Raw genomic sequence first — 72,089 nt, 5'->3', positions numbered from 1 at the left:
CACTTTTTCTGATGATGAGTTGCCCGTGGAGGGTACCGACCACAATAGAGCCCTTTATCTAATGGTGAAATGCGAAGATTCTGTGGTTAATCGGGTACTGGTTGACGATGGATCTAGCACGAACATTTGTCCTCTCTCCACATTGACCAAGCGAAAAGTGGAGGATGAAAGAATTCACAAGAACAATATTTGCGTCCGGGGATTCGACGGTGGAGGGAAGGATTCAGTCGGGGACATATTGCTTGAGCTCACAATAGGGCCAGTTGAATTTACTATGGAATTCCAGGTGCTCGATGTGGCTGTTTTGTACAATCTGTTGTTGGGACGACCCTTGATCCATGCGCCCAAAGCAGTCCCGTCTACTCTGCATCAAATGGTCAAGTTTGAATGAGATCGACAGGAAATTGTTGTACACGGTGAAGATAATTTGTGTGTGCCCAACGCTGCCATTATTCCGTTCATAGAGGTTGAAGATGACAAGGGACCATGGGTTTATCAAGTTTTCGACATAGTATCGGTAGAGAAAATTCCGGAATGAAGGTGCGTTCCAACTCCAAAGATGGTTGCGGCATCAGTTATGGTAGCTGTTGAAATGTTGAAAAATGGTTTCATACCAGGCAAGGGTTTGGGTGCATCTCTGCAAGGTATTGTGCAGCCAGTTTCTCTTACAAAGAATCTGGATACTTTTGGTTTGGGGTTCAAGCCTACCATCGCATACGTGAGAAGAGATAGAAAAATGAAATAGAAAGCATGTGCATTGGCAAAGCCAATCCCGCGTCTGTCTAGATCATTCGTCAGACCGGGTATCAGAAGGCAACTGTTGTCAAAGGTTCCTGGACCACTGATTGGTGCCGATGGAGACTTGGAGAAGGGGTTCAAAAGGTTATTCGCCTAGGTTAACATGGTTCAGCCTGGGGAAAAGTCCAGCAGGGCAGATGTTCAATTTGTGGGACCACGTGCAATAGTCAACAACTATGAAGCTATTCCTCTTCCTATCCGGAGGGAGTCTTGGTAGTGGATTTTGATTTTCTTTTGTTGTCTGGATTATTCCAGGGTCTATAATTCAGATATTATGTTCCTTTCAGTTAGATGTGTTAAAACCCTGTTATCTTTGAATTCAATAAAATGCAATTGATCCTTTTCCTTCATTTCTTCTAATTTTATTTTGTTTTCTTCTTTTGTACAGTTCTTTTTATGCTAATATCAATGACATGACATGCATGAGGAATCTTCGGCCCAATTTTAAAAGCCAATCTAACTCTGAAATAATAATACAAGAAATTGAGTGTGATGACGAGTTTGAATTTGATGATGATGAGGCCTATGAAGAAATTAGTAAGGAACTAAGTCATTTTGAGGAAAAGCCCAAACCTAATTTGAACGATACAGAAGCAGTTAATCTAGGGTACAATGAAAATGTCCGTGAAACTAAGATAAGTGTACATCTGGAACCTTAACTCAGGGAGGAGATAATTAAAGTACTGTTCGAATATAAAGATGTTTTTGCATAGTCTTATGATGACATGCCGGGTCTAAGAACTGATTTAGTGGTTCACAAGTTGCCCACTGACCCGGCATGCCCTCCTGTCAAACAGAAGCTGAGAAAGTTCAAAACGGATATGAGTGTAAAGATCAAGGAAGAGGTCACCAAGCAGTTCGATGCCAAAGTTAGTCGGGTCACCCGGTATCCCACCTGTTTAGCCAATGTTGCACCTGTACCGAAGAAGGATGGCAAGACTAGAGTGTGTGTTGATTATCGGGATCTCAACAAGCCGAGTCCAAAAGATAATTTCCCATTTCCTTACATCCATATCTTGATTGATAATTGCGCCAAACATGAGATTGGTTCATTTGTGGATTGTTATGCAGGTTATCATCATATCTTAATGGACGAGGAAGATGTAGAAAAGATGGCATTCATCATGCCGTGCGGAACGCACTGCTATCTGGCCATGCCATTTGGCTTGAAGAATGCTGGGGAAACCTACATGAGGGCGATGACAACAATATTCCATAATATGATACACCAGGAAATCGAGGTGTACGTGGATGACGTGATCGTGAAGTCTAGAAAGCAGTCTGACCATGTCAGGGATTTGAAGAAGTTCTTCCGAAGGCATCGCACGTACAATCTCAAGCTTAATCCTACAAAGTGTGCTTTTGGAGTGCCGTCTGGAAAGTTGTTGGGGTTCGTAGTCAGCTGCTGGGGCATTGAACTGGATCCATCGAAAGTCAAGGCAATCCAAGAATTGCCACCTCCGAGGAACAAGACCGAGGTGATGAGTTTGTTGGGGAGATTGAATTATATCAGCAGATTCATCGCTCAACTCATGACGACTTGCGAGCCCATCTTCAAACTGTTAAATAAAGACACTGCGGTCAAATGGATAGATGAATGTCAGGAGGCGTTTGAAAAGATAAAGGGGTATTTGTCAAATCCACCCGTGTTGGTCCCGCCAGAACCGGGGCGACCGTTGATTCTATATTTGACGGTTTTGGACAATTCATTCGGCTGTGTATTGGGTCAGCATGACATCACCGGCAGGAAGGAGCAGGACATATATTATCTCAACAAGAAGTTCACATCTTATGAGGTTAAGTACACTTACTTTGAGAGCACGTGTTGCGCCATAACTTGGGTAGCCCAGAAGTTGAAACATTATTTGTCCTCTTATACTACTTACGTCATATCTCGCTTGGATCCATTGAAGTATATATTTTAGAAGCCTATGCCCATAGGGAGGCTTGCCAAGTGGTAGATCCTGCTCACAGAGTTTGACATTGTCTACGTGACTCGAACTACAATGAAGGCACAGGCCTTGGCTGACCATTTGGCTGAGAACCCGGTTGATGAAGATTATGAACCTTTGAAAACTTATTTCCCTGATGAAGAGGTGATGTACATTGATGATTTGGAGCGAGTTGAGAAGCCGAGATGGAAACTTTTCTTTTATGGGGCTGCAAACATGAAGGGCGTGGGGATATGACCAGTACTTATTTCTGAAATAGGGCAGCACTACCCTATTACAGCTCAGCTTCATTTTTACTGCACCAACAACATGGCTGAGTATGAGGCATGCATTCTAGGTTTGAGGTGAGCTGTGGATATGGGTGTCCAGGAAGTCTTAGTCTTGGGTGACTCAGACCTCCTAGTGCACCAAATTCAGGGAAAATGGGAAATACGGGATTTGAAACTCATACCATGCAGACAATGTTTGCATGATCTTTTTCAACAGATTCAGTTAATAGAATTCAGGCATATACCAAGGATCCATAATGAAGTCCCGATGCTTTGGCTACTCTGACGTCAATGTTATATCATCCAGATAAGGCTTATGTGGACCTTTTGCAGATTCAGGTCTGTGACCAGCATGCTTACTGTAATATGGTAGAAGAAGAACTTGATGGGGAGCCATGGTTCCATGATATCAAAGAATACCTCCAGATGGGGGTATATCCATTATAGGCCACACGTGATCAGAAAAGAACAATTCGATGATTTGCAAGCGGACTTTTCTTCAGTGGAGGGGTGTTATACAAAAGAACTCCAGATCTCGGATTGCTAAGATGCATAGATGCCAGACAGGCCACAGTTATCATGACTGAGGTACGCTTCGGAGTTTGTGGACCGCATATGAGTGGGTACATTCTGGCAAAGAAGATTCTCCGAGAAGGTTATTACTGGCTCACTATGGAGCGAGATTGCATCAGTTTTGTGCGCAAGTGTCATCAGTGCAGGTGCACGGAGATTTGATTCATTCTCCACCATCTGAATTGCTTACAATGTCGGCACCATGGCCCTTTGTTGCTTGTGGCATGAATGTCATTGGGCCAATTGAACCAGCAACATCAAATGGACACAGGTTTATTCTGGTAGCCATTGATTATTTCACCAAGTGGGTTGGAGCAAAAACTTTCAAATCTATGACCAAAAAAGCAGTGGTCAATTTTGTGCATTCAAATATAATCTGTCGGTTTGGGATTCTAAAGGTAATCACACGGACAATGGTGCTAATATCAACAGTCACCTGATGACGAAGACCTGTCAGCAGTTTAAGATTATACATCGCAATTCCACCACATATCGCCCTAAAGCGAATGGAGCGGTCGAGGAAGCCAATAAGAACATAAAGAAGATACTACGAAAAATGGTGGAAGGGTCTAGACAATGGCATGAGAAATTACCTTTCGCATTGTTGGGTTATCGCACTACTGTTTGTACTTCAGTAGGGGTCACTCCTTATTTGTTGGTGTATGGCACGGAGGCAGTAATACCCGCCGAAATCGAAATCCCATCACTTCGGGTTGTCGCTGAGGCAGAAATTGATGAGGTGGAATGGGTCAAAACCCGCTTGGAGCAATTAAGTCTGATTGATAAAAAGGGATTGGCAGCAGTATATCACGGCCAATTGTACCAACAGAGAATGGTGAGAGCATATAACAAAAAGGTATGTTCACGGATGTTCGAAGTGGGTCAGTTAGTGTTGAGACGTATCTTGTCTCATCAGGCTGAAGCAAAAGGAAAGTTCGCCCCAAACTGGCAGGGGCCATTTGTATTTGTTTGTATTTGGCATTTTTTGAAGATTGAAATGACGAAGACATTTTGTTCTGCTATCTAAACACCTTATCCCTTGTCAACCCTTTTGAGTCTTATTTTATTTTCATTCTTACCCCTCTTTCGCAATCAGTAGTAAATATCAGAAACACAGACGTGAAAGATAAGAAAAGGAGAAGAAAAATGAAAAGAAGAGAAGAAAGGAAAAGAAAAGAATGAAAAAAAAAGAGTGAAAAAGAAGAAGAAAGAGATAAGAAAAAGAAAGAAAAAAAGAGAATAAGAAAGAGAAGAAAAAGAAATAAAAAAAAGAGAATAAGAAAGAGAAGAAAAACAACAACAAAAGGAAAAGAAGGAAACAAGAGAAAAGAAAAAGAAAAGAAAAATCACAACAAACAAAGTAATTCCTATGACATGAACTACGTCCGACCTGATTCCTTTTAAGGATACGTAGGCAGCCTCACGTTCGGTCTCATCAAACAAAAATCCAAAAGCCCCAAGCAAGAAACTGGGGCAGAAGTCGTGGTTGTTTTGAAAAATCTGATTCCGAAAGTTGTAATTTTAACCCATTTGAATCGTTTTGATCCTTTTATGCCCTTTCTTTCTAACCCTGTTCAAAAGCCCACATTACGGTCCAAAGAAAGTCCTTCTGATTAGTCTTTGAGAAATGTCAAGTCAAGTAGGTAAAGGTAATTTCATGTCAGGGGCAACACTCTAGTTCAAGCAGGAAAAATAAAAATGAGAGAGTCTTATTGGTGAAAACCTTCACAGACACCCTAAGGCGACGAGAGTTGAGAGAAATTAAAATGAGAGAGTCTTATTGATGAAAACCCTCACGGGCATCTTTAGGTGACAGTGAGTTGAAAAGTGAATAGGCGAGAAAGGTCTGTTGGTGGAAACTGTTTTAAGGCACTGCAGGATAAACAAGGTCAAGGTTTGAGTGAAGTAATCAGGTCTTAGAAATGCTGAGGCGACGAAGTATGGCAACTAAAAGTGGATCGGTTGGACAGATTGGGCCGATTAATTCGAAATGCATATCATGATCAATGGTACCAGATGTTCCACTCAGATAAGTTTCTTTTTCTTTTTACCTTTTTAGCAGTCATCCGGTTTCGGATTCTTCTTACCCTTAACCCGCAAAGTCATTGCATTTCATTTTCTTTTGGGTTTATTTGTGTAAGATGTTTTAATGTCAGTCTTGTCCCAAATAAATGGAAAAGAATTTGAAATCTCACTACCAACTTCCCAAATTACAAATCACAACATGGTCAGAGCATACTAAAGATAGCATGATGTAAGGTGGGATACGGGGAATCACCAGAATTGGTGGAATGATTTGGTATGTCATGGGAGATGCAAAGGTTCAGATAAAGGGGTCAGATGTGTTAAACAACAACATGGGTATAGAACACTCGGTTCGTCAAAGGCCATGGGATTTGAAAGTCAGTTAGAAAGTCAAAGCAGTTCAGGGCCAGTTCAGGAAAGCCATTCAAAACAAAACAATGCAGTGGAAAGATCTCCAGCAAGAATGCCATCAGCTAACCACCACTTTAAACTGACAAATTTTTCTTTGATTGAAACAAGGGCAGAAAATTCGTTTGCTTTGGAGAAACTCTCCACAGGGGAAACATCAAGCATCAAAACATGTTTGACCGTAAACTTTCAGGACCCTCCAGAAAAATGGGACCTAGTTGAAAGTTCAAAAATAGCATAATCTAGCATAAATGTATCCCAAAGGAATAAGTTGGCTTAGAAGTTTGCATGTTCGAGATAGGATTCAATTAGGAGTTTCCAGGACCCTCTTGAATAATGGGACTTAGCTTTAAGATTTCGATTAGATAACAACATTTAGCATAAACTCTGTTGTAAGGTAGTATAATTCAGACATCAGAGTTGTCACCCTTAAGATAAAATTTGACATTTGTTTTTCAGGACCATCTTGGATAATGGGGAGTAGTTGAAGATCCTCTTAGATAACAAGATTTAGCAGAAGTCACACTTTAGAATATAACTTAGATTTTTAATTGTCGCTTAACGAGGAGTTTTCAGGAACCTCCTGGATAATGGGACCTAGCTTTCAAATTCTTAGTAATATTTGGTAACATGATTCAATTTAACACTTACATTTGTGCCCAACCACCAACTGGGGAAGAAATTCTCTTTGTCTTTGTCTATTTTGTTGACGTCAGGAGCCTGCCTAGAAAGCAGGGAATATTTTCAAGTCAGCAATCAGGAGCCCGCTTGGAAAGCAGGGAGTACTTTCGAGTTTTGAAGTCAGGAGCGCGCCTGGAGAGCATGGAATACTTTCAAGCGTGGCATTCAGGAGCCCTCCTGGAGAACAAGGGAGTACCATTTACATTTTAGCTTTCAAATTCTTTGTTTTGTTTATTTTGAAGTCAGGAGCCCGCCTGGAGAGCAGGGAGTACTTTCAAGTTGAAATCAGGAGCCCGCCTGGAAAGCAGAGAATACTTTCGAGTTTTGAAGTCAGGAGCCCTCTTGGAGAGCAGGGAATACTTTCAAGCATAGCAGTCAGGAGCCCGCCTGGAGAACAAGGGAGTACCATTTACATTTTAGCTTTCAAATTCTTTGTTTTGTTTATTTTGAAGTTAGGAGCCCGCCTGGAGAGTAGGGAGTACTTTCAAATTGTAATCAGGAGCCCGCCTGGAAATGAAGGAATACTTTCGAGTTTGAAGTTAGGAGCCCGCCTGGAGAGCAGGGAATACTTTCAAGCGTAGCAGTCAGGAGCCCGCCTGGAGAACAAGGGAGTACCATTTACGTTTTAGCTTTCAAATTATTTGTTTTGTTTATTTTGAAGTCAGGAGCCCGCCTGGAGAGTAGGGAATACTTTCAAGCATAGCAGTCAGGAGCCCACCTGGAGAACAAGGGAGTACCATTTATGTTTTAGCTTTCAAATTCTTTGTTTTGTTTATTTTGAAGTCAGGAGCCCGCCTGGAGAGTAGGGAATACTTTCGAGTTTAGCAGTCAGAAGCCCGCCTGGATAGCATGGGAATATATTCACGTTTCAAAGTCAGGAGCCCACCTGGATAGCGTGGGATTGCATATCAAGTTCAGCAGTCAGGCACCCACCTGGAGAAAGGGAAACATTTCAGTTTACAATTGAAGGCGACAATGAAGTAATTTTTCCGAGAGAATACAAGGCAACAAGAAACACAAGATCAAGTTCGAAGATCTAGATAGGATTTTGTAAAGCATAGATCATACTCTAGTCTAGCTTCTTTTATTTTTGACATGGTGTAATAAGGGGTTTAGTGAGCAGCAGCAGCAGCAGCAACAACAGTGAAATCACAGCTCCATGGTAGTCCCATCTACCAGACATTCCTGAACTATACTGACAAGATTCCTTTTTAGCGAAGGATATGTAGGCAACCTCGGAAGCAGGGTGCGGTCAAATCTTTCAAAAAATGCTTCCCACGGAGTATTCGAACGGGCAAAAATCGCTCATATCCGCTCACTTATCTTTGCACGAAAACTCTTCGTGTTTTCGGGCAAAGAGGGGCAGCTGTGAGCACGTGATTTTTCCCTATATTTATTACTCCAACAAATTCAAAACAAAATAATTTCTTTCAGTGTTTGCAATTTTGTTGGATTTCGTGGCATTTTCTGTTAATTATTTGCATTTGTCTGTGCACGTTTATTTTATTTAATTCATGAAAAGTACAAAAAATATGTTGCATCTGCATTTAGGATTTAATTTTATATTTTTAGATTAATTAGTAAATTAGTTTGTTTATAAAAAATGAAAATCACAAAAAATAATTCATTTTTGCATTTTTACTTTTTAATTTTGAATTGTATAGTTTTCTTTAAATTTAGGATTTAATTAAGTATTGTAAATACCATGATGAGTGGTTAATCTAATTGGGTATTTTAATTTAGTTTAAATTAATCTAACGACGTCGTTCATGGGCAACAGATCAAGACCGTCGAGGTTTCTTGATCGGACGGTCCTGAAGCCCGGGTGACTTAGTATTTAAATGTCCAAACCTGCCCCCTACCCCTCACTCATCTCCCTCACAACCCGCCCATGCAAATACGCCGCCCCTAAATCCCCCCACACCGGAGGCGGAACCACCACGAACCGACCTCAAATTAACACCAAGTACCCTCCTCAACTCCCTTAGTTCAAATCTACAAGCACCTTCCATTGAACAAGCCCAGAACGTCTCGAATCTTGAATTGAAAGAAAAACCCTAGCGTCACCCCTGTGTTCTCCGATGGCAGCGCCGCCTCGGTTCGACCCCAAAATCACACTCCTGAATCCCCACTTAGATTCCCTCAACTCACCCCAGAACTCTCCGAATTTCAAATCTTAGTTCGACCCCTAAAAATTCCGTCGAAGCTATGGGCATGCATGACCTTAAGCCTCTGATTTACTCGAGTTTGAAGTCTGATTCAACACGAATTGATGCTGCTCATTTTTCTTGACAAAGAACAAGTGATTAGCATCAGTTCCGTTTAAATCAAGGTGCCAGATGCCATTTCGGGTTTACTAGGGTAAGTTTCTTTCCCTTTTTCTTTTCTATCCGAGTTTACGTTCTGGTCCTCTTTTTTTCTTCTCCCTTTCTTTAAGTCTTTTTTACCTTGACTGAAATCTGAACAAAGTTCTGAACCTAGTTTCTCTTAAGATTGATTTTGCGTTCGTATCTGTTTCATTGGCTTTTCAACTTTCTTTTTCTTTTTTATAGTTTATGGTCTGGTTAATTTTCATTAGTGCCATGCTTAAATTTCTCATTTTTGTCTTTGTTTTGGTCACTGAGCTTAATTATTTCCCCGTTTGTTTGTGATTGTTAATTAGTTGATTTGTTTGGTTTTTAATTAGTTGATTAGTTAATTGTTAATTAAGATCTCATGTTAATGGCATTCTGTTTGGCCTGAGTCTGAGCCCATGTCTAGTTAAGCATTGAGCCCATTTGGGGATTCAAAGCCCATGTTCAAGTCTGGCTGGGCTTCAAGGTAAAATACAGGGGTAATAGGGGTAAATTGGGTAAGTCACCTAAGGGAATCTTGCTATAACAGACTAGGAAGCTTCTAGGAAGCTGGGAAAGGGGTTGGTTCTGATTTTCTATTTTTTATAAGGGTATCTGAGCTATATGAAAATGAAAAAGGGGGGCAAAGTGCAAAAACTAAGTCTGCCCATATAGCTTGCCTATAAAGGCAGTTTTTCTTGCCTTTGAAGGCAGACCCAAGGGCTAAAAAGAAGAAAAGCTCAAAAAAATACAAAAATGGCAGGAATTTTACTGTTTCATTGAATTTCAGTGGTTGTGGATTCCTTTTCAACTTCTGAAACTACTTTTACTCATCCGAGTGGGAAAGGGACTGAACTTGGTCGCCAAAAAGTTGGGTCTAAAGTTTTGTTGGGCTGCCAAGTGTTTGAGTTTGTTGTATTGAACTGTTGTACATCATTTCTGGGGTTGGGACTGGTTTTGCTGGCTGTTTCAGTGTTGATTCTTGTTGCTGCTCCTATTGATTTTTCATTTTGTCTTTGTTCATTCCCATGTACACATCTCTGCACTCTATTCGAATGTAAAGCTTGATGTGGGAAATCAAAAATGGAATCTGGAGCTTTGAGTTGTATTTAATTTGAGTTTAAATTAATAATATAGCATGCTTGTCTACTCTATTTTGCTGGAAATTTCACTTACTACCTTTCAACTGTGAACAATGGGATCAACCATTAACCTCTGAATGTCATACGACATGGTAGCCTAGTCTAAATGTCTACCTCAGTATAGGTTCTATTAGATCTGATTGAAATTGGTTTTTACATTTAACTTGCCTGAGTTTTGTATCGCATTTTCTGGTACAGTTTTAGAATTCGAGCAAGTTGTTTGCTCTCGAAGAACTGTGATTCAGACTTTGAATTTACAGTTCGACGAGTACCAAATCTGGTAAAATACCATCAGGGTTCGAGCTCTATATAATATGTTGATGATGTAGTTTGGGACTTGAATTTTCATTATGACATTTGGTCCAATATGGTTGCTGCATTTTGTGGCGGAAATGGGTTTAGCAATGCATGAAAAGCATACTAGAAGTAACATTCTGCATTAAAAATTGTGGATGCAGATTTAGCATGTAAGAAAGAGTAACCTTGGATTCGTATTTGCTTGTAAATAGATACGAATTTGAGCTAGCAATCTGGATGTATGTATGACTATCTTTATGGAATCACGTAAGGGAATTGGGCCCGGTTGGACCGCATTGGACAACTTGCTAGGAAAGGGCCTTCATATTTGTATTGTTTCCCCGCCTTACTCCAAATGCTTCAAGTAATATTGGGCCTATAGTCAGCCCAAAACCATCTCATGCGATGTGAATGCTTGTTCTATCCCATTTAGACTTTTGGCTGATAAAAGTGATCCGAACTTCAATTTTAGGGTATGTTTAATGTCGTGGCCCAAGTTAATAAATTACAGTCCCTCCATGGGTTTGTCGCGTAGTATCGACCAATATATGACCCTCACATGTTTTAATTAGACAATAAGACAAATATTCGTAAAGAAACCTTTAGGGTCGTCTAAAATACTATCGTGGTTGTGGACATGTTCGCATGACATGGTTACGATTTCTAAAAATAAATCAGAGTATACGTTTGCGTAACATCGACTAAACTTTCTTAGTAATAATAAGCGTTATTAATTATGGACACGTTCGCGTGACGTGATTTTTGATGTGCCAAAGGAAAAGAGTATACGTACGCGTAACCCAATTCTTTAACTATGGATAATCAAGTGATTTAAAAGCGGTAAAGGGTAAATGCACATAGGATCTAAAGTCAGTAATTAAACAAATTTAATAAGCCAAGTATGAACAAAGTGACCATGCTAGAACCACGGAACTCGAGAATGCCTAACACCTTCTCTCGGGTTAACAGAATTCCTTACCAAAATTTCTGTGTTCGCAGGCTGTAGAACAGAGTCAACTTCCTCAATTCGGGATTTTAAACCGGTGACTTGGGACACCCTAAATTATCCCAAGTGACGATTCTGAATTTTTAATAAATAAACAATCCCATTTCGATTGTCCTTTAATTGGAAAAACTCTCTTATATTTATGCCCTTTACGAGTTGTAAGTAAAAAGGAGGTGTGACAGGTACAACCTGTTTCCTGCTTGCTTGCCTCACAACTCGGATAGGGAAAAAGGGTATATCCCTCTCAACCCAATCAACACCATGTGTGGAGCGTCTCTGGATTTGATGATGAATTCGTCTGTTGGGAACCATTCAAACATCCATTGCACATGTTCATCAGTTACATTTTTGAAGAACTCTACTTATTCTTTGGCACTTTCTGGCTGAGCAAATCTGTCTGGAATGTAAGTTATCCACTTGAGGTGATGGAAGGAAATATGATCGTTCCAAGCCCTTCGCGGAAATTCTTTGTGGTACTGACCCTTTTGAAAATGTTTTAACAACTACAATTGCAGCAACAAGTTACAACCCTCAAAATGTTTGAGCCCTCTTTGGCAGCGCTGCAAAGCCCTGTAGATGCTGGCTATGATTATGGGGACTATAGTGTATGTCTGTCCGTTGATCCCTTCCATCAAAGTCTTGGCGACCATGGTCAACCTAGTGTGGATTCTTCCCTTTTCATTGGGAACACTATCAGGCCCAAGAAGCATACAATGAACACGAACACTCTGCGGTGGATGTGGCCTAGAAAAGTGAGAGAGATCTCATCATGGTAGGTATGGTAGGACTTACTATGGTAATACCTCTCATAAAAGTATTCAAAAGGTATGTAAGATTCTTTTAGGCATACTAGGTCAGCATTCTTCTTCAACCCCATCATCTTTAAGAACCCTTTACCGGTACAGTTCTTCGGTACTAATAACTCGGGACTATCCCAAGTCAACCCCGCAAGCTCTCCAATTTCTTCTAGAAGTGGTGTCATTTCAATGTCGCCGAAACGGAACACAGACCTCTCACTGTCCCAGAACAAAGTGGCAGCCTCGATCAACTTGTTGTTTTGGCTCAATGTCTAGCAGGGAAGGCAAGTTACCCAGGTACTTCCTTACATGTTTCTTGTCACTTGAGGAAAGGTACTCCTACCGATCTAGCAGTAATGGTGGAATGTTGCTAACCATACCGAATCTGGGACCTCGTGCCTCATTTTCTGCAAAACAAAAGGGTTAGGGCTTTCTCCTCCACCAGACTCGATTATTTATACATTCATGATTAGCATATCGACATTTAGTTCTCCAAATTAATGCACAGAACGTGGTTGTGTCCGTTGGATTATGGAAACCCCGGTGGACTTTGGATAACGCTCATCTTAAAGGATCATTATGTGGACAACATAATTGATCCGACTAGGTTTAACCATGATGCATGCACAATTTCGATAAAAGTAAGGTTACTATGGGGTTTTAGACTGGTACCCTGAAGCGGACAACTTGAGGGGAAAAGATACGGAACCGTCGACTACACCGCTGATCGACTGGTTTTATCGCAAATAAGCCTTTCCGAATTTAAGGGTAATAAATAGGAAGAGCATAACCACTCATCAAGCGTTGATGTAGGATTTGATATGCACGAGTGGAATATGATGTGGAGCATGATATATGCAGCAATAAATAGCATGTAGTCAAGTATTTGCACGTAGGAAAAATAAATATAGTATTTAAATAATTTAAATACAGTTACAGAAAAAGAAAACAAAGAGACAAGTCAGTTTCATGAATAAAAGAAACATAAATGCTTAAAATAAGCAGTTAAATTCAAATAAGGGGAATGAGTTTAGGATAGAGCATACTTGGATTAATTGATAAAAAAAATTAAGTTCGTTATGGTAAGAGCCTAAGATATCCCCAGCAGAGTCGCCATGTTGTTGCGCCCCCTTTTCTCCTCCACAGAAAAAGTCCGGGTTCCGACGTTCATGGGGGTAATAACTCATTTCCTTTTGGGATATGGGTATTTGAAGAGTCTCCACCTAACAGATTATGGTTCCTTAGGTCACCTATAGCAATTAACTCATGTAACTAGTTTGCATTACCAAAGATTTAGGGTAAGGGCTAGAAATAACCTTGAGGGGAAGGTTTTAGGCACCCTTCTCGGTCCACAATAGTGTGTCCCGGCCGAACTTATACTTATGGATTAGTCCTTTAACAAACAAGAAGTTGAAACACATACTTTGTAAATAAAAGCATGTTGGACACTGTTTGACTCAAATAACAATAAGACAAGGAATTTGAACAAGCTGCATACAAAAGAGTAAAGTTTAAACATTGGGAATTGGAGAAAGGGGTCCTAGGTTAGTTAGCCTACAGGATCACCCCACACAATGCCCGGTAAACACTTCTTAATGAGGGGCTACACATGACATTAGCGCGTAGTCATCATATCCTTTCTACCCAATTCCCTCCCTTTGGTCATAGCCTAAAGCAATCTAGTAACCTTGACAATGTCCTATGTGTGCACTACTCGTCCCTTCCTCGTGGCCTTGGAGGTGTTTTAGGACCTATATTTTTTGGACAATTCTAGACTTTCCTATGATTTTAAAGGATAAAAATCTAGGCGTCAATCAAGAACAGTTAGGACTGCATATAAAGAAACAAGTTATAGGCCCACAGTTACGTCCTCAAACATAACAAGTAAGTGCACATCTTCAAACAACATTTCAATACTTAAGAGAAAATCCTGGAACATGATACCTAGCTGAGCAAGGGTTATACAGTCTTGAATTAGGACAAAGTGTCAACATCCTATTTAGCTTGCTTACTAGTTTAAAACTGTTAAATCTGGATAGCTTAAGTAGCAAATCACAGTTTTAGAGTTGTAGAATTTAAAATCGCTCTATAGGCTTGCCTAAACATAGAACAGTGGTGTCCTAAGAGCAAGGTATCTAAGTGGGTGCAGTGAATCGGTGAACAGTTTTAAACGGACAATTGAAATCCTATAGGCATGCTTTCTGGCAATAGTGAATTAAGGCGGTGTTTTAAAAACTCAATTAAAGAAGTGTATAGTTGATTAAGCCAATTTCAAAGTGATCTAACATGAATTAGATTGACTTGTGTAACAACATTGATTTTAATTCTATATGCTGAATTTCTTATTTTAATTCCTATAGGCATGGTATCTAATTGTTAAAAGCCGATGTTGGAACCTATAGGCATGATTTTAGTGATGCAAATGTAAACACATGCAGTAGCATGAATTGAACTCAATCACTTTATACTCTATAGGCATGGTATCTAATTATGAAATTGATTTTAAACCTATACACATGGTTTCTATTATTGAATCCATTTATATCTTATATACATGATTTCTAATATGGAAAACATTTTAAATCCTATAGGCATGGTTTCTAGTGTGGTAAAGCAAACGTAGCATGTATATTGCCATAATCCTATAGGCATGGTATCTACCCAAATTATTCAACAGATACAGCTACCCACCCTTTTTCAATAATCACCCCAAAGTTATTTACAAATAATTATTACTGACCAGCTGAACAAACTACATAAACAGATAAAGAAGGAAAAGAAGAAGTTATCTATAGGGAGCCTGAAGCAGGCCCAAATGACTTCCCAAGCCTCCAATAGCCTCAAATGCCAAATTCCATGGACAATATAATGTCTAGGTGTGTCAAAGTTCCCTAAGGACCTCAAGGATCCTGGGCAGTACTCACACCTAGACTTTTTCTCAACAATAACTGATTTAAGTGCAGTGTGGAAGGGACAACTCTAACATGCTAGAGTTCAGAGAGATCTCAAGGACCTCAAGGCAGTACACATGCCAAAAGGGCAGAACCTAATACTCTAGGAGCAATTGCAGGAGTGCATAATGACTTTAAAAGAATTTGGTAAACAGAGAAAGAAGATCTTAGTAGCAAAAAGAACTTTTATGAAAGTCAAAACAAAGTTAAGAGTAGGAATAGTTTAAAAAGACATTTAAAAATAGTCAGAAAGCAGGCTAGAGAACATACAACTTCAGAACAAATCTTACACAAGGGAAAGAGGTATGGGAACATCTAGCATACACCTTAGTTATGGCAATCACATACATAGATGGTAGTTGCAAAGTCAAGTTGAGAACACATAAGTTTAAGACACAAACAGAATTAGATTAGAACAAACTGTACCAGAAAAAAAAAACATTTTTAGAACAAGCAGGGTTTGGTCATGCTAAACAGTATGAAACTTAAAACATGCTTTGTGGTACCATAATCTAGGCATGTTGAATGTATAGTAAGTAACATAGCTCATAAACTTGAATTCAATATTGATAAACTGCAGGAACAAAATAAATACATAGCTTAGAATGTGAATTGAATCAGAACATATCAGTGAAGGAGAGTATGCAAATTACAGGGCAAAGATAATGCCAGTAGTCAGCCTTTGCTTACGGTCGACTGAACTAATAGGAGCTGTAAGGAACAGAAGAGAGTAGAGAGCTTTTGAGAGTATAATAGTGTAGATGAACTAGAGTTCCTATTTTTATTGTTGTTGTGAACTAAAAAGAAGAGAAGGTTTATATAGGAGTCGAAAACTTAACAAAACAAGGCAAGAGATCAATTGAGTAGTAAATTAGGGAAGTTACCCATAAATCAGCAAGATCTTCCCTTAATCAAGGGACAGTTCAACCAACGTTAAACATGCCAGGTATTTAAGGAAAAGAATAAAGTAAAGCTTTAGGTATAGAATAGGTAAATGCACAACAGTTTAATTAAGGAAACAAATCAATAATAATCAAGAGAATACAAATAAGGCAAGGAGGACAATTAAGCCAGGTATATTCAATCAAAACGTTAAATGAAAGGGGTTCAAATTAAACCAAAAAAATAAGAGATTTAGAGTAATGAAGGGTTCAGAAAATCAAGAAAGAAGCAGCATGCTTAGCATATAAAATGAGGTAAAGCATGAATGATCAGTTTTTTACACGGCCTTAACAAAACCCATGGCTAAACGACACTGATTTGAATAGAAGCATACAAGTTTTGCATGAATGGCTAGTATAAACATGAGATCATCATATCATTGAAGGTTTGAACTAAGATGATTTTAATAGAAGCTTGCTAGAACAATTAAATCATGAGAAATCATAAGAATCCAAGGCAAGAACACAATTAGAGGTATCCGTATCAGAAACCAAATAAAAAACCCCAAAACATTAAGGTTTTCAATACAAACGGGCTAGGGTTGCAGCAACTTTATAAAATTAGTCAAAAAATGTGTGAGAATCAGAAGTTTATACACAAAGAATCATCAAACAAAGTTTAAAAAGAAGTTCCGAAAACCCTAATTTTAGAAAAAGATGAAAACACTTGAAATCATACGATTCTTGTAAAGAATCCCAAGGCTATTGTAAAGCACACAAGAAACAAACTCAAATCGTCTTAGATCTGTATAGATCTAGGAGTTTTAGAAACGAAATTAAGGTTTCGAAGAGAACCATACAGAGATGAAGATACATATTGAAAAACCCTTAGATTGTGGCTAATATAGAACGATTTCGCCCGAAATCACACTGGAATGGCCAAGAATAGGCGAGAGGTGAACCCTAGATGCAAGTCGGCAAGGCCCTGGTCCCTTGAGGGTCTTAGAGATGTCAAGGATGACATGAGAGAAGCCATTGGAGGCCTAAGAGGGTGTGAGAGGTCACCGGAGCTGGCCACAGATGGAGGTCGGCGTTTGGAGATTAAGGTTAGGGTGAGAGTGCTCTGAGAGCAGAGAGGATTTTAGGGCGGTGGGGTAGGTTGTAAAAGGAATTAGGTTTAGGGAGGTATAGGTTGGTTCAATTAGGAAAGGGCAAACCTGGACCGTTGATCAAAACGATCAACGGCCAGGATTTGGCGGGATATTGGGTTTAAGCGAATAGGTATTGGGCCTGGGTAGTTTAATTGGGTACTGGGCTGGCAATTTGGTTTAGGATTAAGGTTGAATTGGGTAAAAATTGAAATATAATTAGGCCATATTTTAAATAGCCATTTTAACACTATATAATTTATAATAAATAATAAATAATTTCTAAAAAATAATTTCGTCTACTAAAATGATTTAAAAGAGTTTTTAACATTTTAAAAATATAAAACACCATTTTATGTATTAAAAACGTAATTATGCTTTAATAGGGCTAGTATTGCAAACATACGCAAATTGACTAAAAAAATATAAATGCAATTATAAAAATGCACTATAAATATTTCACAATATTTTGGCATAAATATGGAATTTAAATGTAAATTACCACAAAAATAATTTGAAGGATACTTATTGGAAGTTTTATTAGTAAAAAAGGAGAAAATAAATCAATTTGAAGTCTTTAAAAATTATAGAAAAATTATAAAAATGCTAATGCATGCGTATATATGCATATATTCTATTTTGAAAGTATATTTATGTATTAACAATACATAGGAAAAAATTGGGTATCAACAGCGATGGTTGGAGCTATTGAAAGACTATGATGTTGATATTTTATACCATCCAAGGAAGGCGAATGTAGTAGCCGATGCCCTCAGTCGTTGATCTATGGGTAGCCTATCATATTTACAACCAGAGATGAGTGATATAGCCCATGAGATTCATTAGCTAGCTAATATTTGAGTTCAATTACTAGATTCAGGTGATACTGAAGTTACTATTTAGAATATGACAACATCCTCTTTAGTAACTGAAGTGAAGGAACGCCAATATGAGGATCATGTGCTAGCTCATTATAGAGATACAGCCCCTCAAAATGAGAAGACACTATTTGAGATTACAGGAGATGGAGTCCTCGGATATCGAGGTCGATTATGTTTTTCCTAATGTGGCAGGGCTGCGCCACCAGGTTATGGGAGAAATTCAGTATCCTTATTATTCTGTTCATCCAAGAGTGGCGAAATGATATCATGATTTTAGGGAAATATACGGGAAATATAGCAGAGTTTGTTGCGCAATGCCCTAATTGTCAGCAAGTTAAGATTGAACATCAGAAACCCAGTGGATTATTGAAGGCTATAGAGATTCCGACTTGGAAATGGGAAGTAATTAATATGGATTTCATCATAGGCATACCTCGTACCCAGCGTAAGTTTGATTCTATATGGGTTATTATTGATAGACTTACAAAATCAGCCTATTTTCTGCCTGTGAGGACTACGTATTCAATAGAGGATTATGCAAGGCTTTACATTAAGGAGATAATACGACTTCATGGTGTCCCTATATCTAATTATCTCAGATAGAGGTGCTTAGTTTACAGCTAATTTCTGGAGGTCCTTCCAAAAAGGATTGGGGACTCAAGTAAGTCTTCGTACAACATTTCATCTCCAGATAGACGGTCAAGCTGAGAGTACTATTCAGACACTAGAGGATATGCTACGGGCTTATGTAATAGACTTTAGGGGTTGTTGGGATGATAATCTTTGACTTATTGAGTTCGCATATAATAATAGCTATCATTGCAGCATTCAGATGGCTCCATACTATGCTCTTTACAAACGGAAGTGTAGGTCACCTATCAGATGGTTCGAAGTTGGGGGATCTAAGTTAGCAGGACCAGAGTTGGTACAACAGGCAGTTGAGAAGATGAAGCTTAGTTGGGAAAGGCTATTAGCATCTCAGAGTCGCCATAAGTCTTATGGAGATAATCGATGACGAGAGTTAGAGTTTTAGGTAGATGATTGGGTATTCCTAAGAGTATCACCGATGATAGGCATTTTGAATTCGGTAAGAAAGGAATGCTTAGCCCTTGGTACGTTGGACCTTATAATATCTTATGCAGAGTAGGCCAGGTAGCATATGAGTTAGACTTGCCTTCCAACTTGGAGTCAGTACATCCAGTTTTTCCTATGTCTATGCTCCGTAAGTGTATAGGAGATCCTTCTAGAGTCATTCCAATTGATAGTGTTTAGATCACAGTGCAGCTATCATATGAGAAAGCTCCCATTGCTATACTAGATAGACAGGTTCGTAGATTGAGAACTAAAGACGTATCTTCAGTTAAAGTACTTTGGAGGAAAAATAATATGGAGTAGATGACTTAGAAAGCTGAAAAAGACATGAAGTCTAGGTATTCCCACTTTTTTCCACTTCCAGAGGAGGATCGTACTGAGACATCACAGCCTTAGGTACGCATACCGTACTTGATTCTTATGTTAGTTCTTATCATTAGTCGTGTGAGACCATTAGTGTTATTGATGATTGTGGACCTGTGTGGCTTTGTATTGTTGGGTTTTCTATCTGGCAGGTGGTAGTGGTACCATTACAGAGGAGACTCTGCCAAAATTTCTATAGATCTCTAGGAGATTAACATTCGAAGATGAATGTTTCTAAGGGGGGAAGATTGTTACACCCTGTGCGTCCCAAGGTGACGTATAATGAATATGAGACTTGTTAATCATTATTTAAATTAGTTTAAAGACATTATATGACTATATATGATGTTTGGATATAAAATATAAGGTTTGGGAAAAATCATATGTAAGTTGTGGAAAAACCGACTAAGAATTTGCCTAGTAACAAAGCTTTTTGAGAAATAAATTTAGTGTGCTATATGAGGTAGTTTTTGTACATATTATATACCAAATTTAAGGTCTTGTAATTTATTTTCCAATGCACTTAACCGTTCATTCATACGACATCCGGATAAAAAGATATAAGCGTCGGAAGATGGGCCAATGCGACGGTGCCAAGGTAGCACCTCTTTGACTTTTCAAAAGATTATATATAGGTCTTATCTCATCTCTCTATTCATTTTTATATAGATCCCGAGCAGAAAAATACATAAAAAACTATCCTTGAGCTCTCTAAAGGGTTTCAAGGAATACTAACAACTCGGGTACGAAATCGAGAAGCGATAACATCAGAACGATTCCTACGACGTAAGTATCGTTATAATGCCTCTATTTTTCTTTGTAGTTTGAGTTTTGCAAGGTAATTAATAGTGAATAAACGTCTAATTTCTTTATTTAAGTGTTTAAATATCAAGGAAGGTTGATAAATTGGTTTCCTAATACTTAGAACTCACAGGATGGTGATCGGAAGCCGTGAGTTCGATTTTTCCCCACTTTTAGTGGAATATTTTGTAGTCCACTCGTTTTGGCCTATTGTTCTGCGGACTTATTAGGTTGGTCGCTCGTCATTGCAGTTTCGGGCTAATTAATAACTTGTTAATTGGGTGTGTTATGGTATATTTGGGGTTTTTGTTGTATTGAAGGTCTTGAATTGTAATTAGGTTGGTTTTGAGTTATTGATTGTATAGTGTTTGTATGTCTCCTATAGTAGGCATGAGGGAGCTGTAAATCCAGGGGAAATGCTTCCCATATTATTTTAGAATTGGGTTATCGTTTGAGATACGTAATATACTGGCGCTATCTAAGTTGTGCATGTATTTCATTTTTATAGGATTGGCGCACTAGTTATCATAAGCTTGTTGTTGAGTTGAATTGACAACTTGAGGTATGTAGAGGCTATCCCTTCTTTCTATTTGGCATGATCCAAGTGATACAATGAAACGAACAAGCACACAACTTTCATATATGATCTCATTCTTAAAAGTACTAGGGTTGCCTATGTTCTAGATTCCCCATATGTCCTACTATCATATTGTCTATTCATGGGTATCATGACATTTCAAGAGATATTATTGACTTACTTCATTATACATTGCATCCATTTATACGTGTATATTTATCTATGACCAGATGGAACAATATACGCGTATAGTATATGTATATGGGGTATGGGGAAAGGTTATGGCGTTATATACGCACCACCACCTGATCAGTTGGTATACGTTTATGATTTCACCCACAAAGACTAAGATGAAATGACGGGATGCCCTTAGAGGCTTGATGATTTTATGTACGCATATACCTATGCATGATATGACATTTATACGCATATGCATGACATTATTAATGTTTCATGATTCACACATCTATTCAAACTTACAAGTTGAGTCCTTTACTCCATGTTTCATTTATGTATATTATATATTAATTTTTATGCCTTACATACTCGGTACATTATTCGTAATGATGCCACTATTGCCTAAGGGCCTAGTTTCATGCCTGCAGGTGCAGGTAGACAGGCTAACGGTCCCCCATCTTAGGATCCTTGCTCAGCGGGAGTTGGTGTGCTCCATTAGATCCGGAGATGCTTTTGAGTTTTGGTACAATACTTTTGTCTACATATGGGTATGACGAGGACCAGTCTCGTCCTTTATACAGTTGTACACTCTACTTGAGATCGGTGGACAGTCATGTATAGTTAGATAGTACGTGGCCTTGTCTGCTTGCCCTACCATATTCCATATATATATATATATGTCTTTTGTTCATATTTTCCAATGTATATTGTTCATATGAATCAGTAGTTTATTTCTAGACATTATGCATGACCTAGACTTATTTCATGTTTATATCTTAGACGTATGCATAGGGTGTTCGATAGGTAGAACTCGGGCACTCATCAGGCCCTACCGGTTTGAGTCGTGACATCTTTGATGAATGCATACATCACTTCGGATTGAGGGATCCTCTTCTATTTAACCGGGTTGAACTATGAATCCAAGCATAGCATATGAGTTTTTATTTCATGTAGGATCTGTATCATGTCTTGATGGGACCAAGCGTAACAATCTATATTAACTGTAAGAAAATTAATGAGTTTTTTCTTGAGCTTGGGGTTAACCCTACGCCCATGTATACCTTCCGATCAGAAAAGTGTTCAATCAGTATGACTTGCTCCAGCTCTTCGACCATTGAGTTGCTGGCATCAGAATCGTCAGGGGTGATGAACGACATAGGAACTCTGTAATCATAATCCTAGTCCGCTTCTTGCTTCTTCGATTCAATTGAGGCCGGTGTTGGTGATTGTTATTTAGTTACTTTCTTCCTAACCGTCTCCGGGTTCTTTGATGTCGAGAGTGCTGAAATTGGGATCACTTCATCGACTGCGAACTTTTCTTTTGCGGCTGGCTGCTCTCCGTAAACTATCTTGATCCCTCCCGGTGTGGGGAACTTCAGTGCTTGGTGTAGTTTAGAGGGTATTGCCTTTATGTTGTGAATCCATGACCTTCTAAATAAAGCATTATATCTCATATCGCCTTCAATCACATAAAAATTCGTTTCCTGAATGGTCCCAGTGGTGTTCCCCGATAGGGTAATCTCCCCTTTAGTAGTCTCGCATGCTATGTTGAATTCATTTATAACCCGTACTACAGGTTGTATTTGGTCTTATAGACCCAACTATTCTACGAACATTAATCTGATGATATTGGTTGTAAGGCCGTATAAAATTTCGCTAAGGAATTTAAGGTTTCGTAGTGTCGAGGTAGACTAATGTGTTTAAAAATTGTAGAAAATGAGCCACGATATGGAATTTTTGGGTTGTACAATGCATTGGAGAGTTAAAGGTAAAATGCTGCACAAAATGGCCTTCCTATGGTCCATTGTGAGACCACAAAATCACTCCGCGGACCACATATCTGTCACAAAGTTAAACAGAGAATTGGTAATTCCGAAACGCCGTTCTGCTGTCCGTGAAATGATCCAGCTATTGCAAAATTGATTCTGTTATCACAAAATTGGTCGCAGAATGATTCTGCTATAGCAAAATGGTTGCAAAAAAATTCTTCTACAACATAATCAATTCTGTTGCCCACAAAACAATTCTTTTACCACATAATTAACTTCGGGGGTTATTTTTGGAAAATTTTATATTCAATCCTATTTTGATATAAGGCATTGGGGGCTCATTTAAGAAGGTAAATTTTAATTTTAGAGAGAGGAGAGATCTATGTTAGAGAGATAAAGAGAATACCTAGCTATTGTTTTCATCAATTCTTGCTTAAGGCTTGATGATTTCACAAGGTCTTCAACCAAAAGGTAAGATTCTACACACTAACCCTTAATTTCAAAATGTAACTAGAAATGGGTGATTAGTGAGATAATTCTTGGGAATAGGAGTTGTTTATTTTGCATGCATGTGTTATCAGGGTGTGTAGGAAGATTGTTGAGATAAAAATGGTAAAGAATGGGTTGTGGAATTATGGAATCCTCCATTAAAAGACCTTGAAACCATAATGCACACCTAGTGTTTAATAAAATGCTCAAATGAGCTAGAACCATGATCATCATTGTAAAATAGATAGAAGTTGCTATTTTAGAATTTAAGGAAGTTCAAGTGAGGTATGTTGGCTAAACTCTTCTCTTAGAATTGAAACCCACAACGTCCTTGTAAGTCCTGAGTTGCTCATTATGAATTATTTATTCCGGATAAGCTTTATGTCAAAAGACGTTTGTGTTCAACGTGTATTTCAAATGTTCTTATTATGTTGTACTACTATTTGAGGATATGTTTAATGTATAGGTTGCATATCTAAATACCATGACTTCAAGTTGGGTTTCAAATGAAAGCTAATGACAATTGTGTAAGATATCTTAATGCGCCTAAGACTCTTATTTGCTCATATGTGTGCTTAAATGTCTTGAATAGAAATGCCTTGTTGTTGAAAAGTCCATGATTGTGGCTGAAAGTAAGAAGGTGTTCATGAAATACGAAACACAAAATACGAAACACAAAATGCAAAATATAAAATATGAAACCTGGCCAACATGCCAAGAGAAATAATACAATTTGACCACTAGGTCCAATTAAATGAAGAGATATGCAAGAAATATGAAATGTGATGATTGATAGAAAAGGTTTATGTCTCGGATGATACGGCCTAGTCAACCGGGTCGTTATCATACGTTATTCCGCACACATTATGGTGATTGTATTGGAACCTATACTTGAAATTGTGATTGTGGTTAACGTCTCGAATGAGATGGCCTAGCCGGTCGGGTCATGATCGGACGCCATGCCGCACACATTGTGGTGATTGTGCTGGAAATCGTAATTTAAATCAGAATTGTGATTCTAATTGTGGTTGATTTCTCAAATGAGACAGCCTAGCTGATTGGGTCATGATCGGACTTTGTACTAAAAGTACGGTGGTATTGTGAATGGTGACATAACAGTGCTAAGAATTTCCCCAACTTAATACATGAAGGTTTACTTGAAAGGCTTATCTTGTTCCTAACTTGATGTTTGATATCGCTTGAGTTTTTTAATTGAAATTATGATTGTTTCTTCTTCCATTATTACTCATTCTATTGAGAGGGTGTTTAGTTATACATACTAGTACTATTCCATATGTACTAACGCCCTATTTGATGGGGGTGCTGCACCTTTTATGGATGCAGGTGGTTCCAGCAGACTTGGTGAGCCCCACTTCATTTCGGGATCATGTATATTTTTGTTCCATGTATATTGTGTTTCAAGGTAAAGTCGGGGCCTTGTTGCCGGCACTACTATTGTACTCTTTTGTATCCACTAAAGGCTTAGTACACATAGAGTTGGTTGTATATGGGTGCTGGGAATGTCAAACAAGTTGTGTGGTGATTGAATCACTTGTTCCACATCGAACCATGAAAGTGTTTGTATTTTGAGACTTATTAAAGGAAGTAACTAATGGTAATGAATTGGGTATTGTCTACATGATCTCTTTATTGGTTAATTAACAATGTTATGTATTATCTTTAAATTATGGGTGAGTTTGGGAAGAAAGTATTCAACAGGCTTGCTTAACCGGGTTCACTCGGTTGAGCGCCGGACACGCTCCCCAAGTTTGGGACGTGACAAACTTTGTATCAAAGCCTATGGTTTTAATGTGTCCAACTCATTCTAATCGGTGTGTTGTCGACCACATCTATAAGTTGGAGTCTACTTGGAAATTTAGGGATAATACTCTTTTTTGATGTTATGGATCGTTCAATAGAGCTGATTATGAGACTGTTTGTTATACCTCGCAATATTACGATAATGTTAGGTCATGCAGTATTATATTATGATGATGTTATGCCTTGCAGTATTATATTACGATGATGTTACGCCTTGCAGTATTACATTATGATGATGTTATGCTTCGCAGTAATAAGTTACGACAATGTTACACCCTACAATATTACATTATGGTAATGTTACGCTTCGCAGTATTAAGTTACGATGATGTTGCACCATGTAATTTTGTACGTTGAATTTATCGTAAGGTAATTAACATCAGTCCAAGTAAGAGATTATTTGGAGATTATAAGGATTACGCTCTTGCAAAAGTGATGAGTAAATTCGTGAAGGTGAGAGGGGAAGCTAAATAAAAGAAAATGAGTTTCGTCAAAGTTTTGCATGGTGGGATAAAATATGGCTTGAGCTAAAATACCCGGTATTTATGAACTAGTGCCATACAAGGTACTACATGACCATGATAGTATGGTGTATAAGGTGTGTTAAATGTAAGTATTATTTTAAGTAATTTGAGATAATTCTTAATTATGTGGATATTTGGTTAATTGAGTATTTTTGGTGGAAGATTAACCATGTAATTAAGGGAATGGATGGATAAAATTTGGATAAGCTAAAATCCACTCCAACGTGGCAGCAAACCATGTCTAAAAGTAATGACTATTGAATTACAAGGCAAGGTGTCATACTTGGAGGGAATTGTTGGCCAAGTAAGCCTTATAAAGTGGGTCCTACATCCATTATAATAAAAGACATATCTAACAAAGAGATATGATATGAAATGTGAGATTTCCATAAGAAATTTTCAGCAACGTCCATTCCCCATTTCAAAAATAAAAGTATACTATATCTAAAAAGGCTTCAGCAAGATAACTTCATGAGCAACGTAAGGTTTCATAGGTTCTTCAACAATTCTAAATGTGAGATTTTGCAATTATAAGGGAGTACGGTGCAATCTGTCTCAAGAATATTATACGGATTTTTTTCTACTTCAGGTATGTTAAGACTATCCCTTCTTTCTTTTGGCATGATCTATATGACACAAACGAAACGAGCAAATGCACAAATTCCATAAATGACTCTATTCATAGAAGTATTAGAGATATCTATGTTCTTGAATTTTCATGTGTCATAATATTCTATCATCTGTTCATGGGTTTTAGAAAAAAAAAATACGAAAGCTGAAAAGAGTTTACTTTATGATATTACTCAAAGGAAAAATGGTCTTATGACATTCCGAAAGATTTTATTAACGTACTTTTCATGCATTGCATTCATGTACATTGACCCATGACTAGATGGCATTATATACGTATATATATATATGTATGTATATATATATATGTATATGGGATATGGGAAAGGTTATGACGTTATATATGTACCACCACCTGATCAGCTGGTACACGTTGATGATTTTACCCACAATGATCGAGATGATATGATGGTATGCCCTCAGAGGCTAATGATGTTATGAAACATGTACCTATGAACGACATGACATTCAGACGCATATGCATGATACTATAAGTATTTTATGATTTACAAAGTTTTCTAGATATACAGGTTGAGTCAATTACCCTATATTTCTTCTACGTCTATTATGTACTTATTCATGTGTCTTACATACTCAATACATTATTCGTGCTGACATCCCTTTTGCCTGGGGACGCTGCATTTCGTGCCCGCAGGTCCCGATAGACAGGTCGAGAGCCCTCCAAGTAGGCTATCAGCTCAGCGGAAGATGTTGGTGCGCTCCATTTGCTTAGGAGTTTCTTGTTTGGTTAGTATGATTTAGACGTATATTGTTTGGTATGGCAGGACTCTGTCCCGACCTTTATGAAAATTTTGTAGTCTTAGAGGCTTGTAGATAGATGTCATCTACGTAAGATATTGTATGGCGCTGTCGGCCTATATTTAGGGTACGAGTGGTTACATGATGTATTCTACCTAGTTCGTGGCAGCCTCTCCGACTCAGTTATTTATGATAGTATCACATGAAAAGATATGTTATGTTGGTACTCGGTTGAGTAGGTAACCGGGTGCCCATCGCGGTCCATCGGTTTGGGTTGTGACAAAAGTGATATCAGAGCAGTTCTGTCCTAGGGAGTCAACAAGACGTGTCTAGTAGAGCCTTGTTTATGTGTGTGTCGTGCACCACACTTATAAGCAGGAGGCTACAGGGCATTTAGGATTTTCACTCTTTCTTCTTACTCTAGATCGTGTGGTCGCTCACTTATAAGAGTTCAAATTCAAATATTCTATTTTATTTGTAATAATATGATACCTACATCCGAAAAGAAGGTTGGAAAAAGAGATAGTTGTGGAAGAGCTGAGTCAGAGGAATCGAATTTTTGTATGATGCCTACCATAAGTAAATGTGAGGTCTTTAGTAGATTATGGGCATACTGAAAGGTGTAAGCTTCCAGATAAGAAGCCTTAAGGTAAGAATGCCTATCCATATTTATGGTGAAAGACAATGAGAGATTAAGAATATAAATACAAGTTTCAACAAGCAAAAGAAGCAAGATGAAGAAGGGTACGAAGCGCCCAATTAATGAAAGTTAACAGTGTTTATAATTCAGGCAGAGGAAGATAAACTTTTTGAGTTATATTAAACAGTAACAGAGATATGTACAATTGGTCACACCCATTTCAGTTATGGCCTGTTGGGACTAACAGGTATAGTTAAGAGAAGGACGAGATGTCGAGATCCGGCTGGGGTTAGGGTAATCTAAATTGGTGAATGGATTGCTTGTGTTAGATGACATTGCCGAAGGATATTGCAAATGTGCTAATAGATCTCCTTGTGAGACACACAGATGGTGCACTCTAGAATATTACAATTAGGTGTCAATACTAGCATGATCAAAAAAAATATTTTTAGATGATAGGCACTGAAAGCCTGGAAGGGATAAATATTACCTTAGTGTGACTTACGTCCCTAGTAGAGGGAGGACGTTGAGCAACCCGAAGAGCCGATGAATGGAGCAAGGAGAAGCTAAAAGTGAAAGAATGTCGTATTGAAGTTTTCACAAGAAAAGGGATATGCAGAAATATTAGCAGAATAATGAGAAGAGAGATAAGGAATCATTATGAATAAGGTGTGATACATAGCTAACGACGGTAGGGAAAAAGGAAAAAAAGAAATGACAGTATTATAAAGTCTAGTCAAGTGAATGAAGAGATGAGAGGTGGCATGCCTTAGGACAACAACAGATATATGCCATAAAATCATATCTTCATCTCAAGGAATAAGTTCGTGACTCCAACACGACTACTAGAAGGGAGAGTTAATCCCTAGAGTAATAGAAATCAATATGGGCTGGTGAACAAGATAAACTAAACATGAATTAGGGGCTAAGTGATTCGATAATAGTCAGCATCATGAGAATATCATATTGCGTTCCGGCGATAATAGAATGGGTCACAGAAGAAGATTCATGAGAATGGTCATTCAGGCATATGCTTCCCTAAAACAAGAAATGTGAGCAAAGTTAAGCTTAAGAGACTGTATGTGCCAGTTACACTAAGTGTCACCATCATGAGTGAGGGATTTTGTTATCCTTGGTAGAGAAGGATTACTGAATGTTGCGACCCAAATCCCGGTCGTGATGGCGCCCAGCACACTACTAGGCAAGCTCGACCATTATTCAACACTTAACCCAATTTATCAAAAATAGCGGAAAGAAATATCAATTAAGCAAGATTAAAGTACTGAAGATTTTAACAAAATACACAATATAATCTCACTAGGACCCGGTGTCACGAATCTGAGCCTCTAGAATACAGAATATCATCCTAATACACGGTATATCCAAAGTCCGATAATGCGGAAATAAAGATATAGGATAGGAGGGAGAAGATCAATGGCTGCGAACGCCGTGCAGCTACCTCGATACTCCCAGAGGCTGGATCTGCTGATCAGCTGGATCTACTGAGCCTGAGACTGCCCTGGATCTGCACACAAGGTGCAGGGAGTAAAGTGAGTACTCTGACCCAGTGAGTAATAAAAGTAACTACAATCCGAAGATAAGAAAATCCAGTAAATACACAAAATAAGCTACAATCCGAATATACAGCAACATATGGAACTGAGCAGCTAAACGCCAATATAAATACAAATACATGAATGCATTGAAATGCATATGATGGTACATTCCAGTACCGACTACGGCGTGCAGCCCGAGCCATCCATATTTATTTATCGTCGACGGCGCCCACTGGGGGTGTGTACAGACTCCGGAGGGGCTCTTACAGCCCAAGCGCAATATCTTGGTCAGTCATTGGTACCTGACTGGTCAGCCATTGTTACCTGACTAATTTATATCATACAGTGCCATTGTTACCACTGTTCAAGTATATCACACAGTGTTATTGTTACCACTGTTTCAAGTATATCACACAGTGTCATTGTTACCACTGTTTCAAGTATATCACACAGTGTCATTGTTACCACTGTTTCAAGTATATCACATAGTGTCATTGTTACCACTGTTTCAAGTCACTTTATAATCAGTCCAGAAAATAATATAATAAGCCCCTTGGGCATTTACAAAACAGAAGTTTCAAGCCCGGAATACAATTAAAAATATCATTTAAGTTTTCAACACTTAGAATTATGGTTGAGTTTGCAAAACAGCATTTAAAACCTTGGACTGAAATTAAATGATATGCAAATCATGCTAAGCAGTAATATCAATCCTCGAAGGATTTTACAAATCGCCACAAGGCCCCAAACATGGCATCAAGCCCAGTAATATCAATGAAGTATGTGCATCAATCACCAGTATAGTATAAACATCACACGGGATGGACCAAGTCACAATCCCAATAGTATCCGACCCCGCACTCGCCATGGAGTGCGTGTCACGCCTCAATATAGCGTTACGATGTGAATGTCCGGGGTTTCAAACCCTCAGAACAACATTTACATCTATTACTCACCTCAAGATGGCCAAAAGTCTACTCCGCGAGGCCCTTCCCTTTCGAATCGACCTCCTCGCGCGTCGAATCTTGCCAAAATCACAAGGAATATATTACAATAGCCTAAGGTAATATAACCCAATCGAAAAGACTCGAAAAATATCGAAAATCACGAAATTTGCAAAACCCGAGCCCTAGGCCCACTTCTCGAAAAATTACGAAAGTCACATCACCGGATTCCTTGTCTTGCCACGAGTCCGTACATATAAAATTTACCAAAATCGGAGTTCATTTGACCCCTCAAATCACCAAATCTTATTTTCAAATCCCTAGGACTAAATCCTCAATTTTTCTATAATTTTCATGCTCAAATCCATACGTAATTGATGTACTTAACTCAAAATAGGTGGGGATAACTTACCTTCACATTGATGATGAAAATCCCCTCTTGAAGCTCCCCAAAAATCGTCCATACTTTAAAGAAATGAAGAAAAGTGAGCTAAATTCGTGTATAAAAGAATCTGCCTGTGCTTCGTCGAGTTGTACCTTGCACTTGTGCTATACAAGTTGTACATCCTATTAAAATTGTTCCTTGTCGGACACCTTCTGTTTAAACACCCATAACGTCTTGTATAAATATCTAAATGACAAACGGTTTGAAGATTTATAAACTAGACTCAAAGATATTTAATTTGATAGGTTGTACACCATATAACTCTTTATATATCCCGAGATATGAGCTTCTAAAGTGCATCATAAATTCTGCTAAAATTGCTCCAGCAGCCCTTTTCGACCCATCGTAACTTTCTGAGATGATATCCAAATCGCGAATGGTTTAACTTTCCAAAAACTGGAATGTATGGGATACAACTTTCGTGTTTTGCACTTTTTCTGATTTCTTATAGATTACAAAATATGAGTTTCCAAACTGGACTACTCGCACCTAAAATTTTCTGGGCACAGCAGAATTTTCTGCAATTTTTCCCAAGTCCGAAATCACTCCGAAACACTCCCGAGCCCTCGGGGCTCCAAACCAAATATGAACACTGACTCTAAAACATCACACGAATTTGCTCGAGCGATCAAATCGCCAAAATAACATCAAAATCAATGATTTGAGCCTTAAATCCAAGAATTCTTTCAAATTTCATAAACTTTCAAATTTTCTAATTTAAGGCCAAAACCCGTCAAACAACGTCCGTTTGTAACCAAACTTTATAGGAAGCGCTTAACCAACATATATGACCTGTACCGGGCGTCAGAACCAAAATACGAGCCCGATACCATTACTTTCTGATCAAATTTCATTTTAATTTTCCTTAAACATTTTCAGAAAATAATTTCACGAAAAAATTCATTTCCCGGGCCTGGGACCTCGAAATTCGATTCCGGAAACACGTTCAAATCCCATATTTTTCTATGGACCTTTCGAGACAAAAAAATCATGGGTCCGGGTCCGTTTACCAAAAATGTTGACCAAAGTCAACTTTAACAATATTAAATATCAAAAATTTTCAAATTTTTCCCATAATTCATATATTTCAACACAAAGATATTCCGGACACACTCCTAAGTACCAAATAACCTAACGAAGCTATTCAAACCATAAAATTCGCATTTCGAATCCGATATCAAAATTTCCACTTCCGACCAATTTTTATCAAAAACCTTCAATTTTCCATATTTAGCCGAACGACTCCAAAATGACCTACGGACCTCCGAATTCACTTCCGATCGCGCTCCCAAATCCAGAATCACCATACGGAGCTACTCCCAGTCTCGGAATCCCAAACGGACATCAATAACACTGAAATGCATTTTAAACCAAACTGATGCAATTTCTTCTAAAATGCTATCTTCCACAATAGGCGCCAAAACGCTCCCGGGTTATCCAAAACCCAATCCGGGCATACGCCCAAGTCCGAAATCATCATACGAACCTGCTGGAACCTTCGGATCCCAATTCCGAGGTCGTTTACTCAAAATTCCAATCCTAGTTCATTTCTTCAATTTTAATCTTTCAAAATGAGAATTTCCATTTAGATTTGACTCCAAACTTCCTGAAATTTAATTTTGACCATACACACAAGTCAATATACCTGAGATGAAGCCGCTCATGGCCTCAAACTGCTGAATGATGCGCCGGAGCTCAAAACGACCGGTCGGGTCGTTACAATCTTCCCCACTTAAACATACGTTTGTCCTCGAACGTGCCGAGAACTACACTGAAGTAGTCTGAAATCACTTGTTTAACACATCATGCACCTTCCCATGCTACCACTACTCCGTTGAGCACATTAGCTCGATAATTCTGTAGATATACTTATTTATTCAAGCAAATAAGCCATTAGGCCCAATTCCAACATCCTGAATTTCCCTGCCAAGCCTGTTTCCATCATACGACCACCATATCAATCTCCACACGCTGTACCCAAACATGACTGCATAACTTTGCTGAATTCACACTTTGCATCACTTTACTCATAGAACCACAATTACATTCTTTAAACATAATAGTCGAAATTCCACGAATCTGATGCTCCCATTGCATCTCATGATCTATACAGGTCTTGCTCTAGTTTTTTTTTCAACACCGATACGACTGAAGAGATGTGCCGAAATTCACAACCAACTGCTGAATCAACAATTCATTGGATCTACACTCCTGACAAGTTCGATTGCCTTGTCCCAAACCAAAGAATGATCTTTACTCTATAATATACTTCATATAATCAGTTTGCACTGACCCCAAATCTAGTAACCTCGTCTCACCCAGTACGAACTGCTCAGGCAATAAGCCACCTCAGACATAATCAAAAATCCCACAAGACGCCACAATGTGCCAGTATGCTATCAATTCGAACGCGATACAAAAGGAAGGCGAACTCTAGAAGGAACTACTCAACTCGCACACTAACATAGACTTCCTCAGAAAACAGGGAAACAGAACACACAAAAGCAAATATGGGCACTGAACTGAACATCACACTGTTGCGGCGTGCAACCCGATCCAAACAACATACCCATGGCGGTGTGCCACCCGATCCACATATAGAACTCACATAAGGAGATATACGTCGAGCTGAATAGCTCATCATATCAAAATACCGAATATCGGTCATAAACACACTAAGGTGCATAATATCATTCCCAAGGAAACATATAGCGCTATAGGCTACAAACTCAAGCACAACTGAGGTGCGATACATGATCTAAGTCTCATCCTGCTCATATAACATCACCGCTGAGCGGAACCTCAACACATAAGGAATTTACCAAGCCGTCTCACAACTCATACGGTGCAATATATCTTTACATGAATTAACTGACCACGAAATAAGACCGCGACTATCCTTCCATAAAGAGTGCATTGCTGAAATAAACACAACTAGCATGACATAAGGCTCACTTCCACATTTAAATCTATCCACCGACCTCAAGTCGATCCTGATCGTGCCAAGCTAGGCTAATAATCTTTCATAGGTCCATAACCCAATAAACAGAGTGCCCTCCAGGCATAAATTTTCAAATGGATGATATTACCAAAATCCTCATACTTGGTTTAAATTTCTAATTAATCAAGTGACTACACGTCGCACTTATACAATATTCCTTTGGGACAAGCTCCCACCATCTTCCGAAATAATTAACGGGTCTGCACATCCAAACCACCGGCTGCACTAACGCTGAAAAGTGATCAAGAATCCCTAACCAAGATGCAAAGCCTTTCTCACAAAACACCGACCTCAGGTGATACTGACGTCAATACCCATCTTACTCAAAACACTGAAACTCATATACTGCTCATCCGAGATCATGACATCACAGTCATTGACCAAACTGCAACCTTGGTCCTTACTTCAAATTCCATACCACTCACTGCACCTCACGTGCCAATATACGATAGACGCGATTTCCATCACAACTCTGGAACCGCCGATAGGCTAATACTTCATCACATAAGACTTTCCATTTAACTCACTTCAGGAGAACTATAGCAGCATACAGGCGAATCCTCATAATCGTCGAATATGCCAATCTCTAAGTAGTTGTCCAAGCCACCATAACACTTTCTGGGATCCGCCTACTCATAATAGGCCCTAACAAAAGAATGCTTCAGAATAACATCAATCACTGCGGCCGACAAGCCTCACATGCATAACTCGATCACGCTGAACGAACCGATCACTGACACCAGTATACCAACTCAACTATGGCTAATCAATCTACTTCCTTCCAATTTATCCTTGATTGCCTTAGAAATAATAATATCTCCCTTTAACACCTAACTTATTTCAACCAAACTCACCCCGAGTGACCTTAAATCACGAGACCATGCTGTCTCAAATACCATGACCATTTCATGTCTCTCAAATGCTACACCGCAAGTCAAAACATCATAGAACATTCTGTGCCTTTCTTCATAAGCTGCTTCAAAAGCTTGACTCTTAACCGTACTTATAGACTCAAAATCATTAGGCACCACACTTTACCTCTTGAATTAACTAGGACCGCTATTGAGAGCCACCCAGCTCTGACTTGGCCCCGAATGCAACCAACTCTACTGAATTTTATAACATATGAATACCCTCTCGATAAAGCACCTAGAGGGATCACTTCCCTCGAAGCCTGCACCTATACGAGGCATAAATCATGAATCTTCCCTCAAGTCTGAACATGAGCCAATAAGGCTAACCATAGCATGCATCCAACAATTCATTTACTCAAATTACCACTCATGGTCCTTTTCCGTAGCTGCAATAACCCACCAATACGCCAATAACCAGAATTCACGCAGGTAATAAACCGTGCAATCAGCTAATCAACAGCAAGCTCCCCAACTTGGCTCGAAGCCATAGATCACAACACATATACTCTATTGCTGTCGTAATATCATGGTGAGATTAAACTCACTCCATCATAAGCTCGTGGAAACACGAATCATCTGGAATTTTAACTCTTCTGCAATTCTTGCATTTACTCACACAACAGTTAAGCCCACTCTCTAGGCGACCAAATTTTTTTTTTTTACTAAGTCCTAAATTTTTCAAAAATTTCGGCAGAGCCTCCTTTGTAATTGGTCCTATCCACCTGCCAGAGAATCACCAAAACCATCCTAACAACACATCCACAACTTGACAAAGCATCACAATGCATATCAATTACATAAATCTAAATTGATACATGGACATGCGTTGCACCTATTTGAATCATAACACATAGAAAATACCCTTCAACCCTCCATTATTGGGCTATTCAACCAAGTAGGAACATATTCTTCCTTTAATATTTTCGACCTTCAAGGTGGTCTCCTTGACTCAACGATTTCGTCATAATACATTTACGGAAGCGATCTCAGCTCCCAGACTTATCTAACTAGGAGACACGAAAAATATTCTTCACGCGCCCATAACTCGGGCTACTCAACAAATCACAATAAGAAACGAATCACTTAACAGTTCATCTACTATCCAGTAGGCTTCTTCGCCACTACCAAGTCGTACAAATACACCTCGCAACACTAACATACTCATCACGTGGATATCCAACCGCCATTCCGGCTAACAAGGACAATAATGAACATATGAGTTCAAAACACTTGCTCACAAAATCAGCACCTCGGTGCTCAAGCCATTGGCAAAGATTTGGCCTCAAGTCCTCCAGACTGGTCTAACTTCAAACTCACAGAGATTACACCTCGCCCCTCGATCGGGGAATCAAAAGCCATCGAGACACATCTGATACTGAGCGCTCGTTGGTGCATACGATCACGCGGAAGGAATTTCAAAAGTTTCTTTTCAAGCTGAATCAAGGACGCACGATAAGAATTCAAGAATGTGAAGTTTTCCTAAAGGTTCGGCAGCCTCTCGAGGATAAGTACAGACGTCTCCGTACTGATCCTCGAGACTCTACTAAAATAGCTCATAACTTGCGAGACCAAGTAACCTAGGCTTTGATACCAACTTGTTGCGACCCAAATCCCGGTCGTGATGGTGCCCAACACACTACTAGGCAAGCCCGACCATTATTCAACACATACCCCAATTTATCAAAAATAGCAGAAAGAAATATCAATTAAGCAATATTAAAGTACTGAAGATTTTAACAAAATACACAATATAATCTCACTAGGACCCGGTGTCACGAATCTGAGCCTCTAGAATACAGAATATCATCCTAATACACGGTATATCCAAAGTCCGATAATGCGGAAATAAAGAGATAGGATAGGAGGGAGAAGATCAATGGCTGCGAACGCCGTGCAGCTACCTCGATACTCCCAGAGGCTGGATCTGCTGATCAACTGGATCTACTGAGCCTGAGACTGCCCTGGATCTGCACACAAGGTGCAGGGAGTAAAGTGAGTACTCCGACCCAGTGAGTAATAAAAGTAACTACAGTCCGAAGATAAGAAAATCCAGTAAATACACAAAGTAAGCTACAATCCGAATATACAGCAACATATGGAACTGAGCAGCTAAACACCAGTATAAATACAAATACATGAATGCAATGCAATGCATATGATGGTACATTCCAGTACCCACTGCGGCGTGCAGCCCGAGCCATCCATATTTATTTATCGTCGACGGCGCTCACTGGGGGTGTGTACAGACTCCGGAGGGGCTCCTACAGCCCAAGCGCAATATCTTGGTCAGTCATTGTTACCTGACCGGTCAGCCATTGTTACCTGACCAATTTATATCATACAGTGCCATTGTTACCACTGTTCAAGTATATCATCCAGTGTCATTGTTACCACTATTTCAAGTATATCACACAGTGTCATTGTTACCACTGTTTCAAGTATATCACACAGTGTCATTGTTACCACTGTTTCAAGTCACTTTATAATCAGTCCAGAAAATAATATAATAAGCCCCTTGGGCATTTACAAAACAGAAGTTCCCAGCCCGGAATACATTTAAAAATATCATTTAAGTTTTCAACACTTAGAATTATGGCTGAGTTTGCAAAACAGCATTTAAAACCTTGGACTGAAATTAAATGATATGCAAATCATGCTAAGCAGTAATATCAATCCTCGAAGGATTTTACAAATCGGCACAAGGCCCCAAACATGGCATCAAGCCCAGTAATATCAATGAAGTATGTGTATCAATCACCAGTATAGTATAAACATCACACGGGATGGACCAAGTCACAATCCCCAATAGTATCCGACCCCGCACTCGCCATGGAGTGCGTGTCACGCCTCAATATAGCGTTACGATGTGAAAGTCTGGGGTTTCAAACCCTCAGAACAACATTTACATCTATTACTCACCTCAAGATGGCCAAAAGTCTACTCTGTGATGCCCTTTTCTTTCGAATCGACCTCCTCGCGCGTCGAATCTTGCCAAAACCACAAGGAATATATTACAATAGGCTAAGGGAATATAACCCAATTGAAAAGACTCGAAAAATATCGAAAATCACAAAATTTGCAAAACCCGAGCCCCGGGCCCACTTCTCGAAAAATTACGAAAGTCACATCAACGGATTCCTCGTCTTGCCACGAGTCCGTACATATAAAATTTACTAAAATCGGAGTTCATTTGACCCCTCAAATCACCAAATCTTATTTTCAAATCCCTAGGCCTAAATCCTCAATTTTTCTACAATTTTCATGCTCAAATCCATACATAATTGATGTACTTAACTCAAAATAGGTGGGGATAACTTACCTTCACATTGATGATGAAAATCCCCTCTTGAAGCTCCCCAAAAATCGTCCATACTTTGAAGAAATGAAGAAAAGTGAGCTAAATCAGTGTATAAAAGAATCTGTCTGTGCTTCGTCGAGTTGTACCTTGCACTTGTGCTATACAAGTTGTACATCCTATTAAAATTGTTCCTTGTCGGACACCTTCTGTTTAAACACTCATAACGTCTTGTATAAATATCCAAATGACAAACGGTTAGAATATTTAGAAACTACACTCAAAGATCTTTAATTTGATAGGTTGTACACCATATAACTCTTTACATATCCCGAGATATGAGCTTCTAAAGTGCATCGTAAATTCTGCCGAAATTGCTCCAGCAGCCCTTTTCGATCCATCGTAACTTTCTGAGATGATATCCAAATAGCAAATTGTTTAACTTTACGAAAACTAGAATGTATGGGCTACAACTTTTGTGTTTTGCACTTTTTCTGATTTCTTATAGATTACAAGATATGAGCTTCCAAACTTGACTACTCACACCTAAAATTTTCTGGGGACAGCAAAATTTTCTGCAATTTTTCCCAAGTCCAAAATCACTCCGAGACACCTCCGAAACACTCCTGAGCCCTCGGGGCTCCAAACCAAATATGAACACTGACTCTAAAACATCACACGAACTTGCTCGAGCGATCAAATCGCCAAAATAACATCAAAATCAATGATTTGAGCCTTAAATCCAAGAATTCTTTCAAATTTCATAAACTTTCAAATTTTCCAATTTAAGGCCGAAACCCGTCAAACAACGTCCGTTTGTAACCAAACTTTACAGGAAGTGCTTAACCAACATATATGACTTGTACTGGGCGTCGGAACCAAAATACGAGCCCGATACCATTACTTTCTGATCAAATTTCATTTTCATTTTCCTTAAACATTTTCAGAAAATAATTTCACGAAAAAATTCATTTCTCGGGCCCGGGACCTCAGAATTTGATTCCGGAAACACGTTCAACTCCCATATTTTTCTATGGAACTTTAGAGACCGAAAAATCACGGGTCCGGGTCCGTTTACCAAAAATGTTGACCAAAGTCAACTTTAACAATATTAAATATCAAAATTTTTCAAATTTTTCCCATAATTCATATATTTCAACACAAAGATATTCCGGACACACTCCTAAGTCCCAAATAACCTAACGAAGCTATCCAAACCATAAAATTCGCATTTCGAATCCGATATCAAAATTTCCACTTCCGGCCAAATTTTCTCAAAAACCTTCAATTTTCCATCTTTAGCCGAACGACTCCAAAATGACCTACGGACCTCCGAATTCACTTCCGATCACGCTCCCAAATCCAGAATCACCATACGGAGCTACTCCCAGTCTCGGAATCCCAAACGGACATCAATAACACTGAAATATATTTTAAACCAAACTGATGCAATTTCTTCTAAAATGCTATCTTCCACAATAGGCGCCAAAACGCTCCCGGGTTATCCAAATCCCAATCCGGGCATACGCCCAAGTCCAAAATCATCATACGAACCTGCTGGAACCTTTGGATCCCAATTCCGAGGTCGTTTGCTCAAAATTCCAATCCTAGTTCATTTCTTCAATTTTAAGCTTTCAAAATGAGAATTTCCATTTAGATTTGACTCCAAACTTCCTGAATTTTAATTTTGACCATACACACAAGTCAATATACCTGAGATGAAGCCGCTCATGGCCTCAAACTGCTGAATGACGCACCGGAGCTCAAAATGACCGGTCGGGTCGTTACACTGCAAAGTGAGTTAGGGTCATTGATGATGTGAAAGGAAGCCAAAGATGAAAAGGAAAAACATCTATAGCCAGGTCGTAATAGCTTCAAGTCTTAGTACTCCCCTAAAAGGGGGAATATAGAATGATAAAGGAAGAATGCAAAAAAAAGGATGAGATTGCACTTGTCCAAATGTTACACATATGCTATGATTCTGGCACATTATGTAAGCATAACGCCAAGTAAAGGGAAGTAAGGGCTCCTGCACGGGATGTTATTGATAGATAAGGAGACAGTATGTAAGGTATGTTAAGACAAGGAAACAACCCAAGAAAGATTACGGAGAATTTGGATATGAGAATTGGCCGACGAGTAATTAGTAGTTGATTCAGGAAGAGCCTAGTCCTGACTAGACAAGAGGACAAAGACAAATCAGTAGATTGTTTAAGATAGACATAGTAAAACCCAACATGGAGAATTCAGCCTCGAAGTAATGTCATTATAATACTTGACACATATTCAAATAGGAGTCGGGGTAGTTAAAGGTATAGTATGAGTTTTATGGGGATAAAAGAAAGTGTCACTGGGAAGGTAGTCAAAATATATGTTCAGAAGTAACTGTACAAGCACAAGGGCATTGAGGTAAACAACTACGGATTATTATAGGCAAGGAAGGACATCAAAAAGGTCTATAATAAGCTCGCAGCTTTACAAGAGTCAGAGGGTTCTCCCTAAGTACTACAGTGAAATACTAGCTGAGGAAATGAGGAAGAAGGTTCAACCTAAGCACAATAAACTAAAGAGGAAATGGTCTTGTAACAACAGTTTCACAACAACATTGTACGTCCACCATAAGAAAGAGGAACTTATTGTGGCTAGTGAACGGGAAGTAAAATCAAAAGTAATATTTGAAGATCATATGAGTTGTACGAAAATTCCGGCAAGCGTGAGAGCTGAGATAAGCTAAGTATGCACGCAACAAGGGGAAGAAAGACCAGGAAAGGTAGTGGCTTACATTTAAAGAAAACTGAGAAGGAACGAAAGAATCATACGATCAATAATACATCGTTGGTTACGTTATGAACGTACTTAATAGTTCGGAGTATTATCCATGCAGCATATATGTTCACAATCATACGGCCGTAAAAGATTCCTGTATAAGTTAAAAGAAAGAATTGAGCCCAGGTCATAGACAAAGGAATGAATTGTTAGAAGATTGTATCATGGATATTCCATAACGTCCATGGAAGGCTAAAGTAATAACTAATACCATGAGCCGCATATTGGAGGATAACTTAAGCCAACATAAAGGCCGATCAGAAAAAGGAGGAAACTAAAGAGTTACATCAACGAAGTGAATCAGGAATCTGATTATTGGACCCAAAAGTTATAGGAATCATGATTGAGAACAAAGCAGAATCACTCTTAATATTAGAGGCACAAGAGAGATAGCACAAAAACTATGTTCTATAACGGCTCTACAATAAATCCAGTTAGAAGAGTACCAGCCTCATAAGAAGTCAGTATGAAGTTCTTACGGGTTTGTGTATGCACCAGAGGTGCAAGTATTATAATAGAGCTTTATGTTATGGACGTGAATTACACCTAGGTGGAAGGGAGGTCATAAAAGATATAGAAGATACGATGCGAGATTTTAAGGTAAGTGAGGTAAATTTAAACAACGTACGAGATACTCAAAGGTAGAAGATCGTGAATAGTCTATACTTCTGACAAAAGGGCCAGAACCACGAGGATTCATTGTCTAGGTATCGAAAATCTTGACTAAGAGAGTAAAGAAGAGTTAGAGACGATGTGATGTCTCACTTAATGTTCCAAATGACATAAGGAAATATGTGATGCAAGCAAGTTGAAAGGTTGCAAGTAATATAAATAGAGATGTGTAGGTCACAAGCTATTGTATTGTGAAGCGACAAGGTTGTAGAAGAGAGGAGTAAGGATAAGAACATGCGAATGAGAAAGTAACAAAATTGAGAAGTCCTTAGAATTAAGCCCATAAAAATAAGAAGAGCATATGGTTTCTCTAAGTTATACAAAGCTCACTATATCCTGAATGAACTGAAAGGAGTATAAGACTAATAACATTTAGAAGAGATGGAATGTTTCTCTATTAATTAAATAAGGGTGTAATTGTTATAGACAAAGGATGACATTTGGGACTTCAATTGAGTAATGATCTAACGAATAAAAGAAAGGGATCTCATGAATTGGACAGGAGTAAAATACCCATGCAAGGTGAATCACATTGGGATGTTGTGAGATACGGTTATGGAAGTATAGTTTCACCACTAGGTGGATCAATCTAATTACTCCAAATGTCCCCGATGAGACGCGAGCCCTATAAGCGGTGTTACATAAAAGATCAAGTTATCAGTGGAAGATGATGAATCAACACTAAGGTGAACCAACAATACATGGATAAAAGTTCAACAATATGAGATGAAATTTGACCATCAATCTTAAGGATAAGCAATGAGAGTGTCACGCCCCAACCTTGGGAGGCACGACCGGCGCTCAATCGAGTGAACCCAACTGAAAAAGCCTTACCATACACTTCCTACCCACCTAGATATGAATAAAGAAACCATACTTTTGTTTACCCATTTAGACGGGGAAAGACAGCACATTCTACATTGATATTTCATTTTAAACACCACATTAAACCGTAGATGAGTTAGTTTCCAAGATCCCCATAGAGTTACAATTTATTGGCAACATAAGTTTAGAATTACAACATGGTTCGTAGACCTATCCAACCCCCGTACATAACCCACACATATGTCTACGGAGCCTCTAGGATACAAAAGATGACTTTCACAATGCCGGCAACAAGGCCCCGGCTATACCTCAAAAGTGAAAGTCCACAATACAATGATATACAATATAGCCCCTTGAAGGAGAAAGGGGCTCACCAAGATCTTGAGAAGAGGGATGCTTTGCTACACACGACCGGCACTATCCGCTAAGGAGCCACCTACATTCATAAAAAAAAAATATAGCGACCCCGGGAAAAGGGACGTTAGTGCCATTGAATATCACTAGTATGTATAACTAAACACCATCAAATTAGAAATAACTTTCATACACAAATAAGGAAATCAGAGGTATCACTCCAAAGCTTTAAACGGTCACAACATTATCAACATGAAAGAATTATACAACCATCACATCATGTTTCCATAGCCTTTAGTTGGGCATTTCATACTATTCCGCATCGTTCAAATTACCACCGCTATCTTGAGCAGAGTCCGATCTCGACCCGATCGGCTAGGCCGTCTCCAGGAGGCATTACCAATATTCTATTCACACCTTTTAGTTTCAATCATGGCAAAATATATAAGTACCCACCTAACATATGGCTCAAATCCCCCTTACACACTTTCTGTGGACGATAATAATATTACACACACAACCTTTTAAAATTGTGCCTAATACACTCTACGTTTGCTAGATGGCACATGCGTGTTTAAAAAAAATGAGCGCGTCAAACCAATGCATTATCTGTCCAAGTCCTTATATAAGCACACGTGTCTAAATCTTATTTGTCCACTTATTTTTGTTAATTTAATAATTAAATGAAATCAAAATGATATCCAATCCCTTCTTCCCCATTTGGAGCCCTCTCCGGAAGCCGGCGACAACCGCAGCCTCCTCATCTCCTCCCTCTTGCATCTCCTTTAAGAAGATGTCAGCCATAACTCGTAATACCGGCAACGACCTCAAGAAACAAGCCGATAACTCTATTTCCAGATCATTAGTTTCACTGTCAGTTCATGATCGATGAGCTCAGATCTTCTCCGCGTGGGTGGAGCTATCAGATCTTTCGGCAAGCTGGTGTTCTTCGTTCAAATCTTGTCTCGTTTGGTTAAAAAAAGGCAAACAACAGCGACCTTCATTTTCGACCACTGTTATAGTGGCAAACCCATCGGTAACAATGGTGATTCCACAGCAAACAAAACAAACAAAACCTAGAAACTAAAAAAAAAGTGAAAATTTTATAGACTAAAAAAATGGTGAAAATTCATGTTAATATTTTGTTCTGGTAGGGATTTTCCATGGCTGATGGAATTTAGAGGAGGAGGTCGACGGGTATGGGGTTCAGAAGAAGAAGAGAAACGTGGGGGGGCTTTGTTTCTTTTTTGTTTGTTTTCTTTTAAATATTATCAATTGGTGTAAATTTAGTATTTTCTTTATTTTCTTGAGTTACGACACGTGTTAGGACTTTATTGGCATGTGACCTCACACATATTTTGAAAAGCTGGTCAAGAAAAAAGTGGTGTGCACTAGCTACACTTTAGAAAGGTTGCATATGTAATATTATTATCGTCCACACAAAGTGTGTAAGGGGGATTTGGGCCATAGGTTAGGTGGGTACTTATGTATTTTGCCTTCAATCATCAATGCATAACCGCCATGTGTATATGTCATGGCATACGATCACGGCCCGGTCAGCTAGGCCGCCTTACTGAGGTGTTACCATTTTCCATTATTCATCTCACTCCAATCTTTGGTTACACATGTATTAGTTTACCGACTCTTGGGGACACAATTTTCACATTCCACAATTCACGTTTCACATTTTTCCCATTTTCAACATTAGGTTTGTAATTCAAGAGAGTATGGAACACAAGAGCAAATAAGGTTGTAGGCGTAGATGAGACTTCATGTAAATGGCACAACAACACACTTCAATTTCAATCTAAGATCTAAGCATTTCGATACATGATTCATAGTCCTTGCACCTTTTCAAATTATCAATAATAGCACATTGATCAATTTGAGACACATTTTCCACGCATATAAGGTTGCATCACCATGTCAAGTGAAATAGCAATCAGTACAGCAATTCAATTTAGTCTTACCGTACTCACACAACAAACGATGAAGCTCAATTTCTAAAAGACGGGGTTTTAGCCATACATACCTCAATAAAGCTTTCCTTATTCCTTACAAAATTCCGGAACTTTTAGCACTTCGATCTAATGTGTAAGAATTACAAATTAAACCGAGAGTTAGAGATGAGATTGAGATTCTAGCTTGTTTTGAGCATACTATCAAGCACTAAAGGTGCATTGTGATCTTAGGCCCTTTTGAGAGAAATATCTATCATTTTATACCCCAATTGCTTTCTTTTTAGTTCACTACCTCCCAATATTATATGGTGTGATATGCATGCAAGAAATTCATTCTTATACCCATAAATTACTTTACTAGTGATCCCTTATTGCTAAGCATAGGAATAAGAGCTGAGGTAATGAAGTCTTACCTCTCGGGATGAAGATTTAGGTGACCTCACTTGATTATCTTCAAAGATTTGGCAAGGTTTCATGGAGTAATTTGATGGGAAGCACTTCCCTCTCTAAGACCCTCTCTCTCTCTCTAAAAGCATCAGGAAATATGCTCAAGATGAGTATAACACCGAATATATCGATAAGGGGTCGGGTTTAAAATTTGGAAAATTGGAGCCCCGAGTTAAGTATGCGATCGCAAAGTGGAAATGCGGCCAGCATAATGTACCACAAAAGTGCTCCCAACATCTGAATATTCTGTCTGGGTATGCGGCATAAATGCGGTTCGCATACCCGTTCTGCGGTCACATAATGCATCGCAGAACTGCTCCTTACAAAATCCCAAGGAATTATGCGACGACTATGCGGTCCACATATCGTTTATGCAATCACATAATGGACCGCATATTTAACCTCAAATTTGTCCAACACACTGACTCACTTTGCGGCGATTATGCGGTCTGCATACCTGATATGTGACCGCATTCTCGACCGCAGAATCGCATTTTCTGGAAAACATTATTTCGACTTTTTATAGCATAGAACTCTAACACATGATCCTAATTTCCACCACGAGCTTTTGGGTTTAGGGTGGAAATTTTTCACGGGGCCTCACATCCTCCCCAACATAAGATCATTTGTCCTTGAATGAGGATCAAGGTTCGCTTATTAGCGATCTCTATGCAACCTACTGCTTACATACTATTAGTCTCCAAATTTGGTAAACTCCCTGAATTTTCAAAAATTTCGCCAGAGTTTCCTTTGTATCTAGGCCTTATTCACCTGCCAGAGAGCCTCAGAACATATCCTAGAAACATAACCATATTTCATAAACGTAACATAACTTGTACAATCATCAACCATGGCCGTATAGGCAATATTTTACCAAAAAGGGGACAGTTTTACATAAATCAAGTCTAAAGATAAGAGTTCATAGGAGCTAAGTGCATAAAAGCGATTACATGACTATTCGAACAAATGTGGGTACTTCTTTTTCATCTCATCCTCGGCTTCCCAAGTGGCTTCCTCAACTTGCTGGTTTCGCCATAACATTTTCACCGATGCAATTTCCTTATTCCTCAATTTCCGAACTTGCCTATCAAGAATGGCAATTGGAACTTCTTCATATGACAGCTCTTCATTAACCTCAATAGTCTCAACTGGCACAATAGAGGACGGATCTCCCACTACCTTTATCAACATGGACACATGAAAGACCGGGTGTACCATTGACATCTCGGGTGGCAGCTCGAGCTTGTATGCCACCTGACCAATCCTTTGAATGATTCTATACGATCCGACATACCTCGGACTCAATTTTCCCTTCTTTTCGAATCGCATGATGCCCTTCATTGGGGAAACCTTCAGCAATACCCAATCATCTTCTTTGAACTCTAAATCTTTGCGACGCACATTCGAATATGATTTTTGGTGACTCTGAGCAGTTTTCAATCTCTCCTTAATAATCTTGACTTTCTCCATGGCATGATGCACGAGGTCCGGCCCTATCGATTCCGCATCTCCAACTTTGAATCACCCAATGGGAGACCTACATCTCCTACCATACAGTGCTTCGAATGGTGCCATCTAGATACTAGCGTGGAAGCTGTTGTTGTAAGCAAATTCTATGAGTGGCAAATGGTCATCCCAATGACCCTTGAAATCAAGAGTACAAGCGCGCAACATGTCTTCAAGCGTCTAAATCGTCCACTCTGCTTGACCATCGGTTTGTGGATGAAAAGTTGTGCTAAGATTTGCTTGCATACCCAAACCTTGCTGAAACTTCTTCCAAACCTTGCTGACTATTTCTTTGATATACAACTGAGCATACCATTCCGCTGTGTCGGTAGATTTGACTAGCAGGAAGTGCGCTGACTTTGTAAGTCGATCAACAATCACCCAAATTGAGCCAACTTGCGCGGAGTGCATGGTAACCCTACCACAAAATCCGTGTTGATCATCTCCCACTTCCACATTTTAATTACTATGCTTTGAGCCAATCCACCAGGCCTTTAGTGTTCGGCCTTTACTTGCTGACAATTCGAACATTTTGCCACAAAGTCTGCCTCATCTTTCTTCATGTTATTCCACCAATAAATTTCCTCGAGATCATGATATATTTTCGTGGAACCTCGGTGCACAGAATAGTTGGAAGTGTGAGCTTCTTCCATGATCCTTTCCCGAAGACCGTCGATATTAGGAACACATAGGCGGTCTTGGTACCGTAGGGTACCATCATTCATGCCAAAGGAAAAAGTTGTGGTTTTGTGTTTGAGAATCCCCTCTTTCAGTTGTTCTAACAACGAATCCACAAATTGCTTCTCTTTCACCTCTGCCATAAGCGATGATTCAGCCCTATTCTGCACAATTACCCCTCCTTCATTAGAGTCCTCAAGGCGGACTCCCAAACTAGCCAACTGGTGAACCTCTCTGGCCAACGGCCTCTGATGGGCCTCCAAATGAGCTAAACTTCCCATGGATTTTCGACTAAGTGCATCTGCCATAACATTAGCCTTTCTCAGGTGATAGCAAATATCAATGTCATAGTCTTTGAGTAACTCTATCCATCTTCTTTGTCTCAGATTCAACTCCTTTTGTTTGAAATTATATTGAAGGCTCTTGTGGTCCGTAAATACATAAACGTGGACCCCATACACATAATGTCGCAAAATCTTTATACAAAAACTACCGCCGCAAGTTCTAAGTCATGTGCTGAAAAATTCCTTTCATGATTCTTGGGTTGCCTTGAAGCATAAGCGATCACCTGGCCATGTTGCATCAATAGTGGACCATCTATGTCATATTTTTCTCACATATGACCTCATAGTAATTGAGTTCTTCAACAATTTCCTTGATATGGTTACAATCTTTTGTGAATACTTGCAACTTGCTCTTCTAAATTCTTAACAAAAGACATTACTGGATGAGTTTTCTTATAGGACATTTTATTTCAAAGAAATCATATCTTCTAGACTTCGCACACACCTTCACATCATCAACATGCACGACATTGCATCAAATGTAATGTAACATTGTGCTCAGACCTTTCCTAGACAACTTTTTTCCTCCTTACGTGACTTATAGAATTTAAGAAACCACTCCACTTCCCTTGTGAACATTCTCATGATCTTTCTTTACTATTAAACACTTCCCAAAACACATATCAACACCCTTCATACATATTCAATTCAGAAAGAGCCACTGGCCGGAACAATATGCTGGTACCATCTTTTCTTTCTAACTGGAACATTCATTCCCATTCTATTTTGCTCATACTGCATAATTGATAGCCTTATTTTGCCCCACACTTGTCTACCTCCCGTGAACTTGTAATAACATTGTGCCTGGTTTAATGTGTTTATCATACCACAACTTCACCTCCAGTAGTCTCACTTTCCATTACATGTAGACATGAACTGTCTCTAGATCCTTTAGTTGATATTCGGTGTCACCCAAGTCGATTGCATTACAATTAGTCCTTTATAACTTTTATTAACACTTATACTCTAAGCGAGTCCACCATTCTGATACAAGATATTTTATGATAACCATGACCATCTCAATTTATAAGTTTTCTCCCCATTTTTTTCTCACCTCATTCTTCCTAGCTAGTGAATATCCATGCATTCTTCCATATGTTACGTGGTCTTTTTCCTTAATTTTTTTATCCTGCTCACCTCTTAACTCTTGTTAGGATATCCGTGGGAAAATGTGTTCATCGTCATATCACTTAACACTTATTTGCTTGTAAGATATTTTTCTTAGGCTCTCCATCAAGCCCAAATAAGCTCTTGTGTTATTATAGCATCACATTTTTTTCTCCCACTCGTCCCACCTTTCTTAACGCTTTGGTACTTTTGTTAAATCACAGATATATGATTAACCCATTCTAAAAACTCGCAACCTTCCACATTTGACCTATAGTACTTCCTTGGGTTCCATTGTTCCTGACCCTCTAGCAAGTATAAAATCCTTTTACAAATATACTCTTAGTTTCTAGGATCGTCGACCCTATCACTCGTATTGCCCTGTACGAAAATTTTACCTTCCTTAACCTTCCACCCTTTTTGGGGTACTAGTGGTCTACCATTAGCTATCCTTTCAGATAATCACGTTATCCATTATTACGTTTCTAGACTACGCATGTCTTCCAACAAAATATTCAAACATCATAGCTACATGTTCGTACTCTTGTTTCATTGTATTTAAGTGGCCTTACTATGGCCCTTCCTCCCCCACATAGGGCGAATGTCCCGGATTTCTATACAAGTCTTGAATTTGGCAACTTCAGGTACATATGCTCATGTCTCTATCCCTCATATATATGTTATACTATTAGGGAGATTTAAGTCACCATGGTATTAACCTCATATGTTCTTTGCTCTTATTTAGCCACACGAGCTTGGGATTCCAATTCCTCATGTCAATATCCTTTGGGATTTCGTACACTTCTATATTTTTATAAAGTTCGTTGTACATGGGTCTTCTCATTATGGGTTTAATTGACTCTCATTTCATAACTTCTTGTCTCCTATGAGAGACTTGCACTCTCATCATTAATCTCCTGGTCATGTCTCCCATATATGATGTGCTTATATAACCAATTTTCTTTCACACCTTAGGATCATTTACATACTTCTCACACTACCCACAGGTGATATTCAAGCTTACATATCACTTATCAATTCAATGTTTCTTTGGAGGTCACAATCATTTTTTTAACACTTTTTTGAATAAAGTATGCTTCTGGTACTATGTACGTACCTCATATATTCATACCATTCATTCAACATGATACATATGCGATCTCCTTAATATTCAAGCCTTTGCCCATTGGTCATGCCATACGACAACATTACTTGAAATAGACGAAAGAGCGTTTGAACTTATCTTGAATCTCAATGCACGAGTTAGAAGACAATCTTATTGTCGAGCTTTATCACACGATCAGGAGTGTTGAAAAAGGGTAACATTCCTAAAATATCCATGTAGCCTCCAACTTATAGATGTGGTCGACAACACACCGATAAGAAGGACTCTAATACACAAGGCTCCGAGACATCTTAGGACACTTTAAAACCTTAGGCTCTGATACCAAGTTTGTCATGCCCCAACCTCGGGAGGCTCGACCGGCGTTCAATCGAGTGAACCCAACTGAGCAAGCCTTACCATACACTTCCTACCCACCTCGATATGAATAATAAAACCATACTTTTGTTTACCCATTTAGACAGGGAAAGATAGCACATTCTACATTGATAGTTCATTTTAAACACCACATTAAACTGTAGATGAGTTAGTTTCCAAGATCCCCATAGAGTTATAATTTATGGGAACATAAGTTTTGAATTACAACATGGTTCGTAGACCCATCCAACCCCCGTACATAACCCACACATATGTCTACAGAGCCTCTAGGATACAAAAGATGAGTTTGACAACACCGGCAACAAGGCCCCGGCTATACCTCAAAAGTAAAAGTCCACAATACAACGATATACAATATAGCCCCTTGAAGGAGAAAGGGGATCACCAAGATATTTATAAGAGGGATGATTCGCACACACGACCGGCACTATCCGCTATGGATCCACCTACATTCATTAAAAAAAATGTTGTGCCCCCGGAAAAAGGGACGTTAGTGCCATCGAATAGCACTAGTATGTATAACTAAACACCATCAAATTAGAAAGAACTTTCATACACAAATAAGGAAATCACAGGTATCACTCCAAAGCTTTAAACATCACAACATTATCAACATGAAAGAATTACACAACCTTCACATCATGTTTCCATAGCCTTTAGTTGGGCATTTCATATTGTTCCACATCGTTCAAATTACCACCGCTATCTTGAGCGGAGTCTGATCTCGACCTGATCGGCTAGGCCATCTCCTGGAGACGTTACCAATACTCTATTCACACTTTCCAGTTTCAATCATCAATGTATAACCGCCATGTGTATATGTCATGGCATCCGATCACGGCCCGATCGGCTAGGCCGCCTTACTGAGGCGTTACCATTTTCCATTATTCATCTCACTCCAATCTTTGGTTACACATGTATTAGTTTACCGGCATTTACGGCCAAAATTTTCACATTCCACAATTCACGATTCACATTGTTCCCATTTTCAACATTAGGTTTGTAATTCAAGATAGTATGGCACACAAGAGAAAATAAGGTTGTAGGCGTAGATGAGACTTCATGTAAATGGCACAACACTGCACTTCAATTTCAATCTAAGATCTAAGCATTTCAATACATGATTCATAGTCCTTGAACCTTTTCAAATTATCAAGATAGCACGTTGATCAATTTAAGACACAGTTTCCACGCATATAAGGTTGCATCACCAAGTCAATTGAAATAGCAATCAATACAACAATTCAATTTAATCTTACGGTACTCACACAACCAACGATGAAGCTCAATTTCTAAAAGACAGAGTTTTAGCCATACATACCTCAATATAGCTTTCCTTATTCCTTACAAAATTCCGGAACTTTTAGCACTTCTATCTATTGTGTAAGAATTTCAAATTAAACCGAGAATTAGAGACGAGATTGAGATTCTAACTTGTTTTGAGCATAATATCAAACACTAAAGGTGCATTGTGATCTTAGGCCCTTTTGAGAGAAATTTCTATCATTTTACACCCCAATTGCTTTCTTTTTAGTTCACTACCTCCCAATATTCTATGGTGTGATATGCATTCAAGAAATTCATTCTTATACCCATGAATTACTTCACTAGTGATCTCTTATTGCTAAGCATAGGAATAAGAGCTGAGATAATGAAGTCTTACCTGTTGGGATGAAGATTTAGGTGCCCTCACTTGATTATCTTCAAAGATTTGGCAAGGTTTCATGGAGTAATTTGATGGGAAACACTTCCCTCTCTAAGACCCTCACTCTTTCTCTAAAAGCATCGGGAAACATACTCAAGATGAGTTATAACACCGAATATATCGATAAGGGGTCGGGTTTAAATTTAAAAAATTGGAGCCCCGAGTCAGGTCTGCGATGGCAAAGTGGAAATGCATCCTGCATAATGGACCGCAAAAGTGCTCCCAACATCTGAACATTTTGTCTGGGTATGCGGCAGAAACGTGGTCCGCATACCTGTTCTGCGGTCGCATATTGCACCGCAGAACTGCTCCTAACAAAATTCCAAGGAAATTACGCGACGACTATCCGCATATTGGTTTTGTGATTGCATAATGGACCGCATATTTAGCCTCAAATTTGTCCAACACATTGACTCACTTTGAGGCGATTATGCACTCCGCATACCTGATATGCGACCGCATTCTCGACTACAAAATCGCATTTTCTGGAAAATATTATTTCTTGACTTTTTATAGCATAGATCAGTCAAAAAGGTCCGAACTGTGGCGAGCAAGCTCGCCGTGAAGAAATTTACGCATCTCTAACCCATGATCCTAATTGCCACCACGAGCTTTTGGGTTTAGGGTGGAGATTTTTCACGGGGCCTCACAGAGAGTAACCTTGAGTTTGTTGAAGACCTCAGCAACGATAAATTGAAGTAAATATTATGGTATAGTATAACCCATGTAAATGCAGTAAAGTCATACGAATGGATAACTAGATCTATGAAATAAAATATGGCCATATTCGCAAGTTCTACAAAGTATCGAGTAAAGAACTTCAGTACACATATAAATGCCTAGAGAGGCATCCTATTAAGCCCTGTATATGTTTACGAATTAAGGCCTAGAGACTGGCTATAAGATGGACAAAAAAAGGAGAGAAGAGTCGCATAGGAACACTTACAAGGTTAGAATCGTAGAGGCTGCATAATAGAAGGTAGAAACAGTTACAAGATTTGTAAGAATTTGATCACAAGTCGTGGTATGATAAAGAGACCTAAAGGAGGGAATGCCATGACCTTTGGATTTATTCACAGAAAAACCGCCTAAATGGGTAGGAGAGTATTAAGGTATTCACAAGAGCTATAAGTTATGAAAATGATAAGAGCATCAGTCAACATTCGAGGACGAATGTTCCAAAGGGGGTAATGATGTTACACCCTGCAATATTACGACAATGTTACATCCAGCAACATTATATTACAATGATATTACGCCTTGCATTATTATATTACGATGATGTTACTCCTTGCAGTTACATTACGATGATGTTACGCTTCGTAGTAATAAGTTACGAAAATGTTGCACCCTGCAGTATTACATTACGGTAATGTTACGATTTGCAGTATTAAGTTACGACGATATTGCACCCTGTGTTATTGTATGTTGAATTTGTCGTAAGGTAATTGACATCAGTCCAAGTAAAAGATTATTTGGAGATTATAAGGATTATGCTATTTCAACAGTGATGAGTAAATTCGTGAAGGTGAGAGAGGAAGCTAAATCAAAGAAAATGAGTTTCGTCAAAGTTTGGCAAGGTGGGATAAAATATGGCCTAAGCTAAAATACCCGATATTTATGGACTAGTTTCATACAAGGTACTACATGACCATGATAGTAAGGTGTATAAGGTGTGTTAAATGTAAGTAGTATTTTAAGTAATTTGAGATAATTCTTAATTATGTGGATATTTGGTTAATTGTGGATTTTTGATGGAAGATTAACCATGTAATTAAGTAAATGGGTGGATAAAATTTGGATAAGCTTAAATCCACCCCAACATGGCAGCAACCCATGTCTAAAAGTAATGACTATTGAATAACAAGACAAGGTGTCATACTTGGAGGGAATTGTTGGCCAAGTAAGCCTTATAAAGTGGGTCCTACATCCATTATAATAAAAGACATATCTAACAAAGAGAGATGATATGAAATGTGAGATTTCCATAAGCAATTTTTAGCAAGGTCCATTCCCCATTTCAAAAATAAAAATATACTATATCAAAAATGGCTTAAGCGAGATAACTTCATGAGCAACGTAAGGTTTCATAGGTTCTTCAGCAATTCAAAATGTGAGAGTTTGCAATTATATGGGAGTACTGTGCAATCTTTCTCAAGAATATCATACAAAATTTTCCCTACTCCATTTATGTTAAGGTTATCCCTTCTTTCTTTTTGCATGATCTATACGACACAAACGAAACGAGCAAATGCAAAAATTCCATAAAGGACTCTATTCATAGAAGTATTAGAGATATCTATGTTCTGGAATTTCCGTGTGTCATAATATTCTATCATTTGTTCATGGGTCTCAGGAAAAAAAATAATACGAAAGGTGAAAAGAGTTTACTTTATGATATTACTCAAAGGCAAAATGGTCTTATGACATTCAAAAAGACTTTATTACCGTACTTTTCATGCATTGCATTCATGTCCATTGACACATGACCAGATGGCATTATATACGCGTATATATGTATGTATGTATATATATATATGTATGTAAATAGGATATGGGAAAGGTTATGACATTATATACGCAACACCACCTGATCAGCTGGTATACGTTGATGATTTTACCCACAGTGGCCGAGATGATATTATGGGATGCCTTCAGAGGATGATGATGGTATTAAACATGTACCTATGCACGACATGACATTCATACACATATGCATGACACTATAAGACGCTGTGTTTCATGCCTGTAAGTCCTGATAGACAGGTCGAGAGCTCTCTAAGTAGGCTATCAGCTCAGCGGAAGATGTTGGTGCGCTCCATTTTCTTTGGAGTTACTTGTTTGGTTGATATGATTTAGATGTGTATTGTTTGGTATGGCGGGACTCTATCCCGACCTTTATGAAAATTTCGTATTATTAGAGGCTTGTAGATAGATGTCATGTACGTAAGATATTGTATGGCTTTGTCAGCCTATATTCAAGGTACGAGTGGTTATTTTAGGCTTGTAGGACCATATGTCTTATGTATAGATTGGTATTACATGTTGTATTCTACCTATTTCATGGAAGCCTCTCCGGCTCAGTTATTTATGATAGTATGACACGAAAAGATATGTTAAGTTGGTACTCGGTTGAGAAAGGTATCGGGTGCCCATCGCGGTTCATCGGTTTGGATCGTGACATTGTTCCTCCTCTAACTCGTACATTTGATCAACTGTACGACTACAGCTAGGCAGATCAACTGCCACTCCTGATCCTTCTGGGGTAGAGGAGGAACAGTTGACCAGATCAACTGCCACTCCTGGTCCATCGGTAAAGAATCAACCGCCATTGTTTCCCCGACTACAACACTGCCTAATTCTACTACACTTGACCAGATCGCACCAGTTCCTGCACCCAGTGAGGGTGAAATGATTCCTCCAACTAATATTTTGATTCCACCTCCAGCCCCAGCTTCCGATACCGATATTTCTAATGCAGATCTTAGGAAAGCCATACAGATAGTGGCTTCCCAGGCCATGAGATCTATTGTTGAACCCACTTATTCTTGCCAGCAAGGGAATTCTACTAGTTCTAGGGTGAACAGGTTTCTTTAGCTAGATCCTCTAGTGTTCACGGGTACTAATCCCGAGGAAGAACCCAGGACTTCATTAATGAGATGCATAAGACTCTCCAAGTTATGCATGCTACTAAGACATAGGGAGTGGGGTTGGCCTCTTACAACATGAAAGGGGTGGTCTATTCTTGGTTTGAGATGTGGGAGGACTCCCATGAGGAGGGGAGCCCTTCTGGTGAGGTAGAGTGAGTTTTCCAATGCTTTCATGGATTATTTCTTGCCTATCGAGACTAAGACAGCCCTTTTTATTGAGTTTGAGATCCTAAGATAAGGTAGAAAGAGTGTATGGGAGTACGATATGAAGTTTGCGCGCTTGTCCAAGTATATTATTTTCATGTTGCCCACTATAGAGGCTAGATTATGCCGGTTTGTGTTGGGCCTTAGTTCTTTGGTTGTTAATGACGCTGCTACAACTAACATGAATTCTGATATGAATTATTGGAAGATGGTGACATTTGCTCAAGCTACATAGAACAGTAAGTTGAAGACAAATGGAGCGAAATACAATCAACTTTGGTGGTTCTTCTGGTGGCGATAGTGGTAGGTTGGCATTTAGGGGAGGGCCATCCCAGTCCTTTGCACAGTTTTCAATTACTGCACCGCCATCAAGGCTCAGTCAGCAGTAGTTGAGTCATTTCAGGCCCAGTCAGGGCGAAAAGGGACCCCACCAGCAGAGGCCGATCCGGAGGGAGATTTTAGCAGCAGCGAAGGCCCCCATATTCTAGTTATGGGAAGATGCACCTAGGAGTATGTTACATGGACTTACCCATATGCTACGGGTTCGGATTAAGGGGTCAAATTCAGAGAGATTGTCGTTCGTCCCGCCAGGGTAGGGGCAGGGGCAGGGGCACGTCATCGCCATCCAGTTTTGTAGCTGTTATGCCTACAACACCCCTTCCAGCTCGAGGCAGTCCAATACCCGTAGGGCGTAGTGCAGCTAGGCTTGGTGCACAGAGTTCGGGAGGACCTAGCCATTTCTATGTTATAAGTGGTTGCCAGAGTACAAAGGCTTCTCCAGGCATTGCCACAGGTATATTGACTATCCAATATCATGATGTATATGATCTTATGTATCCCGGTTCCACTTTGTCCTATGTCACTCCTTATATTAATATGGAGTTTGGGATAGAACCAGAATAGCTCCAAGAGTCATTCTCTATATCTACACCGGTTGGTGAGTATATTCTAGCCGCACGAGTCTATAAGAATTGTGTGGTCACGTTGCATGGTCGGGACACCATGTTTGATCTCATTGAATTGGGAATGGTTGATTTTGATGTGATAATGGGGATGGACTGGCTTTATTAATGTTTTGCCAATCTTGATTGTCGAACTAGAACTATGAGGTTTGAATTTCCTAGTGAGTCAGTGATTGAATGGAAGGGGGATAATGTTGTACCAAAGGGTAAGTTTATTTCCTACCTTAAGGACAAAAAGATGATTAACAAGGGGTGTATCTACCATTTGGTCCCAGTTATGGACACTGATTCTTCGGCACTACGCTTGAGTGTATCCCTGCTGTGAATGAATTCCCGGATGTCTTTCTTGATGAGCTCCCTAGGATCCTACAGCTTATATATATTCCACCTTAGAGAATGGCACTGGCTGAATTGAAGGAGCTAAAGGAACAATTGAAGGATTTTATACATAAGGGTTTTATTCGACCGAGTGTATCGCCTTGGGGCGTGCCGGTTCTCTTTCTAAGAAAGAAAGATACGTCACTACGAATGTGTATTAACTACTGGCAGCTCAACAAAGTCATAATAAAAAAATACCCACTACCAAAATCTGGATTTCGAGCCTTTTATTGATTCCTTCATAATAGTTTTTATTGACAATATTGTTGTATATTCACGAAGTCAAGAGGACCATGCCAGTCATCTCATGACAGTTTTGTACACTCTATATCAGCACTAGTTGTATGCCAAGTTTTTGAAATGTGAATTTTTGCTGGAATCTGTCACATTCTTTGGTCATGTCATCTCTAGAGAAGGAATTGAGGTTGATCCTCAGAATATTGTAGCTGTGAAGAATTGGCCTAGACTTACAACTCCAATAGAGATTCATAGTTTCTTGGGATTAGCGGGGTATTTAAAGAAGTTTATGGAGGTGTTCTCTACCCTTGCCTTTCCGTTGAAAAAATTGACGCAGAAGGCAAGTAAGTTTCAATAGTCTGAATCTTGTGAAAAGAGCTACCAGGAGCTAAAATTAAGACTGACTACGGCACCAGTGTTGACCCTCCCGGAGGGTACGGATGGGTTTTTGGTGTATTGTGATGCTTCAAGGATAGGGATTGGGTGTGTATTGATGAAACATGGCAAGGTGATAGATTATGCTTCTAGGAAACATAAGAATCATGAAAACAATTATCCAACACATGACTTAGAACTTGCAGCAGTGGTTCTTGCATTGAAGATTTGGCGTCATTATTTGTATAGGGTCCATGTGGATATATTCACGGACCAAACGAGCATTCAATATATTTTCAAACAGAAGGAATTGAATCTGAGGTAGAGAATATGGCTTGAGTTACGCAAAGATTACGACATTGATATTTTGTATCTCCCGGGAAAAGCCAATGTTGTGGTAGATGCTCTTAGCCGGAAATCTATGGGTAGTTTGGCTCACTTGGAGGCATATCAAAGGCCATTGTCCAAGGAGGTTCACCGGTTGGCTAGCTTGGGAGTCCATCTTGCGGACTCTAGTGAAGGAGGAGTGATTGTGCAGAATAGGGCTGAATCATCGCTTGTTGTGGAAGTCAAGGAGAAGCAATACAACGATCCCTTGTTGGTACAGTTGAAGGAGGGGATTCATAAACATAAAACTATGGATTTTTCTATTGGCATGGATGATGGTACACTAAGGCGCCAAGGGAGGTTATGTATTCCAGATGTAGATGGTCTCCGGGAAAGAATCATGACTAGGACTCACACTTCTAGGTATTCCGTGCAACCAAGCTCTACAAAGGTGTATCGTGATCTCAAGGAAGTCTATTGGTGGAACAACATGAAGAGGAATGTGGCGGACTTTGTAGCAAGATGTCCGAGTTGTCAGCAAGTAAAGGCCGATCACCAGCGGCCCGGTGGGTTGGCACAGAACATAGAAATTCCAATGTGAAAGTGGGAAATGATTAATATGGACTTTGTGGTAGGAGTACCGTGAACTCTGCTCAAGTTTGACTCAATTGGGGTATTGTGGATTGACTCGAAATCATCCACTTCTTGCCAGTTAAATCTACCGAAACAGCGGAGCATTGTGCTCAGTTGTATATCAAGGAAATAGTCATTTTGCATGGCACTCTAGTTTCTATCATATCGGATCGAGGGACACAGTTCACGCCTAATTTTTTGAAGAAATTTCAGCAAAGTTTGGGTAATGTGAAGTTTATCTCCACAGAGACATGGTAGCAAAACAACAAATCATACAAAGAAACATAAAAATTACTATGTTTGGTGGAAGAAAAGAGGAAACCCGGCCTCCACGGCGGCTCTATGCTCTCCCTTTGTCAAAAGTTAATCTCAAAAACATTCTCTCTCCCTCCAACATAGGTGTATGACCGAAATAACCAAGTCCCGGGCAAAATAGGACAAATCCCGTAATGCAGGGTCCAAGCCAGCGCGAGGCTCTGGCCCTGGTACACAAACTAGTGTGTTTTGCAATTTTCAACTCTTTTATTATAAACATTTTTTGGTTTCTTCTTTGTCCCTTGTCCTTTATTTGGGGGGGGGGACAAAAACCCAAAGGGTGTCCCCCCTTTGTTTCCCTCTTTTTAATTAAATTATTTTCCTTTTTTTCTTCCTCATTTTATTCAATTTAGCTCCAAATCTCTTCATCTTCATGCTGCTTTACTTATACACAGTTAAAATATAATATTAAGCATAAAGTAATATAATTAACACTCAAAAGACGATTAAAAGCACTAAAATGTGAGGCAACAATGAGTAAATATATGTATTTTTGACCAAACATCATCACCCCACACTTAAACGTTGCTCGACCTCGAGTCAACCAACAATTTGCATTATCTTTGAGCATTTTATTTTTACACAATTGAGGCACACTACACCAATGACTATGTTTGATAGCAAAATTTAAGCTTAGAATATGCAATCAACACACACTTCTCTTGAACTTATGCCATTCTTCAAGAATATTCACAACAAAAAACATGCTCATCACGATCCTAGCCTCAAAAATTGACTAAATGTCACAATGCACTCATGGTTTGAACACCTAACATCTTAGAGAAGTCTAATAATGTTACATATCCCTTGTGAAACCGTGTGCCCTTACAACAAAAGCAAAGAGAGTAAAACCAATCCACACATTCTAATCTCATGTTCACATATAGTTTAAGGACTAATATGTATCAAAAAAAAATCTCTCACTTTCACAAAGAAGTCAGATGCGTGCAATTCGTTTCCTCGCATGGCTCTAGTGTACTTTTCTCAATATGGGCATCATCAACAAACATATGCTCGAATGATTGATTCTCCACTTTTGTCTCCTCAATTTGGTGAATAAGTTCATTTTCAAATTCACACAACTAATTACTATTTTGTTGGGCGTTAGACGCATCAACCTTTACATTCAATTGAGCCTCTAAGTTGTGACTAACCGTACCAAATTACATGTTGTTATTGTTGTGTTCTTGTTGTTGTTGGTATATGGTATTGGAGGAGGGTCTTGTTGAAGGGGAGATGCTGCCAAAATTTACGTAAATAAGCTACTAGTTTAAGTTGCGGACTTAGCCTTTACTCAGCACTGATTTTGAATCTCCTTATGGTATGGTAGATTGAGTTGAGTTGTTTGAAGAATTACATAGAAGGTATTATGGACTCAACGGAGTTAAGGTATGTTAAGGCTAAACTTTTCCTTCATTTTTGGATGATCCATTAACTACATGTGTTTGATAACAAAACATAAAGAGAAGATCATATTCCTGAATTTATGTAAATTTTACTAGTCTTATAAGTTATAGCATTCTCCCGTATCGGGACTTCATATTTAGTTTAGTTTTATCTTCTTTCAGCCAAGAGAGCAAAGACTCTATATATATATACTGTATTACAGTATTTTCACTACCATCGAGCTATAACCGATGGGCAGGCCCCTATTGGGAAACCTCTGATCAGATGGTGAGTTATATATGTAGCCTGTTGTGGCCGAGCACCTATGAGCGAGCCTGGTATGGCCGAGATATAGAGCCTCGTATGGTTGAGCACCTATGAGCAAGCCTACAATGGCAAATTAGTTATACATATCGAGCCTTATAAGGCCGAACAACTATTTTACTTACTATATTGAAAGAATTGAGCCAGTATCAGTAGGTAAGCATATCTTTAGATTATCTTTGACTCTCAGTTACTTTCAGTTATTATATCATAAGTTCAGTTTTAGCTTTCACTTATCATATTGCCTGACATACTCGGTACATTATTTCGTACTGACGTTCCTTTTGCCAGGGACGCTACATTTCATGCCTGCGGGTCCTTATTGACAATTGGACAGACCCTCCCAGTTGAGAGAGTCAAATATCAGCTTGGTTGGTAAGCTCCACTTCCTCGGAGTTGCCAGGTCTAGACCTTGGAGCCAATTTTATATATACAGGTTTGATAGGTAGGTCAAGGCACTATCCTAACCATGGTATAGTTAAGTTATCTCTGGAGGCTTGTAGACAAGTCCTGTATAGTTTGTTGTATGCGGCTAAAATTGGAAAGACCAATTTCACGATCGACGAGGCATTACGTAATTTCATTTCGAAGGGCCCATCGTACAGCTCGGGGTTCGAAGTCTTCGAAGGTTCTTCGTGCCCGGTGTTGGGGCAGAACGAACCGGTGGTTATCACAAGTAAGTGGGAAGTTCCCTAGGATCGGTATTTTTCTGACAAAGCCTGCACAAACAGTGACAACCTGCACCAAGCTGATTGAGCGGTCGTACCGGCTACTTTATGTAATATTTACGCATGTGTCATATTGGGATTTTCCCCTCATATATAAAGGGGACACTCGTCATTTTGTAAGCATCATCTAAGATACACTATTGAATACACAAGAACATTCTCTCTGCTCTCTAACTTAACATATTCTCTTGATTTCACTACTTACATTTATTGCTTACATTTATTATGTTCTATTTATTGTTTTTCATTTATTGCTCATATTGATCATAAAGAGCTCTCATCAAAGATCCCAATATTGTTAGTTCTTCATCGGCCATTCATAACTCTGTATCGAGCTCGACGACTACCCTCAGTCGAGCATCCGACTTGACCTCAAGGCCCTGTATATGCCTGTTCCAGGCCCTGATTTCTATACATTCGATTCGATTATTACACTATCTACAAGCTCTTATCTTATCTTTTAATCTTTCACTTAGCATCTATTGCCTAAAAACAAGAATAAAAATAGATCACGTATTTTTAGAACCACAAAATCAAATCTAATTGTAATTACCATTTTCAAAGTAAATCGTTTGGCACCCACCGTGGGAATAATAATAATAGTGATCATTTTCTTGCTGGTTCAATACATAACGCAAGTTATCTTTCACACTTTTTTGTGTCCAAGAGTCTTTTATTCAGGTCAAAATGTGTGATTCCGTAAACGCACATGACAACAACGGTCTCGAAGACCATAGAGAGTATGGTGCAGTTGTTCTAGGTAATGGTGTACCACCACAAAACCCTGAGGTTGCACCAGAACCGATCTCTATCGATATGGTCCCACGTAACACTCAACACATTGGCATAAGTTCCCATACCAATAGGAGTATACATCGAGAAAATCAACAAGACATTCGGAAAACCCGGGAAGAAAGAGAGGCAAACAGGGGAAGCGATGTTGGAAAACCTCAGCACATAGTTCATATGATTATTGGGGGGACCAACATTCCCCAGGGGCCCGTGATCAAGCGGATAAAGGTTTCTGCGGCAATGCAAGGGCAAAACATATCACATATTTTTATAACCGCAAAATCAAATCTAATTGTTATTACCATTTTCAAGGTTAACATTTGTATATCAGTAGATATTCATGGCAGCTTCGTCAGCCACCACAGTAATATATACATATGAGCTTTTGGGTATGTTTAGCTCATAGATAAGAGAGACATTATTTTTAGACGATTCAGAATATGGCCCCATCGGCCTAAGTTGAGGGTTACCCCTCTAGAGTCCACAATTATAGAGTGGTATGCTTGGGCCGAGTACGGTACTGGGTGCCAGCTATGCCTCTTCATCTTTGGGGCGTGACAGTTTTAATTTCACCTTCGATCGAAATTATAAGGCAAGCAATGAAATGTTACCCAATTACTAACAATGCATGAGGCCGTAATTGCTTGTTTGGAACTTCCAAGGAAACTTGGGATTAAACAAATTGAAATCAAAAGTGACTCGCAGTTGGTGATGAATCAAATGCAAGGGAATTACGTGGCTAAAGAGACACGAATGCAACAATACTTGGAGAAGATATGATAATTACTGAGGCAATTCCAGACATAGAAAGGTGTCCAAATACACAGGGAAGAAAATGCAAAAAGTGATGCGTTAGCAAATCTGGGGCCATGGCTGATGTGTTAAATGAAGAAAATGTGATTGTGGTGCATTTTATTCATTCATACTTGATTAAGCCAAGAATGTTGTGAATTTTAATAATTTAACTTGGGATTGGTGAAATGAAATTGTGAATTATCTGAAGTATAGAATTTTTCTTGAGGATAAGAAGAAATCCTAATTGTTGCAAAGGAAAGCCGCTCACTCTAGTCCCGGTCTAGGTTACAACAATATTAATGAAAAAGGGTTAAGCATTCATCATCTTAAATTTTACCTCCGAGTATCATGTGTATTTTCTTTTTCAGGGAAAGGACCATAAAGAAGAGTTGATCCAATGTTCAAGTTTTAGTGCTTCAAAGCTCAAACACTAAGGGGACTATGCATATAGAAGAAGTACACAATGGTGTAATATGTACACCACAAAAGCTTCGCTAACCCAAAGAAAAAACCTCTTGAAGAAAAATTTCAACTTTTCAAGCTAGCATAAGTAATGGGAAGTATAGAATTGAAGATTCAGTAGAAAAATCCCAAGAGCCATTAGGTTAAGGCCACAAATGTAGTCAATTAGTCAAACCCGTACTTGTAAACCTATTATAAAGAAAGCGGTTATGAAAATGTTGTACATAATTTTTTTTCTAAAGGGTCAAATAAAACTTCTTCAATTTAGTTCATATTTCGTATCTTTACACCAATATGAAGTTGAGCGTCATCTTCATCAGTGTTGTTAATATAAAAGGGCCATCTTTTATAAAATATCTTGTGCGCATTTTGATGCGGCATATTCAAGTATTTATCTTCTTTAAATGCACAAAAAGACTCAAAAAATGCAAGAGCGAAAAGCATATATAAGATATTCCACGAATTAATATTAGCACTAATGTTGATATTCAAAAACAATGGAGCAAAAATTTCCCTAAACCATCATCCAAAATGATAATCATTTAAAGGTAAATAAACTAAGGAGCATCATCATAAGGGGCAGAAGGATTGACTTGAGGAGAAGATGAGGGTTTGGCATCAATTTGGTCAGCTCCGAAACCGTCCTTTCTCAAATCACTCTTGGAACTTTCGTCCTCAGGTAATGAGATACTTTGACATTGCTGAGTAGTCTCGATTTCACCTTTAGCCTTAGCAATCTCAGCATCCAAGTCAAAGCCTTCCTGGCTAGCCTCGGTCAATGTATCAAGACAAGCGCACAAAATACCTCAACTAACATGAAGTGTTAGTTTGTTCTTAAGAGCCTCATAGTCTTTCTGTAGTTGCGCTACTTTAGAATTATAGTCTTTCTTTTTAGCTTCTGAATCTTCATAAGACACCTTCAAAGGTTCAAGAGTAGCCTTGAGGAACTTGACCTTTTTAGAAAAGGCACAGATATCCTCTTGAGCTTGAGTCAACATCTAAACTAGATTACATACATATACTTCCTTCTGATTTAGAAGCTCTTTCAAGCACCTAATTTCCTCAGTGTCCCTTAAGTGTTGTTTAGCAAAAGAGGATTCCACTTTATCTTCTCCATCTCTACTTGATTGGAAGAATCTTATCAAACCACCAATTCAGTAGTGGTAATCTTTAGTTGTTGCTCCAGGGATCCTTTCTCCTTCGCAAGCACATATTTTTCTAGTTGAAGGCTCTCAAATTGTTCATTATAATTGTTAGTTCTTGTACAAAACTCGGCATCTTGCTGCTCAGTCTAGGCTATTCTTCTCATCAATTCTATACCTAGTAAATTAATCTACAAGAAAGGCGTGATGGAAGAATTACGAACTTAAAGAAAAGAGAATGAAGAAAAATAGGAGAAGAGAAACATACCTTAAGGGCAGAATGAATAACATCATTCATTAAAGTAATGGAGCTATGAACTCAATCTTTTCTCTGTCCAGAGGTCTGATCAACGGTTTGAACCATACCACAGCTCTGTTGGACTTCTTTAGCAAATTGCCATCCTCACGCACTTCAATTAAAAATTACATCATGCCTCTTCTTCCACTAGAAGGGACAACCTCTTCACAAGGAACAACAATAGGAGTAATAGTAGGTGTGGAAGTAGATGTAATGGAAGGGATGACTGAGGGAGTAGCAGGGGTTATTGGAAGAGCAGCAAGAGGTGGCTCTTCAGAAACAGGGCTAAATTTTTCTTCACCCTCAAATACTTGAGAGAAAAGCATTTCAGTAGGATTTGAGGGAGGGTTGAAAGCATGGTCAACATCTTCATCTTCTTATCCAAAGGGACGTTCTCGGGTTCATCAACAAGTTTAAAAGGCACGGGTCATGAAGGTTGAATATGGGGAGCAATGGCTTCGTCATCAAAAACCACACGCTTCCTCACTCGCAACTTCTTTATTAGAGAGCATTCATTTTCTTCTATATCATCAGAGGCGCTGGCTTCATTGTTGTTCCTCTTTGAAGAGGACACTACAAAATCTGTTCTTGGGTAGCACTAATAGGTATGTCTAGTAGCATGAACAGAGGAGAGATGAATGTCACGACCAACAAATCATGATAATAATGAAAAAATCATAATAAGAGATATTATAGAAAGGAAAATTTATAGTAAAGTAAAATAGAATACCATGGGTTTTCACTTTCCATCTGAACTATTGGGAGAGAAATTTCAAATATCTTTGATCTATAGGGGCACCAGTCAGCATTTTTTATGCCTAATCAAGAAATTCGAGAAGTGCACCAAAAACTTCTATTATTCCTGAAAAGTAAGAAAATAAGGATGAGGAAAGTAAAATTCTGAAAAGAATGTGACGAAGGGAAAAAAATACTCATGTGCAAAGTTTCACTTCTCATGAAAAGGAATATTGTCATCACTCACTAAATCTCAAGTGGGAATAGCCACGAACTGAACATACTAGTCTCGGTCACAATCATCTTTGGGACTGGCTAGGACTCTCTTGCCTCTCGGCACAAGGGAGAAAATACCTTCGTAGAAAGCTTCGGGGAATACAGATGGAGTAGGTGTCAGAAAGAGAAAGGGGCTAAAACTAAGCCTGATAAGTAAAAAAGGCAAGCCACTGCCCTCGACACTATTAGGCCAATTTGATCGAGACATACATTAAAGTAACGACAAAATCGAATGATCACTGGATCAATAGGTGGATTGAATCCTAAAGTAAAATAATAGCTGTAAGCAAACAGATAACCTTCACGATAGGAGGTTATTCGATCATCTACACTAGGAGCTACAACATGGAATTTAGATTTCCAATAGCATTCATGGTGTACTAAAGGAAGAAAGTCGGGAGTGATTAAAGAGGGTTAATGATCTGTAGCGTTAAGTGCTGCTATGGATGAAAATATTTTTTTTCTATGCCTCACAATCTGAAGTGAAAGAGAATTCCTGAGGAACAATTTTAGAAACAATAGGCTCCTTCAGTGGTTCACTTTGATCTTTACCTTTGGAAGAAGATTTAGGGGTTGATGATTTTTGGCTTTATAAGAAAAAGATTTTGAAGTATTCCTCTATGAAGGAGTGGTGATACGGCTTGATATGGAGCCTAAACTACAGAATCTACCACCTTTTCTACTCCTAACTAGGGCCGTAGAAGGAGGGAGTTCATCAACAATGATCATTTTTCTTGGGTCTAAAGATGAAGAAGGGTTTCAAGAACAGGACGACATTTTTTGTTAATGGAATTATAAAGGAAGAAAAGAAATTATTGAAGATGCTCGTACATGAGTGCAAGAAGTATGAAGAGGTATTGATTAAATAAGATGTGTTATTTATAAGACAAGAACGTCATTGTATATGGTAAAATCAGTGGTCCAATTTTATGATCATTAAGGCGCTTTGTAAAGACTACCCCCAAAAGGCTCAAAGCTCGGCTCAAGGTTTTGACCCTGAGGATTGTCAATGATCGACCTCGAGGCAGTGTAAACTAGCGGCTACGGCGGATCGATGCAAGGTTCCCAATGCACGTGACTAGAGCTTTTGGCTAGTTTGAGCTCGTACTGTGGCATTAAATGGTTGTACCAACCATATATCTTTGTAATAAATATATTTGTACTATTTTGGGATTCCCCATCATATATAAAGGGGACCCTTTGTCATTTTGTAAAGGATTAATTACACACTACATCCAATACAAGAACATTCCCTGCTCTCTAACTCAAACATACTCTCTATTTGATCTTATTGCTTACATTTATTGTCTTGCTCATATTTGTCACATTTCATTAATTGTTCTTCATTTATTGATCATTATTGGTCATAAAGAGCCGCCATCAAATTTATCATAACTGTTAATTCTCCATCAACTGCTCCTAACCAGGTATCCGACTCGACCTCAAGGCCCCGTATACACAAGCTGGAGGCCCCTATTTTCAGCCATTCGGTTTGATTATTACACTATCTAAAAGCTATTATATTATTTTCTAATGTTTCACTTAGAATCTATTGCCTAAAAACTAGAACAAAAATAGATCACATATTTTTTAGAACCACAAAATCAAATCTAACCATTTTCAAGGTAAACAGTTTGGCGCCCACCGTGGGGCTAAAACTAATAGCGATTATTTTGTTGTTGGTTTACTACATAACACATGTATCATTCACACTTTTTCTTGTCCAAGAATCTTTGATTTCAGGTCAAAATGTCTAACTTAGTGAATGCATATGAAAACAATGGTCTCGAGAACCATGGAGAGAATGGTGTAGTTGTTCCAGGTATTGGCGCACCACCGCTAAACCCTGAGGGCATACCAGAGCCAATCCCCGTGGATGTGGTCTCATGCGATGCCCAACATGTCAATATAAGCTCCCACACTAACAGGAGCGTACGCCTGTGAGCACGTGATTTTTGCCTCACGAAAACTACTCCAAAATAAATCAAAAAATAAAACAAAATTCTCTTAGTGTGCAATTTTTAGAATTTATGTGGCATTTATTGGATAATTATTTATGTTTTGTCCGTAAATGTTTACTTTGTTATAGTTAAATGAAAAAAATACATGTTGCATGCATATCTAGGATTTAATTATGCATTTAAGAATTAATTAAAAAAAAAAATCACAAAAATATGCATTTATCTTATTTTTGTCATTTAAATGTGTCATTATGTGATTAATGTTTTGACTTGTGTGTTAATGATTGTTAAAAGGTGATTAATATTTTGTAAGGTTAATTTTGATTTTTATAATTAATATTAGGAATTTAATAATTAGGAATAAAATTAGAAAATGAAAAGGGTTGAAAATATAAGGCAAAATCTGATTTGGGCCAAAATTTTAGATCAGAAATCAGGCCCACAACATCCAAAAGACTCGGCCAAGTTCAGTCTACATGCAACCAAATCCAAACGACGCCGTATTGGCACTTCAAATCTGGGCCGTTGATTCGTTTCAATCAAACGGTCCAGTTCAGTCCCTGCATAAATGAAACAACGGCGTTTTAGGCAATCAGATCTGAACCGTTCATCTATCTTTATCCAACGGCCTCAAGAACTCACCAAGACCCGATCCACTTCACCCCCGGGCCAACCCATTCCCCAACTTAATTCAAACGACATCGTTCCTTTTAAGAGAATTGATCTGGGCCATTGATCTCAACAGGTCGAACGGCCCAGGATCAATTCCCCCCTTTGTATATAAGCTTAACATATCACCCACCCCCCAAGCCAGACCCCCCCATCTCTTCATCGTCTCTATGCTTTAGAGACCAGACGACCCTCCGCCCCTTCACCACCGTGCACCGCCCACCGAAAATCGCCTCACGGCGGTTCCGGTGGTCCAAACAACCCTACCTTAACACCCTCGACTCCTCTTAACCTCCCCGTTCCAAATCAATAACCCATATCCCTCGAATCAGGCCCCAACGTCTCGAATATTCTATCGAAGGTTGGCCTGAAAACCCAACCGTCTCCGATGGCAGCCCCTTTAACACCATATCACCTCTTTCACACCCTGAACCCAAATCCCTTACCCCCTTGGTTCGAATCTAGCTAGAAACACTCGAACCCCAAATCGAAACAAACAAAACCCTAGAAAATCCCGAACTAATTTCTGTCCAAATTTTAAGAGATTGTGGGTGTTTAACTGACATTAGTCGAAGTGTTTTCAATTGAAAACACTTCGATTAAAGTTTGTTTCGACCTCAAAGTGCTAAGGGGCGAGTTCAAACCTGGGTCCGAAGGCATTTGATATTCTGAGGTAATTTTGTTTTCCTTTGATCTATATTCATGTTTTTTTTATCTATGTAATGTTTAGTGTAATTAATTTCCCCTGCCTTTCAATTCATCTGCTTATCTCCGTTAGACCTGTTTGTTTGATCCAATTCCGGCATTATTTCTGTTTGTTTCTTGTTATTATGAATTACAATGTGTGTAATCGATTCAAATAAGTTTAGTTGATTAGTTAAGTTTTATCACAAACCTTTGTTTTGTCAATGCTGTTTGAAATTGCCTAATTGTCCATTTCTGATTGATTGTTGTATGTGATGATACTTAGAAAATTAGCTTCAAAACTTGTCAGTATGCTGACAATGATCCTGCCTGATGTTGATTCAAGTTTCAATTTCAGCTTCAATGAGTCTGATGAATTCTATGTTGTGTTAGTTTTAATTTAAATTCAGTTCAGTTATTTCAATTAGAATTCAGCCTTCAGTTTTGGTGTTCAGTCATCAACTGATAGGTTTGAAATAATAATAGGTTAATAAAAGTTTTGAATTAAAGGCAGTAATAACAGTAGGATTATAGAGGAATTTTGGGAATGAAACAGTAAGAACAGTTTGTTAGTATTAGTGTGTTATTAGTTGAATGTTAATGGCTTTAATTTAATGTGATAATAGGGAACAAAAGGTAATGGGGAGGGGCTGAAATTAAAGGAAAGTGCTGATTAATTAGAAAAGCAGCCTTAATGGCAGTTTCAGTGGAAAATTCTGATTTTTTTAAAAGGAAAGGGGTCGGGCAGCACAAAAAAGAGAAGGGACAAACTTGTATAAAAGGGGGAAGCTGGACAGTGTTAAGGGGACTGGAACTAAGATAGATAGAGAGAGATATACATAAAAAAGGATCTAAAAGAGAGCTGAAATCAGTAGAGAGGGCAGAACATATAGAGATAGAAGGAACCAGAGAGAGAGAACCAGATAGAGAGGAGAAGAAAAATAAGAAGGAGAAAAACTGGAAATATAGACATAGAGAGAAACAGAAAAACAGAAAAAAAAGGAGGAGAATCAGAGAGGGAAACAAATCTGAAACAGATAGAGAAGAAAGAAAGAAAATCTGAAACATTGTTCCCTTGAATATGTCCGGGTTTGTTTTGTTGATATTGTTTGTTTTAAATCTGAAATTCCCTAAGATTCCTACCACTGTGCGTCTGGGCTTCACGAGTCTTGCTGTTTGTTGCTCAAATCTGTTGAATCATTAGTATATTCTGCTGGTTTTGCTGCTACTGCTATTGCTGAATTTTACCTCTTTCACCCTCATTTCCAGGTACATATCTGTAGACTCATATCATGAAAAGCTTCAATATTTCCAGTAAATGAAATCTGGAATTTCAAATATGTCTGTTGTTCATCTTAAGGCATTAGTTGATTTTAATTTTTTATTAACTATTAGCTTGCGCTTGACATGAGGAATATTAGTTATTCATTCCCTTTTGAAGTTCGTATAAGCGTTGTAATAATGTTATCTATTTCAGAATTTCATTAAGTATAGTTATATTCGAATTGTCAAGATAGGGAACATGGCAGAAAGTTGGCCACTAATTAAATCTTGCGATATTGTTGGCTAAGTATAGGATAGTATGGAAATATCAAGAAATTATATTATTTGCATACTTCGTCAAATATCCGATTTTGTTTAAAGCTAGATAATGTAAGTTGTATTTTGGTTGTATATGGCGTGACAACAGTTATGTGTATAACCAATAGGTGAAAGGTGAATTGATATAATCCGTTACATGTACGATGTTGGAATATTGCGAATGGTTCAGATGTACAACTACGCTACATATAATGTCATTTTATTAAATCAATTTGTAAATTAATTTTTTTTTAACAAATGGCCCAATTACTTTAGGAATGCGATTAATTCATTTCTTAAAAATAGTATAAAAATAATTCCAATAATTTATTACAAAGTGTAGATTTAGTGTTTGTAAATAGTTTGCATAGGTTGAGAATGAAAATTGGTTTAATTTTACCTATCCCGAATTCAATCATTGTAAGTGAATTAACCGAACAATTATAACGTTGGACTAAAAACAAGTAGATGAGAAGGAGGTGGGATTTATAAATATAAATTGCAATATTTTATGTCAAAGATATATAAAAATAGAGTTCGCTCTAAATATAACAATGAAAATTCTTCAAAAACTATTAGTTTGTTTATCAAATTAATTCTTTTCCTAGTTTTGCATGCAATTCGCTTTTTGGGTATACAAATATTGTATTCATGATAAAAATGGTAGTTTTAGTTACACGTTGTTTGCTTTTTATATCATTAATTCTTTAAAATTTGAATAGTTTTGAGGTATATAATTCATACGCGTAAAATAAAACTTGCGGTCAACACATAATAAATTTTGAATTCTTTTAAAGAAATTTGAAGACGTCCAAATCAGTGATTTCCTATGACTTTCATATTTAAAAATAGATGGATGTAATAAACAATTTGTAGAGAATTTTATGTTCCCATCAAGAATATTTTGTGAAATTAGGGATACGTTCGCGTGGCCTAAATACATTTTTAAAGGAAGTTCGGATTATACGTTCGCGCAACTTTGAGCCAAATTTTAATAAAAGGAGATTCGTCGGAGGATATTAAATTAATTTCGTATAACCCGAGATGTGCAGTTCACTATTCAATCATATAAGAGTGATGAATGTTCTTAATTTTATTTTAAGCACAATTTCGAACATCAAATTTTTTTAATAAAATATAAAAATATTATCAATCTTTTTGTGTACACGTATGCGTGACACGATTCTCTACATTTATAAAAGATATATAATACGAATATACATACGCGTGATTCGTTTCTATAATTGTAAACAATCTAAACAAAAGCGGTAATAAAATCGGGCAACAAGAAAAAATGTATTTAGTAAATT

General features: G+C 38.6%; 3 protein-coding genes across 3 annotated transcripts; 1 reads left to right on the top strand and 2 right to left on the bottom strand.

Annotated features, from left to right (window-relative positions):
- Positions 1-45,978: 45,978 nt before the first annotated feature.
- LOC138868804 (uncharacterized) lies at positions 45,979-46,494 on the bottom strand. Its single transcript, XM_070146375.1, has 2 exons — positions 46,319-46,494; positions 45,979-46,108 (listed from the first exon to the last, which is right to left on the bottom strand). Exons 1-2 carry the CDS (start codon positions 46,492-46,494, stop codon positions 45,979-45,981), a joined length of 306 nt encoding a protein of 101 aa, XP_070002476.1.
- Positions 46,495-47,024: 530 nt separating this feature from the next.
- On the bottom strand, positions 47,025-47,516 carry LOC138868803 (uncharacterized). The gene has a single exon (XM_070146374.1). The coding sequence runs from the start codon at positions 47,514-47,516 to the stop codon at positions 47,025-47,027; it is 492 nt and encodes a 163-aa protein (XP_070002475.1).
- A 10,576-nt stretch (positions 47,517-58,092) lies between these two features.
- On the top strand, positions 58,093-58,599 carry LOC138868802 (uncharacterized). The gene has a single exon (XM_070146373.1). The coding sequence runs from the start codon at positions 58,093-58,095 to the stop codon at positions 58,597-58,599; it is 507 nt and encodes a 168-aa protein (XP_070002474.1).
- The last annotated feature ends 13,490 nt before the right edge of the window (positions 58,600-72,089 follow it).

The sequence above is a fragment of the Nicotiana sylvestris genome, chromosome 5, assembly GCF_000393655.2.
Source record: "Nicotiana sylvestris chromosome 5, ASM39365v2, whole genome shotgun sequence".
Classification (NCBI taxonomy): domain Eukaryota; kingdom Viridiplantae; phylum Streptophyta; class Magnoliopsida; order Solanales; family Solanaceae; genus Nicotiana; species Nicotiana sylvestris.
The sequence above is the reverse complement of the archived record's forward strand: the minus strand, read 5'-3'. Positions and strand labels throughout refer to the sequence as shown.

Excerpts from the sequence above, each read along its gene's own strand:
- LOC138868803 (XM_070146374.1), bottom strand. The coding sequence starts at position 47,516 with ATGGCAGATGCACTTAGTCGAAAATCCATGGGAAGTTTAGCTCATTTG.
- LOC138868804 (XM_070146375.1), bottom strand. The coding sequence starts at position 46,494 with ATGGAGAAAGTCAAGATTATTAAGGAGAGATTGAAAACTGCTCAGAGT. Across the intron at positions 46,109-46,318 it reads AAGGGAAAATTGAGTCCGAG|GCAAGTTCGGAAATTGAGGA; the intron begins GTATGTCGGATC and ends CATTCTTGATAG.
- LOC138868802 (XM_070146373.1), top strand. The coding sequence starts at position 58,093 with ATGGGTAGTTTGGCTCACTTGGAGGCATATCAAAGGCCATTGTCCAAG.